The sequence below is a fragment of the Nicotiana tomentosiformis genome, chromosome 1 (genome assembly GCF_000390325.3).
Source record: "Nicotiana tomentosiformis chromosome 1, ASM39032v3, whole genome shotgun sequence".
Lineage (NCBI taxonomy): Eukaryota > Viridiplantae > Streptophyta > Magnoliopsida > Solanales > Solanaceae > Nicotiana > Nicotiana tomentosiformis.
This window is the reverse complement of record NC_090812.1, coordinates 17,521,107-17,593,195: the sequence shown is the minus strand read 5'-3', so window position 1 is coordinate 17,593,195 and position 72,089 is coordinate 17,521,107. Positions and strand designations below refer to the sequence as shown.

The 72,089-nt window shown below is 37.5% G+C and overlaps 4 protein-coding genes, 1 long non-coding RNA gene and 1 other non-coding gene across 9 annotated transcripts; 3 read left to right on the top strand and 3 right to left on the bottom strand.

Annotated features, from left to right (window-relative positions):
• The first annotated feature begins 2,368 nt into the window (after positions 1–2,368).
• LOC104108987 (uncharacterized) lies at positions 2,369–6,981 on the top strand. Of its 2 annotated transcripts, none has more exons than XR_011409062.1 (3): positions 2,369–4,180; positions 4,267–4,347; positions 5,939–6,981. It is a non-coding gene; the product is annotated as an uncharacterized lncRNA (long non-coding RNA). The 2 variants fall into 2 exon arrangements; XR_011409061.1 differs by lacking the exon at positions 5,939–6,981 and adding an exon at positions 5,036–5,915.
• A 23,020-nt stretch (positions 6,982–30,001) lies between these two features.
• LOC104108988 (putative transferase At1g60990, chloroplastic) lies at positions 30,002–35,602 on the bottom strand. 3 transcript variants are annotated; one of them, XR_011409059.1, is made up of 13 exons: positions 35,354–35,602; positions 34,042–34,143; positions 33,764–33,797; positions 33,264–33,337; positions 33,107–33,172; positions 32,949–33,013; positions 32,724–32,811; positions 32,549–32,614; positions 31,469–31,634; positions 31,192–31,275; positions 30,999–31,126; positions 30,764–30,842; positions 30,524–30,688 (listed from the first exon to the last, which is right to left on the bottom strand). XR_011409059.1 is itself a non-coding variant. In XM_009618154.4 (12 exons), exons 1-12 carry the CDS (start codon positions 35,570–35,572, stop codon positions 30,518–30,520), a joined length of 1,263 nt encoding a protein of 420 aa, XP_009616449.1. In that variant the 5' UTR covers positions 35,573–35,602; the 3' UTR covers positions 30,002–30,517. The 3 variants fall into 3 exon arrangements, 2 of the variants coding, with proteins under 2 accessions (XP_009616449.1, XP_009616451.1); XM_009618154.4 differs by lacking the exon at positions 30,764–30,842 and having other exon boundaries at positions 30,002–30,688; XM_009618156.4 differs by lacking the exon at positions 30,764–30,842 and having other exon boundaries at positions 30,002–30,688; positions 34,011–34,143; positions 35,354–35,601.
• Positions 35,603–43,810: 8,208 nt separating this feature from the next.
• LOC104108989 (uncharacterized) lies at positions 43,811–57,110 on the bottom strand. Its single transcript, XM_009618157.4, has 21 exons — positions 56,590–57,110; positions 55,466–55,598; positions 54,084–54,220; positions 53,957–54,002; positions 53,498–53,710; positions 52,848–53,351; positions 52,635–52,769; positions 52,339–52,554; positions 52,168–52,257; positions 51,846–52,093; positions 51,665–51,753; positions 50,554–50,594; positions 46,683–46,713; positions 46,478–46,600; positions 46,173–46,390; positions 45,940–46,035; positions 45,709–45,821; positions 45,428–45,563; positions 45,238–45,342; positions 44,812–45,112; positions 43,811–44,198 (listed from the first exon to the last, which is right to left on the bottom strand). Exons 1-20 carry the CDS (start codon positions 56,862–56,864, stop codon positions 44,912–44,914), a joined length of 3,150 nt encoding a protein of 1,049 aa, XP_009616452.1. The 5' UTR covers positions 56,865–57,110; the 3' UTR covers positions 43,811–44,198; positions 44,812–44,911.
• A 1,296-nt stretch (positions 57,111–58,406) lies between these two features.
• LOC104108990 (uncharacterized) lies at positions 58,407–62,330 on the top strand. Its single transcript, XM_009618158.4, has 7 exons — positions 58,407–58,676; positions 59,908–60,007; positions 60,108–60,228; positions 60,321–60,442; positions 61,592–61,713; positions 61,802–61,961; positions 62,041–62,330. Exons 1-7 carry the CDS (start codon positions 58,550–58,552, stop codon positions 62,147–62,149), a joined length of 861 nt encoding a protein of 286 aa, XP_009616453.1. The 5' UTR covers positions 58,407–58,549; the 3' UTR covers positions 62,150–62,330.
• A 740-nt stretch (positions 62,331–63,070) lies between these two features.
• Positions 63,071–63,155, top strand: TRNAM-CAU (transfer RNA methionine (anticodon CAU)). Its single transcript is given in 2 exon segments — positions 63,071–63,108; positions 63,120–63,155. It is a non-coding gene; the product is annotated as a tRNA-Met (tRNA).
• A 314-nt stretch (positions 63,156–63,469) lies between these two features.
• On the bottom strand, positions 63,470–66,392 carry LOC104108992 (pentatricopeptide repeat-containing protein At3g62890-like). The gene has a single exon (XM_009618159.3). It carries the CDS (start codon positions 66,107–66,109, stop codon positions 64,232–64,234), a length of 1,878 nt encoding a protein of 625 aa, XP_009616454.1. The 5' UTR covers positions 66,110–66,392; the 3' UTR covers positions 63,470–64,231.
• Positions 66,393–72,089: the final 5,697 nt, after the last annotated feature.

Genomic DNA, 72,089 nt, shown 5'->3' with positions numbered 1-72,089 from the left:
AATCGTGCCACGCACGCTCGGCATATGTTGACGTCGATATTAGGCTCCTGACCTAGTTCTCGAGGTGGGGAACCGCACCTGGCATCCAAGCAACGGCTGCATCGAGAAAAAAAACACTGATAAGAAAGGATGAAGAAGTAAAAACAACAAACGGAAATTAAAGACAGGATCATACTTACGTTTCATATTCCATTTCTCAGGAAATGGCATGCTCTCAGCCGGGAATAGGTCCGTGGTCTTCACCCGAACGAACCGGCCCATCCAACCCCGATCTTTGTCTTCATTTATAATTGAGGTGAACGCCTTGGCGCCCAACATTGAAGCTTTATCAGCCCACCTCGGTAGAGTCGAGGGCTATATAATCTTACGAGGTGATCGAGGGTGAAGGGAAGCCCGTCGATTTTGCTCACAGAAAAACGGAGCTGTATCACGATCCTCCAGAAAGAAGGGTGAATTTGGCCGAGGGTCACCTGATATTTTTTGCATAAATCGACGATGACCGGATCGAGGGGACCCAACGTGAAAGGATAAGTGCAAACACTAAGGTACCCTTCCACGTGGGTAGTGATCGCTTCCTCCGGTGCTGGTATCACAACCTCTTTGTTTTCCCAATTGCAATCTTTCTTCACCAGATCAAGAAGACTTTGGGATATCGAGCATATATATCTCGATACTGGCTCGCATAGACCATCAACCAATAAGGGTTTCTCAACCTTAAAGTCGGAATCAATAACACACCCTCGGGAATAAGTTCTTCAAGGCGTGGCTCCACCACTGGTTTCTCGCCGGCCGGCCGAGATGAGGAAGCAGCCTCTTTCTGCGGAACAGTTTTAGATGTTTTGGCCATTTAGTTTTTGTGAACAAAGAAGAATGGAGATTGAAGTATTTGGTGTTTTAGGAAGAATAAGCAAAGAAATTTGAAAACCTGAAAATAGGGCGCTTTGGAGAAGGCAAAGAACTATGAAGATTAGAATGGAAAAGATTTGAGAGTAAAAGTTTGAAATGATGAAAAAGGGGGCTATTTATTGGTTTCACAACGACGGTTCAAAACTGGTAGTGGCCGACCATCGACTGACGCACATTTAATGCCTTGGTAACTGGACCGACGGGACGTTTGTCGCATATGTCACAATCGGGCTCGTCGCTGATGTCATTGCCCATCTAGTTGGGGTTCGAAAGTTCATATAGTTTCTCGCTATTTTCTTTCCGAGAAACGAGGGGACTATCTGTATACGGTCAAAACAGGATTTGCCCTTCGAGATTGGAACATGATGGACCAAGGTTCGTCATTGTAATATCGAGGCATGATGCGGAGTTTGGTTGTCGAGCTCGAGCCTTAGAAACTAATCTAGATTAAGATCGGTCAAGATCGAGCTCAAGGCATCGAGGTCAAACAAATAGAGATCGGCCAAGATCGAGCACGAGACATCGAGGTCAAACAAATAGAGACCGGCCAAGATCGAGCTCAAGCCCCAGAAACCAATCAGGATCGAGATAGGCCAAGATCAAGATCGAGCCAAGAAACAAAAAAGTCGTTATAGCCGTAATTAGGGAGAGAGTCTCGGCAGAAATCACGGCTTGAATCAAGGAAAAGGTAATTATTTAATCTATCATGAGATCCTCACTATATATTTTTAATTATATCCAAATTGAGATCCCCCCACTATATTAAGAGTTGTTATCATTTGTAGAGAGGACACATTCATTATGAGATATACACAACATCAAGAAAATACTATCCTTTTTTTGGCTTTTGATATTTAGTCATATTGCTTCTTCTACCAATTGTTCTTCACTCAATTTGGAGGTGATAAAACTTGAAGGCTTAGGCTAACTAGTTCATTCGATTTGTATTCATTTCTTTTATAACTAATTTCAATATTCATTTACATATCTTTCCCAATTTGTATCAATTTATATCACGTATCCTTAAAACTACGTATAAATTCACATATATCCGTTTTTTGGGTAAACACTTCCTCATCAAGGGATTAACTAATTAGCAGCGTCTGCCAATGAGAAAAAGGGCCAAAATAAATGGTTACCTCAGAGTTTTAGTTTTAATTTACCACTGAAAAAAAAAAAATTACACAATTAGTATAGGTAAACTGTTATGATATAGTATATCAAATGGTAACGTGATAATTTTTTAATTGACCCACTGAAGTAGGCTAAGCTAATACCAATACTACTTTACTTTACTTTACTTTACTATAATATAGAAAAGCCACAGGTTTCGACCTCTGTGCTTAAAAGGAATTAAAATCCAAGCTGAGGGTAGTTCAGTCATTGCATCTATTTACTTTTGTACATGTACAGGTGTTAGAAATTTGGGAGCCACTATCATTACATGGCTTTTATTCTTGCTGCCAACACGTATTTGTACAGATCTCCTCCTCCTTTTTTTACTTCATTTTCTTCTCTTATTATGGACCGGCGTCTCTCTTGCTCTCTCCTCTGTGCTTTCTTAGGTTGCTTAATTTTTAACAAAGGTTCTCTATATTGTTTTCAATTAATCTTTGCTCTTTGTTTTATTTTTGGATTCTGGTGAGTATTTTTCTTTTCTTCCTTTTGTTACTTCATAGTAATAAGTATTTGATGAATGTGTTAATCTTTCTATTTGTTTTTCTGTTCTTTTGAATCATTTTTTGCTGGGGTTGTATCTGATTCTGTCCTTTCCTTCTCTGGTCTCTCTATCTTCCTCTCCAATCCCGAATTATTCTTATTTCAGAATTTGGGGAAATGCCCAAATAAAAAATTACTATTTTCTGTCAATTTATTTGGCATTATCCTTGGCCCTTCTTGTTTTGATTCCTTTATCTTGCTGTCCTTTTTCTTTTAAATTTCTATAATTTTATTGGGGTATTGTTTATTAATATTGAATATATTTATTTTTAGTTATTGAAATTTGACAAGAGTGGGTTGCTCTACTGGTGATCATTCTTCATTCTCAACCAAGAGGTTGTGAGTTTGAGTTAACTCAAGAGCAAGGTGGAGAGTTATTGGAGGGAGGGAGCCGATGGTCTATCGAAAATAGCCTCTCTATCCAAGGGTAGGGGTAAGTTCTGCGTACACACTACCCTCCCCAGACCTTATTAGTAGGATTATACTGGATTGTTGTTGTTGTTGTATATTTATTTTTGGTGTTTGGCAGGCTACTTTTGTTTAGGCATATTTGGCAAAAGCGCACCGGTTCTTGAGCTTGAGCTGTTGCATTTTCTCTCAGGAATGCTTTTGAAATTTGTCAATGTTAGTAGCAAGACACTTTAGGTATTGCTTTGTTTGATCTTCAGGCTTTGAATTGAAATCTGACGATCCCTTACAAAAACTGCCACTATATGATTAATCAAGCTAAGGTACTTATTGTGCATGGAGATTAGGACGAGTTAGTTAGAATTGGTGATTTTGTGAAACATATGTTGTCTAAAAAACTTTATGATTGTTGTGAGCTTCCTTATCGTCCTATTATATCTATCTATACTATATTAAAATCATAAATCCTTAAAAGTTAAATTACTTAAATGTCCCTTTAAATAATATTAAAATCCTAATTTATTTATAAAAAAAATAACGCCTACAAGAGGACGTTTCATGCTTTATTAAGAGATACAACTTACAACCATTTTATGAGGGTAAAAACAAATTGAATAGCTAACTCCAAAAGGTGTTATTGTTGATAATCTGATGGCCGATAGGTACCAATCATTGTCGAAATATGACAATATCCAAAGGCAGATCAAATACGAACATTACCTATTTAACCGAATAAGTTGTATTTGACTCTATCAAGATATCTCTACATGTGCAAAAATATTTTAATATGTATATATACCTTGAAATTGCACTAAAATTGCATTCATTTACCATTGATCCTGAATTTCACATTTACATTACCTCTCTTCAATTTTTTACATTCACACTTTGCTCCACTATATATTATGTTCGTCAACAATCCGTTCGCAATATTGCACGCAAATCAATAGATAACCAAAACTTAATCCGTTTGATACCTTTGAGTTTGCTTTTAGGAATTATAGTTAAAGGTGGTGACTATTTTTCGAATTAGTTTCTTCATCTATGTTGCTATAACCTCATTTTTCTTCTATGTTGGAAAATTTGATTGGCAATGGATGTGGATTACACGTGAATCTACTATATCCAATCCTGCAAATGACCGAAGGTAATTGATCTAATCTAATCAAAACTACCTTCAACTTGATATACTACTTAGTTATCCATTATATTTAATTTTCATTTTGAATTCAGCCACAAAATCAACAAACAATACCTTACTTCTTCAATTAAAATTTTGGTGACAAGTATCAGCTTCTTCTAGAATTCGTAAAGGTACTGCCAATATTCTTTTGTTCCTTTCTAATTTAATTTATTTATTTTAGATTTGGCATATTAAGATGAATGAAGGAGAAGCATTGTTCAATACTGTAGTATTTTGGAATTCTAAAACAGCAATTCGGAACATAATGCTAATCAAGTTGGTGTTGAGTAATCATAGAGAATTAATTTTTTCTTTTGTCAAAATTGATAAGAAAAGTGCAATTCTGTCTTCAACTGAGTTTACTCGACTGATTCATTCACTTGAAATTTGTGTAAAAATTACTAAAACAAAAAATTATATAGGAAGAACTTTAATTGCTCAAAAAAAAAAAAACATGAACTTGACAATGTTGATGCTACCACAGTTGAGGAAGAAGATAAATCAGTTAACCAAAGGAAGAGGATGAAAAGAACCAATGAAGATTAACGTTCACTAAATAAAGATTAGTGGTCTTTCTTTATAGTGGAAGAAATTATGAACTAATTTGAATTTTTAAGTTGTATTTACCGAAAAAATATTATTGTTGTTGTATCAAGCTATATATCAAATTTCGTGTTTTTCTTCGTATAAAAAGCAACTTGTGCTGGCATAATATTCAAAATTAGATTTGTATTCTTGCCTTTTTCATTTTAATCCATAATTATTCTAATATTTCTATTTTATTAATTTTCACATATTATCTATCTCTTATATATGAAGACAATTATTCAATCAAAAAGAAGCATCGCTGTAATCTGTACTATAAGTATAAGTCAATTCGATATTGTTATCTATATAGCTAAATGATTGAGGGTGTGTTGTAAATAAACTTATTTTATTGGTCTGACAATGTTATCTTGTGATATTCTTTAAGATTATCAAAAGTTGTAGTATATGATAGATCGACATAGATCATTTATAAAAATATATACTATATACTTTTACGTATAATTATTTCCTCAAAAATTTATTGTTAATAATATTGATATTATTTTATAAAACTGTATATTACGTGACGAGAAATTAATATTATATTATAAGTGTGAACACTTTAAGTCAAAGTTAAAAGGCTAAAATAGTCATGTAAAGTTGAATGACCATTTTGCCTTTCAACCAAACATTGCTTCAGAAACATTCTTATACAAACATGTAAATCCACATTCTAATAAAAAGAAACATAAAGAAAAAGTTTAATTAATTTTTGAATTCCTCAAGTACATGAAAGTAAAGTCGAACTTACCGTTTACGCAATATTAACAAAAACAATTTGGTTCTCTTCTACTTCCCTAATTAATGTTTATTAATATGCATTAACTTCTTATAATTCAAGACAAAAAACTTTGCCAACTATGTCTTATAATTCAGACAAAAAACTTCGCCAACTATCTTTTTCTCTTCCGATATCAGGGAAGAACTTGATCATCCACCCCCACTTTGCCAATACTATGACTAATCCTTGTGCTTCATTTAGCAAGTTTTATTTTTGGGACTATATGTAAAATATTGTTGAATCTTTGTGGATTATAATTTAAATATTTTGCAATATTATTGATTTAATCAGGTAATTTTGGATATATTAAATTTTTTAAGTGTGAATTTTGACCAAATTTTGCTTCTTTGCAGATACGTCAAATATAGAATACTTCGAAAAAAATATTCTCTGCAGAATAATATGAATCTATCAGTAAATTTTGGGTTGTTGAATTAGAATGTTTACCTTCAATTACTGTAATTCCAAAAATACTGTATCGTCCCATAACTTGACGTTTTTGTAAGCTCTTATTATGATACACGTACATTTATTTACTAGCATATTTTGGGAAAATTTGCCACTGTTAAAATATTTTTAATTAGTTGGTAAAATTTCCTTTAATTGTTTTTCCGCAACATTATGAAGAACTTCCACTTATTTGAATTCATCCATTAATCTTAATCGATACTAATTTTAGGATTATATATAACTCAATATAGTTTTCCTACTGGTTCAAACTTTTACATGAAATACAAAGTCATATAGGCAAATTACAATATGGATCGGAATATCCAAAGGACTTCACATGTAGGGTAGGCTTTCTTCCTCTCTTGACTTAGCTAGGATGAATAATTTATTATTTTAGGAACTTATATTTAATTATTTTATAACTAATATTTAAGTTACTTTTAAAATTTTATATTTTATATTCATTGGTAAGGGTACACGCCAACGCGCGTGGCCTGAGACTAGTATAGTAAAAACAATCCTTATAAAGATGCTGATAATTGCATATAAAAAATTTTCATGTTGAGGTTGCTACATAAACTAGCCTGGGATAAGTTGAGCAGGGAAGAAGCAAAACCTTCTATCCACTTGATATCCCAATCATGCATCTATTTATATTCAATCTTCAAGAGTTGTTTAATTAGTGCATTAGGAAAACCTTGACATTAGTTTATGCAAAAACATTAAAATTGTACAACAGAGAACATTTAAAAGGCGTGGAGCATGCGCATTATATTATGTTCCATAATATAGATTACTTTCATTCATATGGTGTCTTGGCAAAGAATTTGAGAAGTTGTGCAGAACTAAAAGTTTTATCACTGATAGAATTGAAACAAGATAAAACAGCTTGGTAAGTCTCATGTATACTCATTAAAATCCATACTCAGCTCCAGTGTATTCTTTTTCCTCTAAGCTCAATAAATTTTTGTTGTTCTCTTTTATCTTCACAATACTCAACTTGGTAAAATCCCATGCATTCTATTTTTTTCCTCTAAACTTTGATCTGAATTGTTGGACAAGTGATCCTTCAAGAATTGCCTGATGAAAATACAAATTTCTAACTTGAATTTGCTTGTGCAGGGTGTTGTTTTCCTAAAAACATACCAGGTAATACCTAGAGTCTAAGTTCGCTTCGCGCATAAAAGAATGAGTTTGTTTCCTGTTCTTCTCCCACATGTTTTCCCAGTACTGTTGTAAATAAAAATTGAAAAATCTGGTTAGCATCTTAAATGAAATTTCGCATCCTATAATTTGGTGCAGCTGGTGAAATAATGCTAGAATACTAGAGAAGTAGTATGCCGACTGATAAAGTGAAAGCAAATGCATATTAAATAGCCAAAATGTAGTTATATATTTGCTCTACAAAAGACCTTTTGGTTTTTCCAAGAACATAAAAAGGAAGAGATCAACCATGATTAGCCAATTCCTTTAGTTCAATATGCTTGTGTGCTGACTACTCTTGAATTTCTACATGGCTGATACAATTATGGGTGTTTGTCCATAGCTACTCCTTTTTTATATTTTTTCTGACATAGTTTTATTGTATTAGTGAAATAAATCTCATTAGAGTGGAGGGATGTCTCTAATTCAGAGGTATTTATTGCAAGTTATGTAGCTTTGTGGAGTAGTCGTGCGTACTCACATCTCTTTTTACTGGGCAAGCTAAGTTTGAGCCTATAGCTTTTTGCAAGCTACAGCGAAGCACGAACAGGGATCTATGACAAACCATGTTTAGAAAGGTATGTTAAGTACGACCATGTAATTAGTTGTCTTCTTTTATCCCTTTTATCTACTAATTCCATTGTGAAAGAATGAGATTGGCTAGACTAGATTAACAAATAATCCCTACAAATACCAATATTTTTGTCAGAGGCAGGCAAGAAAGGAGCCTAACTACAACATGGTGGCTGGGACCTTCTTCAACCCCAGAATGTAATGAGTCGACATTGACGTTACACCCAACAATGAACATCCTGTTTTATGTATGTAAATAATATCCAGCAAAATCCAACAATAGACATTTTGTGCTTTATGTATGTACATAATATCCATTAGTACAATATCGTCTTTATCCGATTTGATCGTCATACATGTATCAATTTTTTAACATCTATCAATTTTTTTCTGTTCTGCAGGTCATATCAAAACAAATTTGATCAAGAATAGAAGTTACAGCCTATGTTGTTGGGCCCGTGCTCGCACAGGTCATCACCGCCTACTTATAAAAAGAATCTCTACAATATGCGTGTATATAACTAAAGGATAAATACCTTTTACAGTGTAAATCATGGGGAAATGGATAAATGGAAAACTCTACAATGAGATGAAATAGGATCATTTTGTCTTAATCTCATTCATCAGATTCTATCCATTTATACATCTAAAAATCTTCATAGGTTAATTGCGACCGTGAGTTGTTACTTCTGTAACAACATTATTAAGGAATAATAAAAGTCTCATCAAATTCTAACTCAATCATAAAATCTTAATTTAACCTTGGACGACTTTGAGATTTATTATTAAGAAGTTCTCCCCTATGGCCTCAAGTTAGTTTTGTTTGTCACATTTTATTTATCAATACTCTTTTCTAAAAAAAACAAAAGAACCATGGTGGGGGTTAGGCATAGATCCCAGATAATCAAAAAGGATAAGTACACGGAAGAGGACATAGACCTTAGCCTTCAACACATGAAGAAGAATGATACATATCACTCTTATAAACATTTGACCATATAAAACTTGTCTAAGTTGGGAGGACTCCTTCATTACACTTTGTAGGCAATGAGTATTACATGATGAAACTAATACACAATGCTGCAAAAAAATCAGCTTTATCTAGTAATAACATCATTACTAACAAAACGATTCTTCCTTGGTCTAAGTCTGAAATTGGGGATGCCATCTTAATCAAACCTCAATGAAGTTCTGACATATTCAGGTAAATCAGAAACTTCCTCAAAGGTGATTTGATCTCTCATTCTTTCACCAAGATTAGCTAGTTTATCCGCGGCCATGTTGCCCTCTCTAAAAATATGAACAAAACTGAAACTTCCATTGCTTGAGAGCTCCACAATCTGATCTATGATATGCTTGATCTGCCAAGGTGGTTTCATTTTGCTATTAATCAAATTTACTATCTGCTGAGAATCATATTCAACAATGACATTTAAGGTGCCCTTGCTAATACATTGTTGCATGTCACTTAACATGGCTTTGGCCTCAGCCACATTATTACTACAAAGGCCATAATGTTCAACAAAAGCTAAAACAAATGAACCCCTACTGTCCCTGAGAATGCCACCACCTCCAGAACTCTTGGGGTTACCCTTACAACACCCATCTATATTGAGTTTAAAGAAACCTTCTTGAGCTTTATTCCACCTCACAATTTGGCTAGAGATAACTTATTGTACCTTTTCCACAGTATTGCACATCTCAATCCAAGAACTATCAGCTCAAGAAGATCATTATTGGTAGGCACTGAAGAAGAGAAACATGAATTACATTCTTTGATTTATACAACCACCAGCTCATAACAACATGCTTAATGTCCCCTTGTTTCATTGTAATTCCACAACACTTACCAAAATAAGACCAAACTTGTTTTGCAATTTGGCTTCGACAGAATAGATGCAAGATGGTTTCTTATGTATGTACATTACAATAAGAAAATTTTGATGGTATCGTAACACCAAACTTCTTCACTAAGTCATCTATGGGAATCCTGGCATACAATACTCTTAACATGAAAAAAGAGATCCTGAAGGGCATTTTTTTTTGCCATGTCATTTTAGCTGTAAAGGAATTGTTTCTTTGCTTCCTTAATTTTTGCCAAGCTGATTTACAAGTGAAGGTTCCTGAAGATTCAAGTTTCTAAACTGGATAGTCATCAATGTTAACATGTATATCAATATCTAGTAAGGTATGAACCACTGTTGATGGAAGAACATTGAAAAGTTTAGTAGTATTCCAATGTCCCTCCTCCAAAAATTCATGAACTTTAGTGTGCCTAGAAGCTCTCTAAAATTGGATCTCCTTGGCAAGAAGACCTCTACCAGACCAATTTTCCTACAAAAGGACACATCACCCTTTCCAATCTTCCACATAATGAAATTCTCAACATCATCTTTGATATATGTTAGTTTATAGCTATGTATATACTGTAGTCTTGTCCCACATTGGAATATCAGTAGTATGTCCTTGTATAGTATAGCTATAAATAAGGACCTCTTGTATTGTATTGAACATCTAATATCAATAACATATTTTCTCACGTGCCTTCTCACATGGTATCAAAGCAATTGTGAGAGATTTATCGTTGTGCATAAATTCCAGCGATTCCAGAAAGAGAAATCAGTCAGCTGAAGTCTTTTTCCGGGGACTCTTTTTTAAGGCTGTTTTGCGTCTGCTTCGTCTCCGTCAGTGTTGTGCAAAATCTAACACTACCACAAGAGTCGTCACTATCCGGCGACCAAACCCCAGTGAAAATATCCGGCAGCAGCCTCCTCACACGCCTCCACGCGCCACCAGAAGCTTACGCGTCTGCGCGTACGACCACTTCCGGCCATATTTTAAAAAAATTCCTTGAGAAAAGTTGGGTCGCCTGGTAATTTCGATCCTACCCCTACTATTTTTCATTTCATTCCGACCACTTTGAGTTTTTCCGGCAGCTACAGTACTATTCCGACAGCTACAGTAAGATTCCGGCAGCTACATTATTTCATTATTTTGTTTCTGTATTTCCTTACTCTGTTTCAGTGGATTACAATTGAATCTTTCTCTTATTTGGTAATAATTTGCAATAATGTTTTTGGAATTTGATGCTTTTGGGTCTAGAAACATGAGTTATGGAAGCTCTAGTGCTATTATTACCTCGGAACCTTTAATGGGAGGTTTAAACTGCTTAACTTGGGCTTCATCTGTCGAGTTGTGGTGTAGAAGCCAAGGTGTTCAAGATCATCTAATCAAACAGTCTAGCGAAGGCAATAGCACTTTGGGCAAAAATCGATGCTCAATTATGTAGCATCTTGTGGCGATCTATTGATTCCAAGTTGATGCCCTTGTTTCGTCCATTCCAAACATGTTATTTGGTTTGGGCAAAGGCACGCACCCTATACACTAATAACATATCTCGCTTCTATGATGTGATACCGCGGATGACAAACTTAAAGAAACAAGAATTAGATATGTTTACTTACTTGGGTCAAGTACAGGCAGACATGGAGGAATTTGAGAAGCTGATGCCAGTTTCTGCTAGTGTTGAAAAACAACAAGAGCAGCGACAGAAGATGTTTCTCGTTCTTACCCTCGCTGGACTTCCTAATGATCTTGATTCAGTACGCGACCAGATTTTGGCTAGTCCGATTGTCCCGACAGTTGATGAATTATTCTCTCGATTACTCCGCCTTGTTGCAGCACCAAGTTACCCAGTGATCGCATCACAGATACTTGATTCCTCTGTTCTTGCATCCCAGACAGTGAATGTTCGGGCATCTCAAACTATGGAGCATAGACGAGGAGGAGGTCGTTTTGGAAGATCTAGACCAAGTGTTCTTATTGTCATAAACTTGGACACACTCGTGAAATGTGCTATTCCTTACATGGTCGTCCACCCAAAAATGCTTACATTGCTCAGACCGAGACTACATGTAACCAGGGAATTTCTTTATCTAAAGAAGAATATAATGAGCTCCTTCAGTATCGAGCAAGTAAGCAGACATCTCCACAAGTAGCCTCGGTTGCTCAGACTGATACTTCTATTACTGGTAATTCTTTTGCTTGTATTTCCCAGTCTAGCACTCTTGGCCCAGGGGTCATGGACTCAGGCGCTTCTAATCACATCTCCGGTAATATATCACTTTTGTCAAATATTGTATATTCACAGTCTCTTCCACTATTACTTTAGCCAATGGACTCGTGCCCTCCATTGTGGTATATATTTTATTGACGATTCTTTTATTATGCAGGACCGCAGTACGTGACAGAAAATTAGTACATGACATGAATCAAAAGGCCTTTACTACCTTAACGCACTCAGTCCTTCTACAACATGTCTAGTTACAAATCCTCCAGATCTAATCCACACACGTTTAGGACATCCGAGTTTATCCAAACTTCAGAAGATGGTGCCTAATTTATCTAGTTTGTCTACATTAGATTGTGAGTCGTGTCAGCTTGGGAAACATACCCGAGCCTCCTTTTCGCGTAGTGTTGAGAGTCATGCAGAGTTTGTCTTCTCCTTAGTTCATTATGATATATGGGTCCTAGTAGAATCAGTTCAACCTTGGGATTTCGTTATTTTGTTAGTTTCATTGATGATTGTTCAAGATGTACTTGGCTTTTCTTAATGAAAGATGGTTCTAAGTTATTTTCTATATTCCAGACTTTCTGTGCTGAAATAAAAAGCCAATTTGGTGTTTCTATTCGCATTTTTCGCAGTGATAATGCCTTAGAATATTTATCTTCTCAGTTTCAGCAGTTTATGACTTCTCAAGGAATTATTCATCAGACATCTTGTCCTTATACCCCTCAGCAAAATGGGGTTGCTGAGAGAAAGAACAAGCATCTTATTAAGACTTCTCGCACACTTCTAATTGAATATCGGGTTCCATTGCGTTTTTCGGGCGATGCAGTTCTCACAGCTTGTTATTTGATTAATCGGATGCCTTCATCTCCCATCAAGGATCAGATTTCACATTCAGTATTGTTTCCCCAGTCACATACTCTCTTCCACCCCGTATTTTTTGGAGCACGTATTTTTTTCATAACTTAGCCCCTGGGAAAGATAAGTTAGCTCCTCGTGCTCTCAAGTGTGTCTTTCTTGGTTATTCTCGTGTTCAGAAAAGATATCGTTGTTATTCTCCATATCTTCGTAGGTACCTTATGTCAGCTGGCGTCACATTTTTTGAGTCTAAACCTTTCTTTACTTCTGCTGACCACCATGATATATCTGAGGTCTTACCTATACCGACCTTTGAGGAGTTTACTATAGCTCCTCATCCACTTTCGACCACAGAGGTTTCATCCATACCAATCGTTGAGGAGTCTAGTGTTGTTCCTCCTAGTTCCCCAGCCACAGGAACACCACTCTTGACTTATCATCGTCATTCTCACCCTACATCAGGCCCAACTGGTTCTCGTCCTGCACCTGGCCCTGCTCCTAATACACCGATTGCACTTCGAAAAGGTATACGAACTACACTTAAACCTAATCCTCATTATGTCGGTTTGAGTTATCATCGTCTGTCATCTCCCCATTATGCTTTTATATCTTCTTTGTCCTCGGTTTCCATCCCTAAGTCTATAGGTGAAGCGTTGTCTCATCCAGGATGGCGACAGGCTATGAGTGACGAGATGTCTGCTTTACATACAAGTGGTACTTGGGAGCCTGTTCCTCTTTCCTCAGGTAAATCTACTGTTGGTTGTCGTTGGGTTTATGCAGTCAAAGTTGGTCCCGATGGCCAGATTGATCGACTTAAGGCCCATCTTGTTGACAAAGGATATACTCAGATATTTGGGCTCGATTACAGTGATACATTCTCTCCCGTGGCTAAAGTGGCTTCAGTCCGCCTTTTTCTATCCATGGTTGTGGTTCATCATTGGCCCCTCTATCAGTTGGATATTAAGAATGCCTTTCTTCACAGTGATCTTGAGGATGAGGTTTATATGGAGCAACCACCTAGTTTTGTTGCTTAGGGGGAGTCTCGTGGCCTTGTATGTCGCTTGCGTCGGTCACTTTATGGTCTGAAGCAGTCTCCTCGAGCCTGGTTTGGTAAGTTCAGCACGGTTATCCAGGAGTTTGGCATGACTCGTAGTGAAGCTGATCACTCTGTGTTTTATCGGCACTCTGCTTTAAGTCTCTGTATTTATCTGGTAGTCTATGTTGATGATATTGTTATTACTGGCAATGATCAGGATAATATTACCAATCTGAAGCAGCATCTTTTCCAGCACTTCCAAACTAAGGATCTAGGCAGATTGAAGTACTTTCTAGGTATTGAGGTTGCCCAGTATAGCTCATGTATTGTTATTTCTCAAAGAAAATATGCTTTAGACATTCTTGAGGAGACAAGGATGATAGGTTGCAGACCTGTTGACACTCCGATGGATCCGAATTCTAAACTTATGCCAGGACAAGGGGAGCCGCTTAACGATCCTGCAAGCTATAGGCGGCTGGTTGGAAAATTAAATTATCTCACAGTGACTAGACCCGACATTTCTTATCATGTGAGTGTTGTAAGTCAGTTTATGAATTATCTCTGTGATAGTCATTGGGATGCAGTTGTCCGCATTATTCGGTATATAAAATCAGCTCTAGGTAAAGGGTTACTGTTTTAGGATCGAGGTCATGAGCAGATCGTTGGATACTCAGATACTGATTGGGCAGGATCACCTTCTGATAGACGTTCTACGTCTGGATATTGTGTTTTAGTAAGAGACAATTTGGTGTCCTAGAAGAGCAAGAAACAGAATGTAGTTGCTCGGTCTAGTGCAGAAGCAGAATATCGAACAATGGCTATGGCAACATGTGAGCTAGTCTGTACCAAACAATTACTCAAGGAGTTGAAATTTGGTGAAATCAGTCGGATGGAACTTGTGTGAGATAATCAAGCTGCCCTTCATACTGCATCAAATCCGGTGTTCCATGAGAGAACTAAACACATTGAGATTGATTGTCACTTCGTCAGAGAAAAGATACTTTCAGGAGAGATTGCTACAAAGTTTGTGAGGTCGAATGATCAGCTTGCAGATATTTTCACCAAGTCTCTCACTGGTCATCGTATTGGTTATATATGTAACAAGCTCGGTACATATGATTTGTATGCACCGGCTTGAGGGGGAGTGTTAGTTTATAGCTATGTATATAGTGTAGTCTTGTCCCACATTGGAATATGTGTAGTATGTCCTTGTATAGTATAGCTATAAATAAGGACCTCTTGTATTGTATTGAACATCTAATATCAATAACATATTTTCTCCCGTGCCTTCTCACAATATCTATAAGTCTTTTCCAGGTATGGGATTGCCCACATGACCAATTTTTTGGCAATTGGATGTTTCCTCTTGCAATACTTAGCCATTAGAAACTCTTTCAACAAGGTATTTTGAGTCCTAAAGCTCCACCATGCCTTAGCAGAAAAGGACATTTGCGGCCTTGCAAATGTCCTGGAGAGATCTAAATCCAGCCACACCCTCAGAAATAAAGAGAGGAGTGTGATCAGAACCTGTTCTAATCAAGTGGTTCACACTGGTAGAGTCAAAAAAATCAGCCCATTGATGGTTCACAAGGACTCTATCTAATTTTTGCCATACTCTCCTATCAGGTGCCCACCCATTGCACCAGATGAAATTTGAACCTGAGTATCCAACATCCAATAATTCACAATCCATGATACATTGAATAAATGAGAGGCTCTTCGACATTCTATGATGACTGTCCCTTTTTTTCTCACAAGGATCAATGATGCAGTTAAAGTCCCCAGCAACCAACCAAGGGAGATTGTAATTATCAGAAATACTCCTCAATATGTCCCACAACTCCTCCTTAGTACATTTTCACATTTTGCATATACAAAAGTCATAAGCATCGAAGCTCCATTAACTTTTAAACTGCAAGTAACTTGTTGTTCATCCTCCTCAACAATCACACAGTCCAAATTCTCCTCCCAGAAAATCCAAATTTGACTATTACAATTAGATAAAGCATTTTGATATCCAAGAATTCTTTTGTATTTATCCAGCTTGTTAACCTTATAAAATGGCTCACTTAAGGCAATAATTGAAAAATGTTCTGCTGATATTAATGTTTGAAGTCTCTCAAGAGCACCATTAGACTTGATGCTCCTGATATTCCAGTATAAAGACTTAATCATCAATACTATCTTGAGAATTTTTGCTCATGTGAAGCAATCACAGGTCTTTGGCTCAAAATTTTGCCACCTCTTTCTCTTGTTGATATTTTGCCTCCTCTGATGTATCCCCTTCCTTTTCCTCTAGGGGAAAGATGTCCAGTGCTAACTACATTTTCAATTTCTACGATAAGCGTTTCATCCTCCATAGGCTTAGGGATAAAAGCTTCAGCCAACTTGTCTGCACTATCATCACTATTATCTTCTTCGTTATCCACACTAGCATATTCACCACTTCCCTTTGAATTTTCTTCATCCTCATAATCCATATCTTCTGAACTCCCTTCATCCTCCTCAGAAGATTCAGAATGTTCAACATGTAGGCTAGGAGAATTGTTTTGTGTTAAATCAAGACTAGTTCCACTGATCAATTTAAGATAGTTGTTATGTACCTCGCCTGGATCAATCACATGTGTTGTTCTGTCCTGCTTTTGCTCAGATATGTGATCGTATTTTTCTGTCGGGGTGGTTTGTGACACAGGGGCTTCTTGTGTCAATGTCTGAACTTGTTCATGCTTCTTTGGTGTCTCATTTGCATTTTGACTTTCTTTCTGGATTTGATTATCATCCTTATTTTGGTCCTTGCTTGAACCTCCTTCGCTATTTATAGTATTCAAATTAGTTCTCTTGGTATTGGCAATCCCATTGTCCATGTTGTTAGAAACATGAACCAGCTGGAGTGAAACATTCTCTGTATTAACATTAGTAACACTTTTCCCTTTCCCAGGGACCTCCATTACTACTTGAACTTGATTGGTCATTGTAGGTTGCTATTCTGATTGGATCGTCCAACTTGATAGTAATTATTCTGAATAGGTTCGATGTTTTGAATGTGATTTGGTACTATCTTCTTTTCCTTTGTCGCTTTTCTTCTAGTTAGATTTTGAAAATCATCCTCATCTTTATTTCCCTTTTCTACAACAGCTTGTTCCTCCTTCTGAGCTTTAATTCTCTCATCTCTCACCCCGTTTCTGCACTGACTTTCTATATGACCTTGCATTCTACAATATAGGCAGTAACTAGGAACTCTTTCATATTCAATATCAAGCCATTTGCCATCTTCACTTCCATAAAGTCTATTGAAGCCCAATCATATTTGATCAAGTTTTGGTTTCAATAAATCAATTTCCACTTTAACTTTGTCAACATTTCCCCTGGATTTGGAGTAAGTTGCTTGATCAGGAGCAACTGCAAATCCTACTGATTGGACCATCTTTGAAACAATAGACCATTTGAACAAATGCCAAGGTAGCCGATGGATCAAAATCCACACTAGTACAATTGTTGTTTCAATTTCAGGCTTGAAATCAACAGACCATTTAAGGATCTTCATTGGTACATCTTCAATGTCTACAAATTCTTTGAATAAGATGTGGTTATAGTCAACCTCATTAGTAAAGTCTAAATACACATGGTGACGATCAAAATATGCAATTTTGACGGACCCTTTAAGATGAAACTGCTAATAAAGACCCTTCTTATTTCCTCCATTGTGGGCTTTAGCCTATAAAACTTCCTAATGATAGTGAATTTACATTCTTGAGCATGATTAATAAAATAATCTTGAGTTGTAAAATAAACTGCTGGTTTACCCAAATGAGTTCCATGTTTGACCTCCACAACAGTCGAGCAATCATTCAAAACTGATAACTTGGCTTGTACAGCAACTGCAAAAGATGGTTTTGATATTCCCTGTTCAGTTATCCTGTTACCAGCAACACTTTGTGACTTTGAAGCTTGCATGTTATTTGCGATTGGATCTTGTGTTTTTGGGGTTGCACTTTGGGGCTGAAGGTTCTTGGTTGGTTGGGAGCAGTGTTCCGACACGGGCGGTCAAAATTGGAAGAGATTTTAGGATGTGTTGGTATATTATTATGTAAAGAAGTTGTGATTACGAGTGTTGTAGTGTCCTCAATGGTTGGTGTTGTAATGGTTTTGCCGGTATTCGATGGATCATCAACATTAACGGTGGTAATTTGAGAATTTTGGTGTAAAGTTATCGTTGCAGTGGTGTTCTTAGGTGGTTGGTTGATAGGTGTTGGCTCAAAGATTTCTTTGGATCTGGGAGGGTTGGTGTGGGGTCTCCGACAATGTCAATAGACAACATCTAGAGAGAGAACTAAGAGAGAAGGGAGAGCTTTTATCTTTGGGTTATATTAAATTGAATGGGATAAGCAGAATCACGTTCAATCATATTGTCTATGGGTAAAAAACGAGGCTGGTGAGTACCCCGATTTTCCGGTGAGGCAAACGGAGCAAGTACATGATTGCGGGGAATCGAAATCGAAGCCAGGAGCCTTTAGCATCGAGGCCCGAGTAAAACACCTGCCCTCGAAACCATCGAGACCACGCCCCGGGTCCGGTTCGAGTCCCAAGACCTCGGGGAGCATTACCGAACGACCACGCACGATTAACAAAGGGCCGTGATATCCGTGTTTAATCGGATATCACAACGTGAATCTCGGTCCGTATATGCGTTACAATGTCCGTATCAGCGGTAGATCATATATGTCACTGATATACTGCTAATACGGACCGTGTCTAACCGGATATCACGGCGTGAATCTCGGTCCGTATTAGCAGTATATCAGTGATTAGCGGACAGGAAGATTTTTACCTTTTTTAGAATTGTACTTAGGGTTAAACTCTCCTACTATATAAAGGGGAAGCTAATTGTTTATTAGAGATATTGTAACGCATATACCAAGGCAATATATACCTACTATATAAAGGGGAAGCTAATTGTTCATTAGAGACATTGTAACGCATATACCAAGTCAATATGCATCAATTTTTCTGTTTCTAAAGGATTGTTCAATATTCTTGTATTGGCTCACAAGTTCTTCATAAACACTAGTTTAGAACCAAAGACGAGCTTCTCGTTAAGCCTTTAACCGAGCCCGGACTCGCTATCAACATTGGTTTGGATATTTATTCTATCTTTTATTTGCGTATCTAATGTCATTAATCACTTGTATTGAATTAAGCCACATATCCTTAAAACATCGTACAAATTCAATTGTTATCCATTTTTAAGGGTAAACAGTTTGTCGCCCACCGTGAGGCTAAGGATAATAGTGGTAGTGTGATACAAATTTCCTTAACACACTATATTTTACGCTTGTTCTTTAAGATTTTAATTTTATAACTACCTAAGGATGTCGAACTCTTAGTCTACTCACTTCAATGTTGATATTGAATCTGGCCATCATGGCGAAAACAACAATATAGCACCTAGCAATGAGGTGCCTCCTGCTGGTCCCAACGGAGCCCCAGTCACAGACCCAATCGATGCCAACTCGCATGTGGCCATCGACGCCAACCTGCTGACCGACCCTGAGAACAACGTTTGTGGAGGAGCTCGACCGACGACTCGAGGTACGCCCCGAAGCTGAAGGCGACGGGATTAATCTACGGGTGATCTTCGAAATGTTACAAGCTCAACATGCGGCGGTAGCGCAGCTGCAAAACCAAAGTCGTGCCCCCAACAGAGTTGAGTCGGAACAATATTGGGAAAACACCCGAAGGAATGAGCAAGTCACGGAGAGGCCAGGTGAAGCTGAGCCCGGGACCAACCCCGAAATCATTAAGATGCTTGAGGAACTGACAAAGTGGGTGGAATCGGGGGAAAAAGAAAATTGAGGACAACGACAAAAAAGTTGAGACCTATAACTCCAGAGTTGATCAAATCCCACGACCCCCCCCCCCCCCCCCCAATATTGAAGGGCCTGGACTCAAAGAAATTTGTCCATAAGCCTTTCCCCCTGAGCGCAACATCGAAGCCAATCTTGAAGAAGTTTCGTATGCCCGAAATTCCAAAGTATATTGGAACCACATATCCAAACGAACACGTGACCTCCTACACGTGTGCCATCAAGGGAAACGACTTAGAAGATGACGAAATCGAGTCGTTTTTGCTGAAAAAGTTCGGAGAAACTCTGTCAAAAGGAGCAATGATATGGTATCACAACTTACCCCCCAATTCTATTGATTTGTTTGCTATGCTCGCAGATGCCTTTGTAAAAGGTCACGCCGAGGCCATCAAGGTCGGGACCAGAAAATCGGACCTTTTCAAAATAAAACAAAGAGATAACAAAATGCTCAGAGATTTTGTGTCGAGGTTTCAAATGGAACGAATGGATCTGCCTCCGGTCGCGGACGATTGGGTCGTTCAGGTGTTCACCCAAGGACTCAACCCCCGAAACTCCTTGGATTTACAGCAGTTGAAACAGAATTTGATAGAATAGCCCGCGGTAACTTGGGTCGATGTCCATAATAGGCACCAATCAAAAAACATAGTCGAGGACAATCAGCTCGGGGGCCCCTCCTGGTCCATTTATCCCGTTAGAACTAATGACAGGTCTAAGAGGGTCGTCGATCATGAACCAAGACCGAACAGAGACCGGTATCAACCATATAATGGAGATCGAAGGGGTAATGGATCCGGGTGTAACCCTGCGAGAAATGAAAAAAGGAACGATCGAGGCCACAGTAGCCGGGGACTCATGAGCAAAAACGGTTTCGACAGGTTACTCGGGGACAGGGAGGCACCAAGGTTATCGAAATACAACTTCAATGTCGATGCTACCAACATCGTATCTGTTATCGGATGCATCAAAGACATTAAGTGGCCTTGATCATTGCAGTCTCGCCCCTACCGAGAGAGACCCTAACTTAATGTGTAAGTATCACGGCACTCATAGCTATAGAACCGAGGACTGCCGACAATTAGGGGAAGAAGTGGCCTGGTTGTTCAATAACGGGCATCTCCCGGAATTGTTGAGTGATCAAGCCAAAAACCACTTCAGGAATAGGGACTCCAACAAACAGACCGAACAAGAGAAACATCAGCACGTCATCAACATGATCATTGGTGTAGTCAACGTCCCCCAGGGCCCAATGCTAAAGCGCACTAAAGTGTTCATCACAAGGGAAAAACGAACCCGAGATTATATACCAGAGGGGGCCATCTCTTTCAACGATGAGGACGCTGAAGGCATCGTGCAACCGCATAATTATGCACTAGTAATATTTGTACTCATAAATAAATCTCGAGTTAAGTGTGTGCTAATTAATCTAGGTAGATCGGCCAATATCATCAGATCGAGGGTCGTAGAATAGTTGGGTCTACACAACCAAATAGTGCCTGCAGTCCAGGTTTTAAACTGATTCAATATGGCATGCGAAACTACTAAATGGGAGATAACCCTGCCGGTGAACATCGCCGGGACCATTCAGGAAATGAAGTTCTATGTGATCGAAGGGGATATGAGATACAATGCTCTATTTGGAAGGCTATGGATTCATGGCATGAGGGCAATGCCCTCCACACTACACCAGGCACTGAAGTTCCCCACGCCAAAAGGGATCAAGACGGTTTACGGAGAGCAGCCGGCCGCGAAAGAAATGTTTGCGGTCGATGAGGTGATTTCAATGTCCGCACTCTCGGCATCAAAGAACACGAAGCCGGTTAGAAAGAAAGAAACTAAATAACAATTACCAACATCAGCCCCGACCGAACCGGAAAAGCAAGAAGTAGGCAAAAATGATGATTATAGAATCCCTAGGTCATTCATCGCCCTTGACGATTCCGATGCCACAAAATCAACGGTCGAGGAGCTGGAGCAAGTCATATTAATCGAAAACTTGCCCGATCAGAAGGTATACCTGGGCACGGGGTTAACTCTCGGTTTCACGAAAAAATTCATCAAATTCCTTATAGCTAACATAGTTTGTTTCGCTTGGTCCCATCTTGATATGACAGGGATCCCGCCAAAAATAACCACTCATAAGCTGAGCTTGGATTTGAAGTTCCATAGGTTAAACAGAAGAGGAGGCCTCATTCCGAAGTCAAGTACCTAAAAAGGGGAATAAGTTAAGAATGTGTGTATACTACAAATACTTGAACAAGGTGTACGCTAAGGACTCTTTCCCTTTGCCTAACATCGATCGCATGATCGATGTGACAGCCGGGAACGAAATACTCAACTTTCTCGATGCCTATTCCGGATACAACCAAATCCCGACGGACCCGGTCGATCAAGAATAAACTTCCTTTATCACTAAATTCGGCACCTATTATAATAATGTAATGTCGTTCGGACTAAAAAATGCTAGTGCCACTTATCAACGCCCATTAAATCGGATGTTCAAAGAACAAATAGGAAAATCAATGGACGTTTATATTGACGACATGTTAGTTAAGCCCCTGCAAGCAGAGGACCATTTGAAATATTTGCAGGAAACCTTTGACATACTGAAGAAATACAATATGAAGCCGAACCCGGAGAAATGCGCATTCGGGGTCGGATCCGGGAAGTTCCTGGGATTCATGGTGTCCAACCGAGGGATCGAGATCAATCCCGAAAAAACCAAAGCTATAGAAAACATCACTGTGGTGGACAATGCAAGTCCATTCAGAGGCTAACCGGGCACATAGCCGCCCTGGGCTGGTTCATATCGAGGTCTTCCGATAAGTGCCATCGGTTCTTCTCATTATTGAAAAAGAAGAATAACTTTTCTTGGACCTCGAAGTGCCAACAAGCTTTGGAAGAACTCAAGCAGTATCTTTCGAGTCCACCCTTGCTCCATATTCCGAAGGCGGGTGAATAGTTATACTTGTACTTGGCGGTATCCGAGGTATCGGTAAGTGGAGTCCTAGTCCGGGATGAAGAAGGTACGCAATTTCCTATGTATTATGTTAGTACAACTCTAAGCGAGGCCGAGACAAGGTATCCTTACCTGGAAAAATTGGCGCTCGCATTGCTAAGCACCTCCAGAAAGTTAAAACCGTACTTTAAATGCCACCCCATATGCGTCATAACTTCTTACCCACTAAGGAACATAATGCATAAACCCGAGCTCTCGGGCCGGATGGCTAAATGGGCCGTAGAAATTAGCGGGTACGATATCTAATATCGACCCCGAACTGCCATCAAATCACAAATTTTGGCAGACTTCGTGGCCGACTTTACGCTGACCTTAATACCCGAAGTCGAAAAAGAATTGTTATTAACCTCGGGGACTTCCTCGGGAGTATGTACCCTCTTTACGGACGGTGATTCAAACGCAAAGGGGTCCAGACTCGGTATCGTGTTGAAGCCGCCTACGGGTAACTTAGTTAGGAAATCTATTAGAACTGTGAAATTGAATAACAATGAGGTTGAGTATGAGGCCATGATTATATGTCTCGAATTGGCTAAAAGCCTGGGGGACGAGGTGGTCGAAGCTAAGTGCGATTTCCTCCTTGTGGCAAGTCGATGGGACGTCCGAAGTAAAAGAGGAACAGATACGAAGGTATTTAGACAAATCGCAGGTAACGCTGCATCGATTCAAGGAATGAACCCTATAGCACATACCCGAGATAAAAATAGTGAGGCCAATGCTATGGCTAACTTGGGGTCATCGGTTGATGACGATGAATTTATCTCATGAACGGACGTACAACTCATGAAATCGGTAGTGGAAGAAGGCCATGCCGAAATAAACTCAACAAGTTTAACTTGGGATTGGAGAAACAAGTTTATAGACTACTTGAAGATTGGGAAGTTGCCCTCGGATCCTAAAGAATCGAGAGCTCTACGCACGAAGGTGGCAAAGTTCAGCCTGTCCAAAGGTACTCTGTTCAGAAGAACGTTCGATGGCCCGCTCGCCATATACTTGAGAGATACCGAATATGTTTTGAGAAAAGTCCACGAAGGCACCTGCCGAAACCATTCGGGGGCAGAATCATTGGTTCGTAAGATAATCATGGTCGTCTATTACTGGATCGACATGGAGAAAGATGCAAATGACTTTGTACAAAACTGCGATGGTTGTCAGAGGCATGCACCGATGATCCATCAACCCGGAGAGCTACTACATTTGGTCTTGTCACCTTAGTCGTTCATGAATTGGGAAATGGACATCGTCGGTCCCCAGCCGTGGGCACCAGGTAAGGCTCAATTCATACTTTTTATGACCGATTATTTTTCTAAGTGAGTCGAAGCTCAAGCGTTCGAGAAGGTGAGGGAAAAAGAAGTCGTTGACTTCATTTGGGACCATATAATATGTCGGTTTGGGATACCAACCGAGATAGTGTGTGATAACGGGAAGCAGTTCATCGGCAGCAAGGTAAACAAATTTTTTGAGGACCATAAGATCAAAAAGATCTTGTCAACACCCAATCACCCTAGCGGGAATGGGCAGGTGAAATTGACAAACAAGACCATACTTCAAAACCTAAAGCCTTGTGGTCATATCGTACAACCTCGAAATCTAGTACCGGAGCCACTCCGTTTTCATTGGTCTACGGTGTCGAAGCACTACTACCGGTCGAAGTGGGAGAACCGAGCCTCAGGTTCAGATATGTGACCAAAGAATCAAACGGTGAGGCCATGAGCATGAGTCTGGAACTATTGGATGAAAATCACAAGGCCTCCCTGGTCCGGTTGGCCGCCCAGAAACAACGGATAGAAAGATATTACAATCGAAGAGCCAACCTCTGACACTTCAATATAAGGGACTTGATGTTAAAGAAAAGTAACACTGCACACCTGGAACCCGAACGAGGGGAAGTTGGGGCCGAATTGGGAAGGACTATATCGAGTCATCGGGATTACCGGTAAAGGCTCATACAAACTCGAAGCAGGAAACGGTGCACAGCTACCGAACAACTAGAAATTGATGACGCACTAAAAGCGATACTACTGCTAAGGTATGATCTCGTTCACCCTTTTATAATATTATGAATCGGACTAACACTTGCATGCAATAACCAAAGGAGAATGTGACTACTAGGTCTAAAAGCACGCGTTGCACTCTTTTTCCCTTGAACTGGTTTTGTCCCAAATGGGTTTTCCGGCAAGGTTTTTAACGAGGCAACAGTAAATTGTGTTAACTTGGAATAGATGCCCAGTTTTAAATCGGAGTTAATAGTCTCATCAACATTATCTGAGCCCTCTCAAGACCGACCTCGAATACTGAGGGTCATCACCCTCGGTTAAAGCTTCTTAGCAAGGAAACTTTGTGCTTAACAGCTTAGACTCGGTGGTTAGGATTTATTGTAAGGGCCAAACGCTCAAGTGAATTGTGTCCGCGTAGGCCACCTTAGCCATAATACAAGCTTTTACACGCTCAATCTTGTACTTTACACACATAAATGAAAGAAAGTTTCTACCTTGCTATTATAAATTTTTGCCTCTTAAAGCATCGAGCTTAAGGGCTATCTCTACTCGGGGACTATCAAGCCCAAGGGCTACCCCCACTCGGGGACTGTCGTCCGAAATAAGTTCGGGCAACTCGAGTTATCAAAACCCGGAGGCACAAAACCTATTCGGTAGTGCCTAAACCTAAAAGGCTATAGCCGACCTAAAAACGGCTCGGAGACGTCCGAAACCCGTAATCAAAATGTAAGGCCTTCAATAAATATTCAAAACCTGTCAAAAGGTTACCCTCGACAAAAACATCATCTAAGAACACTTAAGTATTTTTGGAAAATTTCCAGTCACTCTGAGTTTTCAAAGCTTCAAGAAAATAAAAGTTTACATCGAGGTCAGGTTTTGTTTGGACCTCTGAAAAATAGATGACCCATTACTACATTTGATTATATGCTAATACATCAAAAATATTTGCAAGAATGGAAATTGTGAAAATATGTTAAAAGTTGAAATTGCCAGAAAGGGAAATTTTATATATTCTGGAATATCTTTACGAAAGCCCAACAAAAACAGCCTCAAAATGAACAAAACATATGTACACAACATAAAAACTAAAAAAATCCTAAGGCATTCACGCCTGATCTTCACCGGAGCCCGATTCGTCACCAGAACCATCGGGGCCTTCAGATTCTTTGTAGCCCTCCTCACCTTCCGGAATATCTTCACAAAGGCCCAACAAAAACGGCCTCAAAATGAACAAAAAAAATGTACACAACACAAAAACTAAAAAATCCTAAGGCATTCACGCCTGATCTTCACCGGAGCCCGATTCATTACCAAAACCATTGGGGCCTTCGGATTCTTCGGAGCCCTCATAGCCCTCCCCACCTTCGGGTTCAGCTAGTTTCTTCACCTCGGCCTCAAGTCTTTTTGCCTCCTCGATCTCGACAGACAGGTCGAAGCCTCGGGCATGGATCTCTTCGAGGGTCTCCCTTCGAGACAGCTGCCTCACGTACTTAGCAATGGTCTTCAGGCGGGCCTCGGCTGCTTCGACATCGGCCTTGTATTGAGCCACCATCTTCTCAGCATCGGGGGAGGTTATCTCCAACTTGGACCTCGTTGCTTCGAGCTCTTTACCAAGGGCATCCTGTCCAGCGATAACCGAGCCCAGCTATGTTCGGAGATCCTCATTTAGTTGAGCATGTTTATCAGCTTTCTCCTTCGCTACCCGAAGTTGAACCTCTACCAAAGACAGTTTCGCCTGGGTAGTTTCCTTCTCCGAGGCCAACAAATACATCTTGCTTTTCCACCTATCGGCCATGCCTTGTATTTTGTCCATCTCCTTTCGGAGTTGGTCGATCTTCTACTAGACCTGCGAGGTATTGTCGTTAGCCACTACGACCAGTTCTTTGTTTCTAACTTCAAATACCTTTACCTTTTCAACCAAGTTGGTGTGCCCCCGCCTTAGGACCGATGCTTCTTTCTGAGCCCCATCCAGCTCGGCCTGAAGGTTCTTAATGACCCCTTCTTGTTGCTCGTTGAGAAGCTTGTACATATCCTTTTTTTCTAGGCTAGCTCCTTGACCTCGAGCTCGAGTTAATTGACCTCGACCCGGTACCGAAAGAAGCTTTCGTGATGATGTACTGAGGCCTACAAAAAGATGAAAAACATAAGAAATATCAAAACCTAAGTAAAGTTCAAAGGAATGTAATGATACCTTACCCGGTTCAGTGCTTGTTGCGCCTCATTGAAAAGGCACGGCGCGTTCATCTCTTTCATTTTTGCCCGGTCCTCCTCGGTCACATGGCATCGGAGGTAGCTAGCTATCCCCGTGGGAGAAGATAGGACCGGGGCATCCTCCGGGGCAGTCAGAATAACTGATCTCTTGCGACCGAAGTCCACACTCGGCCCTCCAGCTTCCAATGATGTGTCCTTCTTCGGAACTTCCAGGTCGCCCAACCCGGAGAAATCTTCCAAAGCGGACGAGTCCACACCATCAAAAAAGGAATGAAGGGGATCGTCTGCGCCATGGACCCCTTCATTGGACTTCTTCTTTCCTGCTTGGGCCTCCCCGAGCATGGACTCGGTGTAGGAGGTCATCCCCGAAATCTCAATTATACCGGGCGCTTCCTTCGGAGAGGAGCCGGCATCCTGGGGTGTCCCGCCCCGGGTATCCATATCAACCTCCAGAGTCTGAGGGAAGTCGGCCTCACGAGTCTTTCTTTCGGATGCCTCCTGCTCCCCGGGAAGGGTCATTCCGCGGGCAACGAAAATGAGGTCTTTTTCCAGCTCATCCCTAAGCCGGAGAAGAGAGTCGGAGTATGGCACCCTGGAGCTAGAGCTCTTCCTGGGCTTGCGAGCCACACTCTTCTTTGGTTTCTCTTCAGGGCGCGGGGAGCGCGAAGGTTTTCTCTTCCTTTTCATCTTTTCCTCCACGGCAGCCCCAGGTTGTACCGCAACGGAGGGATCAACAGACAAGGACACGTCCTCATCCCCTTCCGAAGGCCTAAGTTCAGTGATATTGGGCAAACCTACAATAACAAAGGGGAAGGAAAGTCAGTATGATGAAAGTTAGAAGCATGGTATTAACTATTCAAAGAGAGACCATACCCTGAGAACGGGCCTCTTATCGGCCCCTCGAAAACTTGCGCCATGCGCGCTCGGAGTACGTCATCTGCGTACAGATGCCCTCGATCCATTCCTTTAGCCGGGGGACCACATTCGGAACCCGGGTGACAGCTGCACAACCACAAGTATGAATGAGAAGAAAGAAATTGAAGAAAAATTGACGCTTAAGGAGAGACTGCACTTACGAGATGCGTTCCAATTCTTAGGGAATGGCATGAACTCAGAGGGAATCAAGACTTCGGTCTTCACCCAAACGAAGCGTCCCTGCCAGCCCCGGTCTCGGTCTTCATCAATGCTCGAAAAGGGAGCCTTGCTGGCCGGGCGAGTAAGCTTGATCAGTCCCTCTCAGAAAATCCGGGGACTATATAAACGGAGTAGATGATTGATGGTGAACTGATGAGACTCGGTCTTGTTCACGAAGTAACGAAGGAGGATCACGATCCTTCATAGAGATGGATGGATTTGCCCGAGGCACATCTCGTACCTCTTGTAAAAATCCAGGTCAATCGGGTCCAACGGGTCCAGTGTGAAGGGGTAAGTGTAAACACTTAAGTATCCTTCCACATGGGTAGTAATGGCATCTTCGGGCCCAGGGACTACTACATTCTTGCCTTCCCAATTGCAGTCCTTTCGGACCACGGGAAGGACGTCTTCGGTCACGGAGCATATGTACCTTGATGCTCCTTCACCCCGGTCCTGTTTGCGTGAGGGTTTCTCGACCTTAAAGTCGTCTGCAATTGAGCAGCCCCCAGGAATAAACATTTTCAAGGGAGGTTCGGGGGCCGGTTCGTCGGCAACCACCTCGGGAGAAGCCGTTTCGAGGGCAACTACTTCAGGGGTAACTGCCTCAGTACCAGCGGCCGGTTGGGAAGATGAAGAGGCAACTTGTTGAGTAACAGATTTGGATGTTTTAGCCATTGCTATCTGGAGAAGTTTGAAAATTTAAAGAAAGAATACGAAGATTTGAAAGAACTAGTTTGAAGGATGAAGAACAGAGTATGAAGATTTGAAGGGAATCTGGGAAAGAACCAGGAAATCACTATGAAAGTCGAAGAACAAGGATGAAGATATGAAGGTTGAAAGAAGTTTGATGATAGCTGAGAAACTCGAAGGTAAAAGCTTGGTCGAAAAGTAGAAAAGGAACAAATGATGGAAGCTTTTATAGGGAAGCAGGCGACGCTTCGCATTTGGGGGCAACCAGCCGATGATTGACACGTGTCCGAAGTAAGAACGACGCGACTGAGGGGACGTTTCGGCTCCTTCATCGTAACGTACGAAAGAAGAAACCAGAGAACATCTATCGTTTCCCATCATTCCGGCAAACCTACGCTCTGAGAAACGAGGGGACTATTTGTATACGGGTAAAAATCGAGGCTGGTGAGTACCCTGATTTCCCGGTGAGGCAAACGGAGCAAGGACATGACTGTGGGGAATCGGAATCGAAGCCAGGAGCCTTTCGCATCGAGGCCCGAGCAAAACACCTGCCCTCGGAACCATCGAGACCAAGCCCCCCGGGTCCGGTTCGAGTCCCAAGACCTCGGGGAGCATTACCGAACGACCACGCACGATTAACAAAGGGTTGTGATATCCGTGTCTAACCGGATATCACGGCGTGAATCTCGGTCCGTATTAGCAGTATATCAGTGATTAGCGGACAGGAAGATTTTTACCTTTTTTAGAATTGTACTTAGGGTTAAACTCTCCTACTATATAAAGGGGAAGCTAATTGTTTATTAGAGACATTGTAACGCATATACCAAGGCAATATACACCTACTATATAAAGGGGAAGCTAATTGTTCATTAGAGACATTGTAACGCATATACCAAGGCAATATACACCTATTTTTCTGTTTCTAAAGGATTATTCAAAGTTCTTGTTTTGGTTCACAAGTTTTTCATAAACACTGGTTCAAAACCAAAGGCGAGCTTCTTGTTAAGCCTTTAACAGAGCCCAGACTCGCTATCATCATTGGTTTGGATATTTATTCTATCTTTTATTTGCTTATCTAACGTCATTAATCACTTGTATTGAATTAAGCCACATATCCTTAAAACAACGTACAAATTCAATTGTTATCCATTTTTAAGGGTAAACACATGTGATGCTACATCAGTTAAATTCTGAACCAAATGAAAGACAATGCCCAATTAAACGGTAAAGATAATCAACTTCCAACATGCAGAAACTTATTTTTAGTTATACGAGAAATGATTGGACTCACTTCATAACAAAATTTGACAAGAAAAGATACCTCTAGAACTCAAGGTTGATTAGCCCCCAATAACTCTCCTACAATATCAGTTATGTTCAAGCGAGGCAAATCCTAGTAAATAACAAGTATTGACTTATGATTAAAAAAATCACAAGGTAAAATGGCTCATAACTAAAAGGGTTAAGAGAATTCGCGACAATAATAAGAGAGAAAGTATATTTCTATTACATCTGAATTTGTTGTTAAGGTGGGCCCACTGACATGAGATATCCTTTCTTCTGGAGGCGGACCGAGGGGCCTGCAGTGCACAGTTTTGATGCAGCAAAATGTTACTGGCTCACGAGATCTGGTAAACCACTATACGAGGTCTTCCGGGGATAGTTTTTGATAGAGCCACCAATGGGACAAGCACTCAAATTAGATAGCAGATGTCATACTGTCGATGTGCTAACATATAATAAGCCTTCTCTGGAGGCCAGGGTAAGTTATGACAGAGCCATGACATATGCTACATTTGCTGATACAGAGAACAGAGGTCGTCTATATTTAGCTCTAGGATGGAGGGATTTGACGAGCGAGAAAAGGCACTTCCACCACTGTACCCACAACATCATCACCAATAATTACAGTGTCTCCCTCAGAAGCAGCTTTCCTCTTAATATAGCCAAGTCCTAGGGGCTGAGATGCTCGTATACCAGTGGTGAAACTAGTCACCTTGCCAACCTGCCAAGTTCATAGCACCATCATTCTGCCAATTCCTTCCAAATGGTCATACTAGGATCGATAAATAAAAGGGACCTGGTTTCAGTAATGCACTTGACAAGATGGGGATGCCATGTATTGTTGTTCATCAGAATTACAGTAGTCTTAGACAATTCTTCTTCGAGGCATTAATTTTGTTAGATGCAATTATATGCAAGACAGAAGACAGAACAATACAACGGGTTAATGTGCTAAAATACAATTTGTTACAATGTAGTGCTATCACCATAGGGACTGAAACAATCAATTGGGAAATCAGAAAAGCTCAAACCTTTTTCCCGTCCACTGAAATGGTGCTGCCAGGTTCCACTGGCGATGATACACGTATTCCCCACAGCCTCTGTTTGATGCCATCGTAAGTTACAAGCCTAGAAATGGTTTCTTGGCCCTTATAGCACCCTGAAATTAATTTCTCAACTTTGAGAAACCGTAATCAGAAGGAAGCATAAATATAGCTTATGAACCTTTATTCAGAGAAACAGCATTCCACAGATTAGCCTCCAGAACATTAAACTCATCAGTGAGCTCTTTCCCAGGAGCTGGTCTTCCTGCATGAATAAAGAACAAAGCTTTCCACATCAATATTGGGAATCACATCAGGCAGGCTGTTGACTGCTCAAAACTTTAGGACATGAACCTAAAGCAAACAGGAGTCAGAACATAATGGAATCATGACGTCAACAAAAGATATTATCTGGGATATTAACAATAGAAAGATGGAATAAAATTGTCCTTAATTACCTTGAAGTATCCTTAAAGTTTCCCATGCATTAGTACCCATTGGGATGGTCCCATGACCTAGAAGAGCTTTCCAGACCGACTCAGCAGCAGCTGGAGACATCATTAGTGAGTAACCTTCTTCAGAGATGATATTTCCCACTCCCACAGTTATTGGCATTCCATTTACCTTCACATGTTGATGAATTTCATAAGAAAAAGTAAAGGGTTAAACCTCTTATATCTTGGAAAACTCGGGCATGACAGTTTTCGGGCATGACAATATGTTCAAGAAATTGCAATTAATCTACAACATATAGGACATGAGAACAACTACACCAGCAAAAGCTAAAGGGTAGAGAAGTTAACAAGCAAGTACTTCAGCGGCAAGGAAAGTAATAAATTGCGGATATTGCAGACAAATGGCAGAGAAACTGTAAAATATTCTATATTGAGAAGGTTGATTCTGACAATACAAGAACAGCCATGAATGCAGCACAAGGTTGACTTAAGAGGTTGCAATTGGAAATGACAAATAAATGGGTAGATACTCATGTTTTGTAGTCATGCAAGTGGGAATTTGGTGAATTGATGCATGAACAAAAAATGAGGGCTAATGAAGTCTGAACATTTCTTATTCAATGTGTTCAAAACCAATGTCTCTCCTTTGAAAAAGAGAAAAGAACATTGGAAATCATGGTTCAAGTTTGGATTATTTGGCACAATCTAATCACCATTTTACATTGAATCTTTTTCTTATGAAACTACTTGTTTGGTTACTTTACAAGTTAATCAATTGTCTGAGTTATTACCAATCATAAATAATTCTCTTAATTGAATACTCACTTTGATCCGACTTGTATTTTCATGGAATCTAAGAGAACAATGTTTGAATGATGAATACTTTGCATTTTGAGGAAAGAAGGTGTATCTTGCACAGACTAAGACAGTAAATAGATCAAACAATATGGATTGGAACTTAGAAGGAGTATCAAATAATCACACAGTTCAAATAATTTAAACCAAACAGATCTACGATTCTTTCTTTTTTTTCTTTTGACATACATAAACCAGAATGAATCAGAGAGGGAATTATCAGATTACACTGTAATGCTTATGTGAGCCATATGGTTGTCCAACTACGTCAGCAAGATTCAGAGCTTCCATTATCTGTTTGTAAACCATTTGCATGCAAACGATAGTTTTAGCTTTTAAGAGAAGAAAAAAAGATAACAAATATTATCAATTTGTTTGACGATTAATTAGACACAGTTCTTACTTGGTTACTTCTAGGCCCTATTAGTACGAACAAGGATGTTTGTCCTGTAATATCTTGAATTTCAACTTTGTCTGCAAAGAATATGTACCTATCAATAGAAGTATTGCATATTGTTATTTAAATCAGCAGGTAAATAATGTGAACATAACTGGTTAGGTCCCAAAAATCTATTCAAGCATAGATAAGCAAGAGTGAGAGCAATCCAGAGCAAAAGCATGAACATACTTCTTAAGCATTCCAGTTATTCTTTCCTTGGTCACTGGAGAGATCACCAATGTGATTGCAGTTTTCTGTGAAATGTGAGATGGACTTCAATAATAGTCTAACATATGAAAGCTTAGGCACAAGGAACCAATTCTCAGCAAGGAACTATAAAAGATTACCATAATCCAGGCGTGGGCAATATCGATGGTTCTGGCAGTTGGTGTCACAAAAACAGTGTCACATCCCTACAATTCCCAGACATGAAATATAAAAAGCTGGACACCAGTGGAGTTTGCAACTTTCATCAGCCTAAAATTGCCTAAACCAAGTAAATACCTGCCCTTCATGAAGAATTTCAAAGTTAGCAGTACTTTGGTTGTGAAGAAACTGAACCCTGTCTTCTCCACTAACTGTGTGAAATGAAAAGATAAACAGACATCTCTGAAACAACAACTATGAATGAGTAGACTCCAAAATATTTCCAACTAAGTAGAAAAATTCTTTTCCAGTCCGTCCACAATACATACTAGCATGAGAACAAGTGTTAATAAAATTTTCACATCCAATCTCCACATGATTTGTACGAAATAAGCATAAAACCACATTCTGCAGAATCACTGAACTAAAAGGTGGGAAGAACTTACCTTTTTTATTAGAAGAGGAATGTGGATAACGGACTTTTTTTTTTATTGGTAAAAATGGACTTTTTTTTAAATATATTAAACAACTCACCTAACCTCTATTCCTCCACGTCAATAGATTATTCACAGATTAAACTGAGGTTTGGTCAAGAAAACTGAATCTTTTTCAGTATGAAAATGTGTGGATGGATATACCTCTTATCCTGCCGTAGTGTGAAAGATCCACAACCTAGAACAAAATGAATGATACCATCAGGTCACATTTTGCAAGACTAACCTCAGGAGTGTACAAGTGCCCCTACAAAGCCAGGTTCAATTCCAGATATTGCAGTAAAATTTACAACATATGATGATTAAAATTGGACCATAACAATCTTTTAATCAACAGGTGAAAATCATATGACAAGAATATTCTTAATTAGGAGAAAATAACTAAAATTACCAAGAAAACCTGAATCAAACTAGATACACACCGCGACTGCATTCTCAACAGCATCTAGTGCCTCCTCGTCATTATCGAATGTTCCTATTGCCCCATCTTCTGATACCTTGGCCCCAGCAACAGTCATAGTATCCTGTAGGAAGCAAAAGAAGAAAAAGTTAAGCAAGTAAGCCAGTAAACAAAAAGCACGAGCAAAAACCAAACTGTAAGGAGAGCAAGAAAGAAAGCATATAGAAGCATCAGGTCAGTGACTTCTCATCCTTCACTTATTAATCAGGAAACATTTAGCAGATGTAACAGCATTTCCTTCTTGTACCCTCATTGTTCAGGAGAAGTTCTCTAACGCCTAACTACCCACTGAAGTGAGACATTCCAACTTCCAAGCAGGGTTGGACGGAGCATTGGCAGGAGAGGCACCCACTTACCACAAGACATGTTTCTCCCCCATCCCTCTTTATTACATGGAGTATTTGTTTTTTCTTTTCTATTTCTTTTTTGTCTCCTTTGGTGAGGTTCCTCAGGTGTAAGTTTATACTCTTTTTTGTTTTTCAAATAAGAGTGGTGAATGAAGGTGGTAAGTGGGGACGAGGTAGATCTAAAATCACTTGGAAGGACCTACAATTTCTTGGTATCCATGATGACTTAGTGAAAGATAGGGCACAATATCTATCAACCGAGAATATGTTTCGGTCATGTTAGCAACTATACTTTACATCCTATGCTTTTCTAGGAGTTGTTTAACCTTTCAGAAATTTATAAGTCAGTAGAACATAAAAAGAACTTCTAGTACTTTTATTTTAATTTTTATTTTGTATAATATTGGCCTGAGATGAGTTAAATGGAGTAACATGGTCCAACTCGTTTGGTTTTGGTACTGAGGTTTAGTCGTTGTTGTTGTTGTTGTTGTTGTTTGGTGTCCGGGCCAGGTTGTGCACCACAACCAATCCCCTGGTACTTGCTACCTCCAACCACCATAGGTATTGTATAATTCTGTCCACCAAGATTTTGACAAATGGGAGAATTCATCCAGTATCCCCTCGGCTCGAATTCAGACCTCGGTTCCCATGGGGTCTTCGACCTCTAGAACAACTTTTGTTGTTAGGTTCACTAATTTACTCAGTGTTTCAAGTTTTAGCATCAATAATCCAAAAATTTCAAGTAATTTTACCCAGCAAAAGCGTCTATTAAACAAACCAATTATATAAAGCACACAAAAAAGAACAGAAAAAAAATGATTATGCTTCGATTAAAGCCCACAATCAACAAATATTTGACTTAGAAAACATCAACAAATAATTTTGATTCATTCAACAATGTGTAAATTTTGGTATTATTATACTTACGAGGAGGTCGTGGTCAATGGGAGGTGGAGAAAGGTCGAAAGGCAGCGCAGCTGCAGAAGAAAAAGAAAACCGCCGCTTAAACTTCGTCGGCGGCGCATCGTGACTGAACGGCCGGTAAGCTAATGGAGTGGGAAAGAGATGAAGAATGGGAGAGGAAGAAAAGGACTGACAAGGAAAGAGCACGCTGGCACCGTAGCAATACGCCATCGCTCGAATCATTTGGAATTTGACAATTGAGACGACCCAATTTTTATACGAGCACATGACCATCCATTTTAATTTTTAACCGGATAGGTATAATGGTTCGCATACGGTCCGTATTTCTCTTATTTTTATACAGTCATACCAAATCAATTTTTCAGTTTATCCATTAAGTATAACTAAAATTATGTTTATAAAATTATTTCAAATGATTATAACGCATAGTGATGGAATATATTGATACGTGTCATGACCACTTCACATACAATATGATAGACAATTTTGTATATTAACAATATTGCTTTCATATTGTTCAAGAAGTAGTTTCTTGACACGTGTATGTCTGAGTCATGTAAATTATTTTCTTAAATTTATAAAGATGAACGATCAAACTTAGTATTTATACTAAGTCTAATTCCACTATTTACATGGTAAATAAAACTGAATATCTATATACAATTACCACAAAAAAAGCTTCACACTTGATTTGTAAGTTTGAAATCATTGCAGCACAAATCCGTTGTAAAATATCATAAATTGTTTGAAATGCCAAAAAATTTTCCCAGCGTCAATAAATGAAATGCAAATTTCATCAAGTAATGAAACTTGGAGAACATATTTGATGTTAGTGAGTATTTGAAAAATTTCGTGCTAGGAATATCATTGTCGGATTTTCTTATAACGATGTTAATAATAAATGCCATTGCAACTTCTTTGCGCACTTGTGATTAGCATGATTCAATCTGACACTGATAATATTGTAGTTGTTAATTATTTGGGTCAAAAAAGTCATTTCACTTTCTACATGATTATTGAAAAGTGTTACTTAGATTTTTGTCCCTTATTAAATATTTAACCAGCAATGATATCATTAATAAAGACAAAATAAATAAGCAAATTTTAAAAATGATATTATTTCTTCGTCAACTAACGTTATAGGCCTAAAATACCTTCGTGTCTTTAATTTTTTGTATGGTCTTACTAAACCTCTTTGAATACTAATACTTTTATCATCAGTCAAAAAATATTCTTGTAGCTTGTGAATAGGTACATATATTTTGTCAATTCCACATCGGTTCCCATTTTGACTGAACTTGAGATGATTAGGCGGATAAAGAAAAATAATGTAATAGTATTAATTATAAGATAGATTTTGTATTTTCTAGTATGATTAGCATTCTTGTTTGATATAAACATTACTTTGAAACAATTCTAAAAAATGTGACATCTTGCACTGACAATAGCTATTAGTATTAATTTAGGTAATATATTAAAATAATTCTAATTAATTAAAAAATAGAAGTATTACTATTTGTGTGTTCGAGTAAATACAAGTAACCTGTAATTAAGAAGTGTAGAAAAAAAATCTACAGTTGATGCAAATGCTAATTACATAATTATATTAACAACGATTGTTGATAGTTACAAAAATATAGTGTCAAACTGTCAATTTTGTGAAACCTAAATTGAAAGGACGTGCATAATCTTTCTATTATCCAATTAACCTCATTGCTTCTCCTTCCCCTTGTTTTTATTACCTCTGTCATTAACATGCGTAATTACTTAAACACAAAATAATGATTAACTGATACTTGACACATAAAGTTTAATTTATATTCATATGTTATATTACAATAGTAGGCAATGTCTTCAAAATGATTATACTAATTTTTTTAATCAATAATAATTTATTTTGCTAAAATAATCTTTTCTTTCGCTTATACTTCATAAAGTAGATTTAATGTTTGGCATAATGAACCATAAATACAATAACAATAAACAAATTGTAAGGAACAAAATTAAAAAGAACTTAAAAATTTCTCAAAATGATTAAATAATGAAATTCAAACCATCAGAAGTCATACAAACCAAGGAAACCAACATTTTATATATACAAGGAGAGAGAACGCACGCACACAAGTATGGGCGGAGCCATCTTCGGCGAAGGGTGGTCCGGTGCACACCTTTAGCCGAAAAGTTATGTGATGTACAAAGGTTAAATGTTAGCTATTATGTATATATATTTAATTTTGTACCCCCTTAATACAACTGAGAAACAAATCCACCACCATGGTTGTATCTATCCCACCTTGACAATCAGTAGCCACATTTGCTGCAAAAGAAACATTTTAATTTGGTAATTTCCTAGCACCAATGTTGCCAATAAAATTCCTAGTGAGAGCACAAAAAGAAGTGTTAGAATTAAGTTTAGCTTCGAGCATTTTCGCGAACAATTAGATTAATATCGAAGGGGATTATACAAGTTATGTGAGAAGTGAAGGACTATAGATCGAAATTTATATATAGAAAGTTTGTGCCAGAAAAATTCAAACTAACTGTTTACAGTATTTTCATTCATTATAAATAAGTGCATGACTTTTATGTGGACATAATATGAAAACTATGCACCGTGTTATCATTACAACTTAAGAACTCATCAATTGGATTATATGAAAAAGAGAATAGCTACTCAGAAAATTAAGGAACGTTTAATTTGGACATGAGAAATTTTTTGCTTGATCATCAGCAAATGGCTCAGCTAAAAGGTAGAACCATTTAAATAGATGATAAGGCTTTTACAAGGCAGTTGAATTTATTTAAAAGGGAGCGATTGAAATAATGTTGTTCATTACTAATTTGAAGCATTTTAAGATACACAACCGTTCGAACAGTTTCCTCTTTATTTATGTTTAAATATTACAATTAATATATTATTATTATTATAAATTTGTTATAAAATAAAGACTGTAAAGTAAAGACAAGTATAAAGAGAATCTAATATATTATTTAACTTCAAACTCATATACATAATGAGTTGAAATCTCTTCTATTTATAAAAGAAAGGAAGCTGCTGTGTAAGCTGTTGTAAAAGCTGCTTGTAAGCTCCTACTACAAGCTGTTGTGTAAGCTTCTTGTAAGCTGTTATTGTACTAGTTATAGATAATTTTCTACAGAAGTAATATTTATCCACAACGGAGTGCCGAAATGATAAGCTTCTTCACGAGGCTTATTTCCAATAGAGTACTAAATATATAAATATATTTATGGTGGAGTCCAATATGGATAAGCTTCTTCAGGAAGCTTATTTACAACAGAGTACTAAATGGACATCCATAATATAATATATTTATAACACTCCCCCTTGGATGTTTATTAAAAGATAATGTGCCCCATTAAAATCTTACTAGAAAAAATTTCGTGAAAAAAAATTCTAGTGAAGGAAAAAGAGTACACATATCTAGTAATACGTATTGCTAGCGGCCTCATTAAAAACCTTATAAGGAAAAACCTTAGTAAGGGAAAAAGAGTACAACGCATATTTTACTCCCCCTGATGAAAACTTTATTTCAAATATTGAGTCTCTGCATTTCAATCTTGTATACTATCTTCTCAAAAGTTGAAGTTGGTAAAGATTTAGTGAATAAATCTACTGGATTGTTACCATTATTCTCGAGATCATGTGTGAAGAATAATTTTGGTAAAATATATTTCATTCTATATCCTTTTATGAATCTTCCCTTTAATTGGGCTATGCATGTAGTTTTCTTCGTATAATATTGTGGGATTTTTATCACATTCCAACCCACATTTTTCTCGAATAAAATGAATCATTGATCTCAACCATACGTATTCCCTATTTTCTTCATGAATAGCTATTATCTCAGTATGATTTGAAAAAGTAGCAGCAATAGATTATTTTGCGAAGCGCCATGATATGACAGTACCTCCACATGTAAATACATACCCGATTTAAAATCGAGCTTTATGGGGATCAGATAAATAACCTGCATCTGCATAACCAATACGATCTGCACTACATTTGTTAGCATTAACAAGATACATAAGTGCACCAATTGCATTGAGATAGAGTATTTCAGGACAAAGGAGTTCCTCATCCTCTTTTGGAGGTCGAACGGATCCTTATTCACTTCAAGTGATCGAACACCCATTGGTATACTTAATGGGTGCGCTTTGTCCATGTAAAAGCGTTTAAAGACCCTTTCTATATAGGCAGATTGATGGATAAAGATCTTGTCTGCTAAATATTCAATTTGCAGACCAAGACAAAATTTTATTTTTTCAAGATTTTGCATCTCAAATTCTTTCTTAAGATATTCAATTGCCTTTTGGAGCTCTTCTGGAGTTCCAACAAGATTTATGTCATCAACATAAACAGCAAGTATAACAAATTCTTATGCCATTTTCTTTATAAAAATACATGGACAAATAACATCATTTATGTAACCTTCTTTCAGCAAATATGTACTGAGGCGATTATATCACATGCGCCCAGATTGATTTAAACAGTACAAAGATCTTTGTAATCTGATTGAGTATTTTTCATGATACTTTGAACTATATGCTTCAGGCATTTTAAATCCTTCAGGGATCTTCATATAGACTAAATCAAATAAGTCATATAGGTTATGACTTGCATTTAGATGGCATGACATCTTCCGGTGTCTGGACTATAGGTCTGATCCTCACAATATTTTAAAATATTGTGAACTATATTGTATCAAATATATCGTCGACGATTATTTTGTATCGGTTCCTAAGCGACATAACTTGTTGAGATTTAATCACTTTCTTTATTTTCAGGTACCTGAACATCTTCTGGAGTTTCATGAAATGTTATGTTGTGGGCTCTTCTAGAGCTCATTGCCTTCTCGTTATGATCATTTTGATCATTTGCTCCTATCATTTTTCAATGATTATTACCTTTGGAACCGATCGGTTTACTACGCTTCATGCGTGCAGTAAACTTTATCCTTCAGGGATTTTAATTTTAATAGGAGCATTTGCAGCTGAAATATAATATTTAATTTTGGATCAGCAAATGCTTCTGGCATTTGACTTGAATTATCTTCTAATTGAGGATCATATTAATGATAATTCGATTCATATAACATATTTTCCAGATGTTTATTCCATCCCCCAAATGTTAGAAAAACTAACACATATCCTCAATCTTCTTTGGGAAACCTATCTTTGTGCATTGTGGTAGAGAAATTAATCATATACCACATATCAAAAGTTATTAAATAGTAAAAATATTTGGTTTCTGATCCTAAACCAATTGTGATGGGAGGACTTATCATATATTGTTGGTCTGATGCATACAAGTGCTCATGTATGCAATTTAAAAAATCTTAGACCAAACACATGAAGCTTTGTTCTCATAAGCAATAGTTTAGCCATTAATAGGAGGTATTCAATGCTAAACTTGCTTGGATATAAACCAGTATCATCAAGATGAACTATCTTGATTTCATAATCTGAAAATTATGCTCTTAATAGAGAAAAGCAATTTCAAATGCCAAACTGCAGGTTGACAATACACACACATGTAACCATCTCATATATGCATCTATAAGTGGTTCACATGATAGGTGAATGAGCCCATATTCACCTTTTATATATTCCAGAATTCAGGAATCTTAGTCCCAACTTTAGCTGGTATAATCAATTTATTATGAGAACAAGCAACACAAGAGAATTCTTGAAGAATCTTCTAGTTCTTCAGTATATGCTTATCTGAATTCTCAAATAGCTCATTTAAAAATGGCAAATGAAAACTTCAAGTTTATCATGACATGTGCTATCTCTTAGTAAACTGCTGGTTTACTATGGCATAAACTTTTGCAGTAAACTTCTGATTTACTGTGGCTACTTTTGTATCGGCGATTTCTGATTTACTATAGCTACTTTTGCCTCAGTAAAACTTCTAATTTACTGTAACTGCTTTTGCACTAGTAAACTTCTGGTTTATTGTGATACATGATATAGTACAAATTGAAGAATAAGGCGGGTAACTTCTCACATACGTATTATTTTACCCCCCTATGATTGTGAAAACATGAAGATTTTCAATCTTCCAATCATTTGTAGTCTCAATATGATAGCCATTTGTATTAGTAAACTTCAGGTTTACTATAACATATGTTTTGACCATAATCATATAATATGAATGACATATTTGTATATAAGATCTTCAAAATTCTTCATTTATTATCCACAATCTAATATTTATCAGACACTACTGGTGTCATGTGTCTTCTAGAGAATCAGTTAGCTCTTCAGGAGTTGTTGATACATTTTGTACTATCAAATATAGCTCAGGCACTTCTGGTATCATGAGAGAAAATCATAATCAAATAAACAATATAAAATAATTATATAAGCACAAGAAAACACCTCTTCATAATATTTTCCTACTTTAGGAGAAAATTTCAATTGTGTTACTTCTTCAGGAGCAAATTTAAAATACGAAATATTGAGTATACATTCTCTCAATCATATTACCTCCTCTGAAGATAAATTGTAATATATTTACATCAAGAGCGTGCTTATATTTATGAGCTTTATTAATATTGTCACATTCATTTCGGAGAATGGATTAATATTTATCAAAAGTTCTCATCTTTCAGGGAACGAAACATAATTATCTGAACGCGCATTAATCACATCAAATTATGATGCTTCAACCTCTTTTAAAATATTTACTACTTTAGGAACAAATCGAGGTGTGCATGTAATATAGAGAATATTTCTCTAGCTTATCTTTAATTGTAACCATAGAAAACCTAAATTATCACTTCTGGTGGTTATGAGCATATACCACTTCTGGTGGTTAACAAAATTTAGTTACAATGAGATATACAAAACATAACTACTTCTGGTGGTTGTATATTTCTTGCAAACTCTACTGGAGTTTAAGTGGATCTAACAATGTTATCCACTTTGTAATCCTTTATTAAAATAATAAGGATGAAAATAAATTCCAAAATAGGTACTGTATACGTAACGTATAACCAAGCAAGCGATGATAAAGATATTAAAATATAAGCAAAAGGCTCAAATTAAATTACCCAAATTTGGCCACTCCAGATGTAAGTGATATCTACATCACTACTGCCAAGAAGAAAAACTCACCACCTCAAGGATATAATCTGCCTTATGATGCTCCGAATGAACAAGATCTGACCACGGATGTAAGAGCGTCGCCTTACATCGGAAATGAACACTAATTACTTGGAATCTTATGTATTTAGATGACATTTGCAGGGCCTCATCCCTTCACGGCATCTCAAAAATATTGATGGGCATTTCCGCTATGAGAAGCCACTATTTTCTTCAATGCTTTTGAGAGTAACAACTTCGCCTCCAACAACCATGTTGATCACAATTCCATCTGCTGCCAAACAAGTAGCCATGCGCCTCATATATGTTTCCTTCTTTGTTGTGACTTTGAATTACTTCTTATACTGAAATAGAAAAACTAATTCAAAGTAAGTGCTCGATACGGTAGAGTCTCGTGCTGATAACGTGTTATAAAATAAAGACCGTAAAGTAAAGACAAGTATAGAGAAAAACTGATATATTATTTAACTTCAAACTCATGTACATAATGAACTGAAATCTCTTCTATTTATAAAAGAAAAGAAGCTTCTCTGTAAGCTGCTGTATAAGCTGCTTTTAAGCTCCTACTGCAAGCTATTGTGTAAGCTTCTTGTAAGTTGTTATTGTACAAGTTATAGATAATCTTCTACAGAAATAATATTTATCCACAACGCAGTGCCGAAATGATAAACTTCTTCATGAGGCTTATTTCCAATAGAGTACTAAATATATAAACATATTTATGGTGAAGTCCAAAATGAATAAGCTTTCTTCAGGAAGCTTGGTTACAACAGAGTACTAAATTGACCTCCATAATATAATATATTTATAACAAAATTATCTTAAATAAGCAGGATAATCAAATTTTTAGAAGGGTAAATAAGTAATTGATTTTTCAATTTAGGGGTTCATGTTTTTAATATATATATATATATATATATTAATTACATTTAAATTCCTAAGAATTTCATTTGCAGGATTCATTGGATCACGGAACCATAAAAGAAATAAAGCCATATTCGCTTTGTTCATTGGATCACGGATTTTTCCCTACCATGATGAACTACGTAAACTTTTAGCAGTACAAACAAAGACAAATAAAATAATGATAAGAAATACTATGATAATCAGTTAAAACGTGAAATCTTTGGTTGATATTTAGTATTTCGAGCTTGATATTGTAAGAACTGGGGGGGGGGGGGGGTAGGGGGGAAATCATCTTAACAAAAAGATTTCGTGATGATTTACTATTGCAACTTCAGACAGGAAAATAAAAGAAGGAAAATTTAATCATCCCAATAAGCTTAACTGGCAGATCCAGTCCTGAAATATCTTCAAAATCTACCTCTAATGTGAACACACAATATGACGAAGTTTCATTCCAAAAATAGAAGTCATAAATTACACAGTAAACCCCGCCTTCAAACAACAAAAGAATTGTGGATATACACTGAACTTTTTTGAGGAAAATAAACAAAAAATACTATGTAACGAAAACCTCACACAACATAACTTCCAGCACCTTTTCTTTTCCTAATTTTTTCTTTGACACCTTATAACCTATAAATAACACCATCTATATATGACAGAACTACCCCAAACCCCTCCCCCACTTCTCCTCCATCCCATCACCCCGAAAGTAGAAAGACAAGACACTCTTCAATAGAATATGTCAAAATGGAAGACATTGCATCTCCATGGAAAATTTTGACACCCGACCACAAATAAAACAAGCACAAACCTGCAAAAAACACAAAATTATGAAAATTCTGAGCAAAATACCTTTAAAAAGACAAAGAAAATAGAAATAATTGTCCATTTATGACTTGTTCGAAGTATGGAACACTACACGTAAATGCCTACTAAAGTTCAGTGTAAGGAATTATGAGGTATTGAGGTTAAAGATGCATAATCAAGCTTGTTTTAAATCGCTATTACCTCTCAACTTGGCTATCAAGAGCCAACTTCAATTGGGTATTCAGAGGCAGAGACTAAATTAAGTGTGTAATTGTTTTGGGCGAAGTTTTAGGATAAAGGAGACAAATATGAGTAAGTTGTTTATACACGCATACAAAAAATGAAACATTTTTTTTATTGAAGTGAAGAAATCACACAAAAATAAAACATAAATATTATTTCTAAAAATGAAAGAAATCACCAGTAAGGTAGATGATAAAGGTAAAGATGAATAAGGAACTACGGATATATCAGGTTTCTTAAAGCATAAAGACAATTGAATTAAAATAATGACATGAATTGCCCGTTGAGATGGCATTGCGTGACATGTAATGTAGCATCTTTAGTTGCGAGGAAGAATGATAGCAATAGTCTGGATAAGACTATATAGTATATACCTGGAAGTGATCAGCCTAATTAGCTGCTCTTCCACCATGGATGAGTATCCAAAGAATAAGCTGATAAAGAAAACTGCTCTCCCATAAGGCTCTTTACATGTCAGCTCTGAGGTGCAATAGTTGCAAGGGCATTAGCATGTGCAGGTGAAAGATTACTCAAAAGAGGCTGCATTTGTTGACCATAAACTGAAATTAGGTGAGAAAATGCTCTTCCAACATTAGCCTTGACTTCTGGGGTTTCCACAGATGACATGGCAACCTGGGCAAAAACATTTACCAACTCTGGAACCAAAGATAGGATCTGCATATTCACAAGAGAACAAAGCAGAAGGAAAGAAGTGTCTAATGTTAAATTCCACAGAGGATGGAGACATAAGAAAACAAGAATGATAATTAATGTGACAGATAAGATGAGACACAAAATACCTGAGAGTTAGATGACAAAACAAGATGGTATATGCAACTGTAGACTGCCATGGATTCCTCGTGATCTTCTTTTAGAGGAAGAGCTTTCAAGAAAACAGGTAGCACCTAAAGAAAGTACAACATCAAATAACGCCCATACAAATAGAGGGAAACTTTCAAAACCAAAAACGATAAAGGTCAATCTGCATACCTGATTCAGTGGGATTGTCTCTGGATGGACCATTATCATCCTCGCCACCGCACCAGCAGCATTGTCTCTCACCGCATTATCTGGCTCAGATTCGCCAAATAATGGGTAAAGGCCCCGTAAGGCATCCCCATAATATCTAGAATAAAATGAATAAATTAGATATACGATGTACCAACGAAGAAGGCAGATGGTAAATAAATCAGTGGATGCAACCCCACAAACTCGGAACACATTAGGAACAGAAGGAGATAGATAAACAAGGTGTGCATATGAAAGTATACTTCAAAGCAGCATCACCACCATTTTTGCACAACTCGCCAACACAAAATGCTGCATTCCTTCGGTTTGTAGCATCTGCTGATGCTAATTCTTTAAGAACCAGGGACATCACAGCCTGAAATATGATTAGTGTTCTCCAATTCAGTTGCAGAACTATTGAAAGTGTGTGCGTGTCTGTATTGGAGAGTTAGAACCAAAAGAACCAATTAACTAGTTTTTTTCCAAAATTTTACATCAATATAGCCGCCAATTGGAGCACCCATGTGTTGAGCAACTTCTGCAAGGGTTGCAACGACCATGGTCCGATCTTGTGGTGGGCGTGATGCTTTCTGCAATTGCATGGGTTATGACATTAAACACTGCGACTCAAGCTAATCTCTAAGGCAAAGGATAGAAAAAACATGAGATGAGAGTTTGAAGGCCTATGACCAAAAAAATATTGTATAGGGGAGCATCCAAAACTTACTGCAAATTTCATCAAAGGATTGAACAGTGTTGAAAAGATGGGAGCAAAATGGGAACCCATGGCCTTTGCAAATGCAGGGAGGAGATCAGAAACAGCATCCATTAGCACTTCGTCATGTTCAGTGTCGTCGTCATCAGCCTCACTATCTGATTCTACGAGCTGACAAGCAGACTGTTCACGTAATAGAACTGAAGTGGCCTCAACAAGCTGAGTGATATCTATAAAGACGGGGAAAGCAAGTTCATTAATCCTGAATTTCATTTTAATGCCTGGAGAATTAAAGGAACCAAAATGTGCACGCTTACAGGGCTCAACAGCCATGTAACCAAAATCCTTCATGATGTCAGCAACAGCCATACAAGCTTGTGCAACAACTTCTTTATCGTCATCTTCAGTCATTGTCTTTATGTAAATTTTCATCACAGTATCTGCAAAACAAAACATTTGTAAATACCAAGATGATAGATTTATTCCACAGATTATGACTAACACGCAGAAGATAAATCTTACCAAGAACTTCCTTTATCTTTGTCATTCCCTCCTGCCAAAGAGGGGGGGAAAGATGAAGCAGTCATCAACATCAGAAATATTATAATATGTTCTAATTTCACTGAAAGTCTAAATGGACATGATAATTAAATCTTAAAATGTGTGACCTCATGTTAGGACAGCACAATCTTAACCCTACTACTTCAATGGTTTGACCTATATATTAGTTTTCGGTTGTTTACTTTTAAACAGAACTTGATACGCGTTATAACACTAACTTTAACAATATCAACAATTCAATATGTTACCAATTTCATTGAAAGCTTAAATAGATATCATAATTAAATCCAAAGATGTGTTACTTCAGCCTAGGGTAGCACAACTACTTCAATGGCTCAACCTATATATGAGTTTTCAAATGTTTATTTTTAATCAGGACTTGATGCATATTCTACTAAAAACTTTTAACAGCATCACTCCAGATTTAATAGCATTGCCACAAAAAGTAGCCACGTAATGCCTCAACTTACACATTTTCTTATAACAGTTATTGAAGTTTCACCTACTGAAAGAGACTTTGTATGTCTTATGTGAAAATAAATGTTTACGCAATGGTCCCCATCAAAAGGAATGTCACTTTGTTATTTTTTCTTCACATTCAGGTCAAGAAGTGGCAACGTCTCCTACATATTATCTTACATAAATGTAGCTTAAAAGCATTGGACGAGACTACAGTCAAGGGATATGGTTACACTACTGTAAGTCAATGTAAATATTCAGCTATCTGTCTACATATGAGGATATTGAATCATACCTAAATGTTTTATTTTTGGTGTAAAGGCCTTAAAGAGAGAGCTATAAAATAATTGGAGCATTCCACCAATACACACTAACCACATATAGATCCCTAAGAACTTTGTTGAGCCTCATGGGTTTTCTTGTTAAAACTTTATGGTCTGGATAACCCCTCAGTTCCAATCCAGGACTAGCAAGGAGAAAAGCCTGCTCAAGCTCAAAACTCAAAGAAGTTCACATCGAAGAAACTCAGAAAAGTATGTGTAACGACCCGTCGTTCCGAGAGTTATAGCCCTGTTTCCCCATTTCTGCTTCTTTATGTGTTGTTCAGCTGTGTTGAGTTGCATCGAGTTGGTAGGTTTGGGTCCGGAGTAGTTTTGGAGTGAAATGAACACTTAGTCCCTTAGTTAGAAAGCTAAGTTAGAAAAGTCAACCGGAAGTTGACTTATGAATAAACGAACTCATTGGGTGATTTTAGACTTAGAAGTGTGTCCGGAATGTAATTTGGAGGTCCGTGGTAGAATTAGGCTTGAATTGGCGAAAGTTGGAAGTTAAAAAGTTCTTAGGCTTGAATCCGAGGTTGATTTGGTGTTTTGGTGTTGTTTTGGGTGTTCCGGAGGTTCGACTAAGTTCAGGTAGTGATATATGACTTGTTGGAATTATTGGTTGAGGTCCCGAGGGCCGAGGGTGAGTTTCGGATAGGTTTGGGTTGTGTTGCGCTCGTTTTTCTTATGTTTCGACGCCATTTCTTCAAGCATAAATAATATCATATTGAACAAATGAGCTCCGATTTCTTTTTTGATTGAAGCATTAGATCCGTATCGTAATTACGTACCTGTAGTAAAAAGAATCGTCGAATTTGGACATCGTATGAGATTTTAGGGTCATTTTACTAAGAATTAGGTTGCCAGATTTTTTTCAGAATAATTACAAAATTGCCACTGAATTCGTAATTAAAAATATGCACCATTTGCAAATATTGAAAGTTTGAAACCAACATATCTCATTCATTATAAGGTCAAATTGAGTGATTCAAAAGCCTAACTTAGACTAGAATTTCACAAGGAATCCATTGGAGGCATAAAAAGCGAGTTTCGGGATCGTTTGGCACGAGAAACGAGGCAGAATAATCGACAAAAAAATATATAAAACGAGGGTTTGTTCATTCGGTCATATTTTGAGTTGGGGAACTCGGATTTGGGCGATTTTGGGGGCGATTTTCACCATAAGGATTGGGGTAAGTGTTCTCTACTCGATTTTGGTTATATTTCATGAATCCATCTTCGTTTTGGGGATTTGATTGATGATTTCAAAGTGAAATTGAGGGAGTTAGGGCTTGAGTTTTGGAGAGTTATAGGTTGGGATTTGAGGGACCAAACAGAATCCGATTTTGATAAATTTTATATGGTTAGACTCGGGAGAGGACGAGGGTTTTGATTCTGCCATTGTTGAATGGTTCCGAGACGTGGGCCCGGGGCCGGGTTTTGGCCGGTTTCGGATTTTTGGCATATTTTGTTGTTTTTATTGTGGAATTCGATTCGTTAGCCTATGTTGATAGTATTAATCTGATTATGGTTAGATTTGGAGCTTTTGGAGACCGAATCCAGAGACGAGGGCATCCCAGAGTAGGATTTTACGTTGTTAAGGTAAGTAACAGTTTTAACTCTGGCTTTGAGGGTATAAACCTGGAGAATTTGATATCGTGTGACTGTTTGGAGGTGATACCCACGCTAGGTGACGGGCGTGTGGGTGTGTACCTCGAGGGATTGAGACTTGGTCCGTCCCGTGAGGCCTCATGGCCATCATCTGTGTTTTCGTAGTTACTTGTTGTTGAACTTGTCTGCCTTCAAGTTAGAGAGCATGCTTAGGATTTATTCATGCTCACATTATTTGTACTCAGTCATAGAAATTATTGTACATATTTACCTCGGTCTCTATTATTTGCTAATATGCTGTGATACTTGACGTGGGCTGTGTTCCCTTATTTGTTGATGATGGTGAGGCTAGTAAGGTACATGATTGAGTGAGGCCGAGGGCCTGGTTGTGAGGATATTAATACCATAGCGCGTGAGTTGTCCGTGTAGCACGTGAGTTGACCGTGCGGGTCCGGGTATTGATACCATAGCGCGTGAGTTGTCCGCGTAGCACGTGAGTTGACCGTGCGGATCCAGGTATTGATATGATAGCACGTGAGTTGTCCGTGCTTAGCGCTTGGGCTTTGGGAGCCCCTCCGGAGTCTGTACACACCCCCAATGAGCGCAGAGTGTTGAGTGTTGAGTGCGAGTGATGAGTGATGGAGTGACACTACTGTGAGGTTGTAATTATTTGTGTTGTTGCTGCATTTATCTGTTAAACTTCTTTGTGGCATTTACTGAGTTATGGAATTTACCTGTTTATTTCTGTTTATTTTTAAATTGTGAAAATAAATAATTGGACTATTTTACTTAGCTCGTCACTACTGCTCAGTTCCTTAGTTATTTCTGTTACTTGCTGAGGTGGTTGTACTCATACTACACCCTGCACTTTATGTGCAGATTCAGGTGAGTTAGAGCACGGCGATCGTTGAGTTCAGGCCGGCTATCTGTGGAGATTGCAAGGTAGTTGCTAGCGTCCGCAGGACCTTGTTACTCCTTTTGTCATTTCTTCTTTTGGACAGTTAGACAATTTATATATCTTAGTTTATACTTTTAGACGCTCATGACTTAGTGACACCCCGATGTTTGGGGCTCGTTTCCGTATTTTTCTATATTATATTTAGAGTTGATTTAGTTAATGAAAAATTTAAATGTTGAAATGTTTTATTAAATTCTTATAATCGGTTTAGTAGTAATATTTTGGGAAGTAGGCTTGCGTTGTAACACGATAGGCGCCATCACAACCATGGCTAGATTTTGGGTCGTGACAGTATGACATGTCTCAAGCTTACGGCACAAAAACCTCTGGCACTATGTAAGAATAACTGATAAGTCACCCAAATCTTCAGCTAACTTTGACCACAGACAAACAAGAAATCCATAAATTAAAAGAAATGCCAATAGAAGAAAAGATAAATGATAAACTAAGTACAGTGATAAAGGAAAGATAGATCATTACTCACATTATGACCTTGGAGGGCTGCTTGTGTAGCTATCAGAATATCTGCAAGCAAACAGATCCAGAAAAGAGCACTTACGGGCTAGCTTGTAGTAGTACTTTTGAAAAAAACTAGAAATTACCACATCATATATAAAACCAGTATCAGACATCAAGATTCACGAGGATTTATTTATTCCACTTGACCTTCACTTGTATTGTATTCATAAACCTCAAGAATACTTTCTCAGATAAACCTCAAGAAGTGAAACTACAAATTTTCAAAGAATGACAACAGAGCAAGATGCTCTGACCCGCCTCATAATATATGAATATGAGAAAATCAGTTCAGCAAGGAGGAAACTATGGGGTTCGAACCCTTTTTTGTCATTGTATTTAAGCTGAGGCACCAGCCATGAACAAGACTAAATAGAGTACTTTCAGATATTTTGTTGAACAAATGTGTCTTAATGGCGTAAACACTAAAAAGAGTTCATATCGTTAGCCTAGGTTGCCAAGTGCCGAGGTAATCTCCACTTCACCTTAGCTTCAAGCAAAATAACGCATAATCTCATTTCACTAAATTCATACGGACAAAGATGTAATACATTAGTTGGCAAAATTCTATGTTGTCTTTGAGGTGTGACGTGTAACACACTGACTGGAGCAATACGTACACTGTTTGACTAATATTTCACTTCGTAAACTGACACTCTAAACTGGTCAAAGAAGTAGAGAGATGTAGAGCCTATTTAAATAGGGATAGAGCTCATAAGGGCATAGCTAAAACAGGAAAGTGAAAAAAGAAGTAACAGAGGGGGACACGGGAAAGAAACTCAATGGTAGGGTGTCAGACAATCCTCAAAAACAATTAGGCCTTTTTCATGTCCCTATTTTACTTTGAAATTGTAGCACAAGAGGATATTCCGCTGTGTTTTATATATCTCTAGATCCTGCTAACTTAATTGCATATAGATATCAAGACTCAAGAGACTCTTAAAATCAAGATTCTAACAACACATGAAATAGCTACAGATAGATTGACATGTTATCCAATACAAACATATATGCCCCAGGTCAAGCAATGCAACAGAATGCCAACATTAAGCTGGCTCAAGCAGCCCATTACTACTCACATTTGAGAGAAATAATGGCTTGCATTCGTACGTCCTCATGGAAGTAGCTAGAATGCCTCACTAAAATCTTGAATGACTCTTCCAAGTAGCTTGAGTTACATTAAGGAATCCAAATAACCATTAGCATCGATGTCAAACGAGATGAGATTTTGTAAATTTATACATATTGAGAAAAGGATACGGTGCATAGGAACCCTTTGTATGTAAAGCAAATAAGCCAAGGGCTTGAGTTGCAGCTGCCTTTTCATCGAGTACACCAGTCCTTATACTAATATTACGAACTCTAGGTTCATCATGCGCTTCATCATCGGATGACACACCGCCAAATCCATGAATATTTTCATCTTCATCGGAATCATCAATATCAACAGCAGAACCATCATCTAGGTTGCAGGAGGTGAATGCCAAAGGAACAACATGTGGAAGGTACTGTTTCAAAAGAGGAAGTTATAGAAGAAAACACGGCATGTTTAAAAGTATAAAGATCCAAGACATTGTGATACCTGAGCAAATCCATCATCTAAAATTTCTGCTACATTGCTAAAGAAACCATGAGTGTATTCACGAAGCTCACTAAACTCCAAACCGAAGCCCTGATAGCATCAAAACCTATCAAGAATTGTTTGTAATTTGACTAGAAACCCAAATTGTGAAGAGCTTATAAAGTTTCTTACTGAAATTGCAGCTTCAATGAAAGGCGGCAAAACTGGTTCCATCTTTATCCTGCCAACAGACATTGCAACTATCCCAACCAATTCAGTAGCCCTAGCTCGTGAACGGAGGTCTTCATCATTGGTAAGCACCATGAAAACTTTCATCAACTCTAGAACTCTTTCAGCATAGGGAACAAATGCTTGTTCAGCAGCTGATGCAACTGACCCAATAGCAGACTGCAATAAAAGAAGAAAAGAGGTCAGAAGGTGATGCAACTTCAAAATGCTGTTCTTGAAGTATCTAAAAGGACACTTACCATGCAAGTCTCCTGCAAATTACGAGGGCTACTCTGGAGGGCACCAAGTAATTTTCCCATCAATGGATCCAGGAAAGGAAGAATTTCTTCACCCATGTTCTCACAAAATGCAGCCAATGCATAGTAAGACTTTTCCTGCACAGGAACAGAAACCATTTTGAAGAAATAGAAACAGCACCAACAGGACTTATCTATGTCTTAGCACGTCCGCACCTTAACTTCATCAGATACATCCTCCAAGGCATTTAAAATGCAAGGGAGGACACTTTCATAGTGAGAAACTATCTCAGGCTGCAGATGCTCAGCAAATTGGCCCAAGGCAAACGAAGCAGCTCCTCTCACCATTTGTTCAGGATCTCCCAGAGCTCCCAACACAATGTGGAGAACTGGTTCCAGTTTATTCTTCATGAGCTCCAAACAACCCTCAGATACAACACCTAGAGCAGTAACAGAAGCTTCCCGAAACTTCCCATTGGGACTTTGACTGCTTAAAGAAGCAAACTCAAGAACAGGTGGGAACACATGTTTAGACAAATTCAGAGCCATGGTATCAATTACTTCTGCAGCAGCTCGATCTGGAGCAAGGTCATCGTCTTCATCCCTGTCTGTAGATTCAGCAAGCAATGGACACATAACTTGCAAAATTGGTGTGACTAGTTTGTACTTTTTAAGAGAATTTGACTTGTACTTCGCTAGCCACGAGATTATTTGAATAGCCTGAAAAAATGAACAATTCAAAGAAAAACACTTGAGAACATCACACGTCCAAGTAATAGACGACGAACAGGCAAAAACATCATGGCAACATCACAACATTCAAGTACCAACAGACTAACTAAACTGTAACCACATCATGCTCCTACCTGATGGCGAGTGTTCGAGTCCAAATTAGGACTTGAGCAAACTTCGAGAGAAAACTGCACTATTGCTTTAACTGAATCCCCAAGTAGAGGTGCCGGAGATTCTATTAGCTCATCAAATATTTCAAAAGCAAGCACAGCAACATCTTCGTCGCCTGAAGCAAGACACTGCCTTGACACATTCAAAATGCTGGGAATAAACTCTCGAAACTTGACCTGCATGAAGGAAAGAGGAGCAGCCACATTTTCAGGCAGATGGCAGTTAAGATATTTAAAACTTAACAGGCATTGTCAATTCTTCTCAAGACTTTGAAATTTTTTCATGTGATCCCAACAATTTCACCCACTGTCCGTCTCTACACCAAGTTGACTCTAACAATATTTGAAGAAAAACTTTACAATGACTGGAAACATGAAAGCTGCACGAGTCATAAGATAGCATAATGAACAAAACACACTCACCACTTCTGCCTCATCATGAGTAAACTCTAGAAAAGATCCAACTGCCCTGTTTACATGATTTAATTAAGAATTATAAAACATAATTTCGTGATCGAGGAAGTTCTAAAGATTTTCAAACAAAATTTACTTGAGAGCTGCAACTCTGACACGGTTACTTGTTTCGTCTTGAAGGCACTTGAGCAGCAATGATTGCAAATCGGCAAAATATGGTTGAAAAGAATTCCCAATAGTTTCAGTCAAGGAACTGAAAAGAATCAAAGCCACCTTGCATAATCAAAACAAGGAAACCACCCATTAGTCCACTAAACTGGGTAATCCTACATGTGATTGCAGAACATGGAACAGAGGGAGACAATATGATTGTCTGAGGATGCACTCATGCACCTGTTATTCCAATCCAGGGGAGGTGAAGATTGATGAAAGCAACATTTTCTTTACATCGATTAACAATTAACTGATGCTCAGGTTTTATAGTTGAGGTCATCAGTCACTCCAAAAGAGGTCATGTCAACAGTTAAAATGGCTAAAGGAAGAGGATTTTTAACTAAAAACCTTGATCATGGAAGATCGAATTCAAAAGGTACAAACTTGAGAATTGAGATGACTCAATTCTTTTGGTCTGTCAAGTACTGACAGTTTCATTCTGTTTGCTTATTCTCACTTCCCAATTGAAGCGCCCCATCCCCACTTCATCGAGCCTCTTTTTTCATTAATTCCACCAACTGCTCCTCATTTGGAAAGATAAAAGGAACTGACAAAGGTTTACAGGCATTCTACCTTAGTATTACATGAATACAGAAAAAAAGTTTAACGGTATGCTGAAACTCCCAAACACTTTGAATTTTCAGAATGAAGTTGCATCAGAATTCAGTTTGAGGGGAAAATTAAGTACTTTTTCCAGAGGGTAGGGGTGTTTACACTTACAATTGAAATCTACAAATGGTTAATGCAAATTGTGACCAAAGGATATCATCATACTTCTATAACTGATTGGAAAGATAAAACTCAGTAATTGCAAGGAATTTTATTGGTATAAAGCAATTAAGATTTTGGGATCTTTACACAAAAGCCGGCAGGATTCACTGTTTACTTTTCTCAGCCGGTATACATAGATTGTACACTGATTTTACACGGTTATACACATATTTTATATACATTATACATCTGCTGGTTATTTTTAGTTTAAACGGTCGGATAGGCGGCTATTTAGGTTAATTCTTCTAAGATTTTTGGGTATAAGTTGCTTCACTTTGTAGTTTTTCCATCCGAAGATCGAAAAGAAAGTGCAGTAAGTGTCTTGCACTAGCATAAGTGGTTGCAGTTAATCGCAACGCTGTCTTACCGCTGGCCGCAAATCACCACTGGATGAATATAAGCTACCAACAAACAAATTTTCATAGTCTCAAATCTCAAGTAGCATGTATGAAGCTTTTCATTTACGAAAACCCTGAAGCTGCATTTGTAATTGAAAAAGAAAGTGCATAAATCAAGTGTTCATCTAAAGCATACCTCTCTATGATCTTCTTGTGCACTTTGACTGCACTGGAACAAAAATGGCAACAAATCTGACCACTCTCCAGCTGGAACCGCATACTTTGCAACGATACTGATCACATTTGCACTAGCTCGCCTCACCGGAGGACTGCAAAATGAGCATCACAACAGATCAGTAGCAGGCAAAGTATCATCTTTCCTAGCTTCCACGAATATTATCCACATAGAGGTGGAATAACAGCGGCTAGGTAAAGGAATTCAATGCATCTCCATAGAAAAACTAGAATGAACACAAAAACAAAGGCCGTGCTCTAAATTCTTTTCACACACACATATATCATCGAGTAAATTATTACAAGAACAAACTGACTACAGAAAGTACAATTCTAACTCAATCAGCTTACTTGACAAATCAGTGACTCTACCATCCATTACTACGAGAATAATCAGATAACAAAAATCGACTTCATCAGTAAGAAAATGAACAAAAAGCTCAACAAAGAATCTCTTGATTCTGCAAACCTTGTATACAGTTAATGTTAGGTTTCGTGAATGGGTGTGAATGGGAAATGGAAAAGGCACCTTTTGAATTGCACCTCTTCATCTCACCCTTTCATTGTCTATAAATTTAGAGACTTAGCCTCACTTTTCAGACATGGAAAATCTGAAAACTTCCTCCCTTTTTTCTACATTGTTTCATTATTTTTCCAAATAAATAAAGTGTCAAAGTGTGATTTGCTCCGTTTGTTACGATTGCCAGTATTACAGAATAGTTTTTCTGTTCCATCCTGGGAGTAAGTAATCCAGTGAGGGGATTAAATTCCTTAAGCAACTTGTGGGCTGGGAAATTATTTTATGTTTTGTTTATTGAACTAACATTTCTTTACTTCTCTGATTTTCTGGTTTCGAACACAGATTACCAACAGTTAACAGTACATGTGTTATAATCTATAATGGAGAATTGTACTAAAATTCTAATCCAGCAGACCTCATAAAGTAATAACACATTGATTTTTTTAAAACAAAATGTGGATACAAACATGCATGTAAACCTATATAGCAGCGGCCTACCAAATTAGTAGCGGCAAATAAAGTTGCAATTTTGATACTTAAAAAGTGAGAGAAATGAATCAAAGGACCTGTGTTCCATGGTGATGCTCTCAATTAGGGACTGTTTCACAAGCTGGCGAAGTTGAGGGGATAACTTAGCCCAGTGGCCAGTGATTTTCTTACGGAGGAGAACCGCCGCAAGCTGACGAACGTTAGGCGTTTTGGCGGTGCGGAGATGGTGAATCAGTGATGGAACCACTTGAGGATCCTTGGCTAAACGTTTTATTTGGTCCTCGGCTTGTCTTCTGGCGTCATTGTCAGGCATCAAAAATTGAATCAGTAGTAGCTCAAGTGACTGAGCCATAATTGAACTCACTCTCTCTTCGATCCCTTGGCGTGTGTGTGTGTGTGTGTGAGAGACAGAGAGAGGGAGAGAGAGAGAGAGTTTGTTGGAACTTTGGGAGCTGAAAGGGGAAGGTGGCTGTGGAGGAGAGAAACCCTGCGGCGGCAGTTGAGGGTTTTGGTTTATATATTGGAGAGAGAAGGAGATGGGAATATTGTTACTCTTTTGTGTGGGGCTGAGTGCTGATGCGGCTTTGCTTGTCTACACTCTACACTGCCGGGAACGCCGTCGGCATGCGTCAGTTTGCAAATGTGTGTTTGTTAGGAATAAAAATGTTTTATTCGGAATAAATTCTTTTAAGTGTTTTGTTTTTTTGAATGAAAATATTTTTCTTTAAATATTTATTTAAGAGATTAATAATAGAGTTTCCAATTTGATAGTATTTTGCGTTAAAATTTATCTAGAGAGGTATTACTAATAGTTTATAAGTATGCCACAAAATTTAGTGCGAACTTTTAAGTTTACACACTATGACTTTCGCTTTAAGCAAGATTAGTCTTCTTCCTCTTATAGCTAGTAGCTATTGAGCATGTTATAGCTTGTTTGGTCAAGCCGGAGAAATCAGCTTATTTTGATAAGTATTTTTTTTTAAAGTGCTTTTGAAAAAAGTAATTTTTGAGATAAGCAGTTTGTGTTTGGCTAATTACTCTGAAAAGCACTCTTGAGCAATAATTTGTGTTTGCCAAATTTTTCAGAAAGTGCTTTTAAGTATCAAATTACAAATAAGGACATGAATATATTTATTTAATAGTTAATATTATAAGTAAATAAATAATCTCAAAAATTTGTTATTACAAGCAATAATTAAATCTTTTTATTTTATTTAAGTAGAATATGAAAATAATATTTAAAAGTACTTAATTCTTTTAATATAAGTTAATTTAAATATATTAAAAATTAATCAACAAATATAAAAGCATTCACCCCTAAAATCACTATACATTAGAAAGTAATCCTAAAAATAATAAGAAATACTTATACATTAATATCCTAAGTATTAGGTTTAACGATTATTTTGGTATATACTATATTTTGTTAAGGGTATTTTTGATAAAAAGAAAAGTCAAAACTGTTTCTGCTTCTGCTTTTGGGAATAAGCTACTCTGCTTCTCTTAAACTGCTTCTGCTTCTTCCCAAAAGCATTTTTTTCCCAAAAATAAAAACTTGGCCAAACAACTCAAGTTAGGGAAAAAAAGTACTTTCGGGGAAAAAAATAATATTTTTGGCATCTTGAGAAACTTAGCCAAACAGGCTATAGTTTATTTGACAATTATTTTGATTTTTTATCTATGCGGTACGATTTCATCTACTAGTATTATTTAAGTATCATTATTTGTGGAGTAAGAAATCTATTATACTTTAAAACAAAATATTATTTGATTTACCAACATTATTATAAGATATTTTTTTGAAAATAGTTTCGTACTCACCAACTACTAGAAAAAACATTTTATTCTTATAAGAAAATATTTTTCCTTCCTAACTCAGGATTGGGTTAAAACCGAAGTAAACCCGTTTCCGAACGTCAAACGACTTAGCGGGGTACGTTTCCTTCCGTTGAAAAAGGATCTCCTGAAAATCAAAGTCTTCTCTGAGCTGAGCAGAACTTGAGCTTCATCACAATTAGGGCACGCAACGCAAAAAAAATGAGGAAGAGAAGTGTGTGGGCATGGGGAGTTGCAATCTTCTGCTTCGTAGTGCTAATGATTGTCACTCCAGCAATTCCTCAGTCTCAAGAATATCATAATTTTGCTGATCAACGCCTGTTTTTGGGTATACGCATATTCAATGTTAATCTATGTTTTTTCTTTCTTTAAAATTTGGGTCTTTAGCTTTCAATTTGCGATATTGTTACAGTTCTAGGTCATGATTCATGAACCGGTTTTTGTTGCTTTTAGTGTCGGTTCACTGTTGCTCCAGAGTATTGAACTTATATTCAGTGTGCTAATATGGTTAAATTAATTTGTTTTATAGCAAAATATTAGCTCATGTTGCTGTATTTGTCCTTTTGTTACGGGGATCACTATGGTGGTGTATTCGGAGGCGGAGCCAAGATTTGAACTTTATAGGTTCTAAATTCTAGGATAGCGGACATCACGTGCTAATAACTGGTTTCTGAATTTAATTTTTGTACATATTTAGTGAATTTCTTAATAAAAATAGAAGGTTTGGACTAAAGCTGTTGGGTTCGGCCGAACCCATACCTTGCCTTCGAGGTCCGCCACTGGGTGTACTTTGGTACCTGTATGCAAGTTGTTTTAACTTTAGTTACTTCTGTATGCTGACATGTTGTATGCCTATGACATTTGTATATTTCCAATTTGTCCTACATCTGTTTTAACCTTTACTCTTTACTACCTATAGCCATTTTGATCCATCCTCACGTCGAAGTGATGATGGTTATGATGATTTTCTCTGAGGGAGTTGAGAGTTCTGAGATTAGCTTGTGACAATATGATTAAACTAAGTTCAGAGAAAATAAGAACAAGAAATTGTAGATGGTTTTCAGCAGATACTCATGAGGACAGAGCAAGCAGCGGATTGCTTGTTTTCTCTCTGTTATATGCTGAATTGCCCTTCTCTGATTTTCACTTAAGCAAAGTGTTAGCTCCTGCTATCTGGAAATTGGTTTTTGCACATTCATGTTGCTGTGGAAGAGCATAGTGAATTTGAAAAGTTTAGTACTCACTTACAAAAATTAAGTATTTTGCTCTCGCCTTAAATGTTTAAGAGTCAGTCAAAAAGGTAACAGCATAAATAACTTAAACTCGACTAATCAAAGATATAATTCGGATAATAGCAGTAAACTTGCTTTACATTTCACCCCTTCATTACCTTTAGTTTAGATTGCATAATACGTTAAATCAGATTTATCTTTTATTTTGAAGTCAGTGTTGCCAGTTCTGTTTTCATGTCAGCTGTTCATTTTGATTGGCTACTGGGTGGTATATACTGTCTTTGGAATTGCTGCTGTAATTTTTCATGCCTTCTTTTTCTTTTGCAGGGATTCCCAACGCGCTGAATGTGGTTTCGAATTTCCCTTTCCTTGTTATCGGTCTAATAGGTCTTGTACTTTGTCACCACGGTAACTATTTCAAGCTGAGGTAAACTGTTTACAAATATCTGCTCTACGTATGGTTAAGGCTTTGAAGTTTATATGTCCAGTACTTCAAACTAATTCCACTTGATATGTGCTTAAAAAAGCTTGCAAGGAGAGCTTTGGGGTTGGACATGCTTCTATATTGGTGTGGCAGCGGTTGCTTTTGGGTCCTCATACTATCATCTCAACCCAAATGACGCTAGTCTTGTGTGGGATAGATTGCCAGTAAGTAATTTAAGTGTTTGCTGTTAAGTGCAAGCTGTTATTAACTAAATTTTCTTTTGTGTGCTTGCTTTTGATACTCTCTAACTTTGCAGATGACTGTGGCATTTACTTCTATCGTTGCTATCTTTATTATTGAAAGAATAGATGAAAGAAAGGGAACTTTGTCTCTCATTCCATTGCTTCTGGCTGGTGTAATTAGTATCATGTATTGGAGGTAAGCTTCTATTTTCTATAGTTGCTAATAAACTCCTACCCCTCCCCACTCCTACCATTAATTTCTTCTAAAAGAAAAAAGAAGCAGGAATAGTGGAAGAAACGCAAAGTGTTCCCTGGATATATGCTCTTCGGGTCCTCTCCTTTTTTTCCTCTTCTTTCTTTTCTTTTCTTTCTTTCTAGATAAGTTAGACAATTATTTTTCTCACAAAGGAACACCAAGTAGGTATTGGCAATTACATAGTTACACATTACTAGCCTACCGAGCATGTAAGGAGTTACAAAATTCAGCAGTGTCAAAATCATCTATAGTGTTCTAAATTTTACACTTTATTTAGCTTAAGATCTTCCTTCAAAGCACTTGCATTTCCTTTCTAGATAATCCATAGAATGCATAAGGGTATCGTTATCCATGTTTCTTTCAATGATTTCCTTATGATGTGTAGTGCCTTTAACATCCTTAGGCATCGCCCATTGTGACACTGAAAAGGTTCATAAACAAACACCATAACTGCCACTTGAAAGAACAATGCAAAATCAGATGCCTGAAGTTCTCATCAAGCTTTTGCACGTGTAAATATCTACTGCACATACTGAAGCTCCTTTTCAATAGTTTATCATGGGTAAGACAGTTCCTCATATGTGATTGTTCAAGTAGAGCAAGCCACTTTCAGGAGTTTACTTTTCAATATATATTTCCTAGTTCCCTTGTAATTGAAATGTCAGGACATTAGAGCATTTCCTTACTGAAAATTTACCTGTTTTTCTCGCTTCCTGTAAGAGAGAATCTACTCCTCCCTTCAACTCCTTAGCCTCTGCCAGCTTTCCAAAAAATTGAACGACCCTTTTAAACCCCGTCATGTAAACGCCTTCTGAACTCTATGTCACTACCATTTCCTGGAGCTAGGATTACGAAGATTACTGAGCTTCTTTGATAAGACTGTTTAATATTGATTGACGGTTTTGATTTATAAGAAAGTATAACATTATGGATGTGTTTTTGCTTTTTGTTGCATTTTCATTTTCTAAGCGTGCTAGAGGGGATTGGATGGTCTAGATCCATAATAAATTACTGCATTTATTTCTGTTGATCATCATTTGGCTTTTTTCAGCTAAAACAGCTGTGTGATTGTACATTTTCTTTCTGAAGGTTCTTTGAGGATCTCCGTCCTTATGCGGTAGTTCAGTTTGTGCCGTGCCTAGCCATCCCAGTCATGGCTATCTTGTTACCTCCAATGTACACTCATTCCACTTATTGGTTGTGGGCTGCAGGTATGAATTTCCTCTTCTCTGGGTTCTGTGACCTTGTTCCTGCAGCACTTTGTGCCTATATAAAATGAGATTTTTCTGCATAATGCAGGATTTTATCTTTTAGCTAAGATTGAAGAAGCAGCGGATAAGCCAATCTACAACTGGACTCATCACATCGTCAGTGGCCACACGCTCAAACATTTATGTGCTGCAATGGTGCCTGTCTTCTTGACATTAATGCTTGCCAAAAGGGACACTGAAACAAATAGGTACAGTTGTCTCTCTCTCTCTCTCCCCTTACTTTCATCTTGCACTGTCATTACATGATTCGATTTCACTCTCCTACAGGATCAGTTTATATCAAAGCTGGAGAATATCTTGGAGTAAAGCAAAAGAAAATGGAGCAGAAGTGGAGAGTTACACTTATTCAAGTGTCCCAGTTGAGGAATCACGTTGAGGCTCCTTGTCATTTCATAGACAGAAACTCTTTTATTTTACTGTAAACAGAAAGGAAAACTAAAACAAGTCTCTAGAACATTTAATCTGGTTCTTTCTTGTTCATCGGAAAGAAAGATTCAGTACTTTTTATTCGTGTATACAAGTCACATGTCAATGTATAGAAAATGTTTTGTGCCATAGATTATGTCTCGGCCGTGAGCCTTGCTAGCAGCATAAATCAGTCTTTAGTTGGTTACTTGAATAAAACGTGCAATGGTCAGATTGGTGATCCCGATTTTGTTGCAAAACCATCAAATCACGAGGCAAAATAACACATGAAAACCACTACTGAAAAAGAAGAAGAAAAAAGAAAATGAGATCTGACTCGTATGAAGTAAGGTGAATGAACCATTTAACCTTTAAACTGGTTTATGCTACGTAATTTGAATTTTCTGACATATTATTCTTTCTTGGTAAACTTTTTTAACTTCCACCAAATTATTGCTTTGGATAGGTAGAACAGAGGAATCTGGGAGAGTTTCCACCGTTCTAGTCTGATTACCAATTAGCTAAGAACTTCAAGTCTAATACATATCATATTGTAGATCACCTTATTGCTATGTAATTATTAGCCAAAGAGCAAAAACACGAGGTTGAATATGACTCTACCAAATTGCAATTTTTATCGGAGTAAGAAAAAGTAACTTGTTTCTTTTGTCAAAAAATATAGCAATTTTTTTTAAAAAAATCATACATTTAGACCTTTATTTGACTAGACTTGTGCTACCTTTAGTACTTCAATGAGAAATTCCACGGAAGTGCTCAGCTTTCTGACTTTGCACGCGTTTTATTTTTTCTTTGTGAATTGGTCTCCCTAAACTATAGAAAGTAAATAGATATTGATAAATCCTATATTTCATTTTGTACTCTTAGCAACAACGGGGTGGTGGCGCAGTTGGCTAGCGCGTAGGTCTCATAGCTTCTGAGTAATCCTGAGGTCGAGAGTTCGAGCCTCTCTCACCCCACTATCATTTTTCTCTTTCACAATGGCCAAATGGCCCTACTAAGCCTATGTATAAAACTATAAATAGAGCAACTTTCCACTTAACCATTTATGAATTTTGTGTTAAACACATGCTTTCTACGGTTCAACCAGGTATGGTGTTCTATGTTTGAAAGGGAGATAAACAACAGTTTCAAGTCCAAAACCTTTTGGTATTTCGCTTGTATTATACTGCATCACTTGTGTAGGAATAAGACACTAGCTACAATGCACATTCTAGTTTTTGGGACAGGTGAAGAGGATAGTAAGACAAAAGCATCCAAGGAAGAGTACAATTCATGTATGATAGCTGAATATGTTAGGGAGTAATACTCAATGATAGTTAAAACCTTCAAAAGCTTAAACATAATTCAATTCCCGTGGACTTGACGAATTGTTGAATTTAATACTTATAGTAAGTACAATATGTGGGTTAACAAATTGATTTGATGACATTCAACTTCTCTCATTTTTGAGGTAACCAAGAGCATTACTGTACCGCAAGGCCAGACCAGGTCTAATGGTTTATTGCAGAATGGAGCTTCCTGCAACAGTGAATAACATCCTCGAAATCAAGTTCACAATATTGGTGTCTCAGCAAGAATGGAGATTTCAAACTTGATATACGATATACTACGATAAAGTCTATCTTCTCCCACCACAGTCATGTTGTGAGATTTTAAATTGGTTCTCCAAAAGTTGATTATTATCAAGTCTTCATTGAGAAAACCAAGGGAACAACATCCCTCCAGGAAGGATACTTCACCCTCTAACATCACAAATCTCCATAAAACAAACCACCATCTTGAGGCTTGTTATTCACCAGCGGGTGATAGTTCAATGAGGAGACAGCTTGTGTACAAACAGATATTCAATGCCACTGGGGTTTAATCATTTCCTCCCAAGCCTGGACAGTGAACAAGGTAGATCTTACAGTTGGTAGTCTTGGACATGGTCATGCATAGCAACTTCAGGAATTCCCGAACTGAGTTTGTTAATTGATCTTGACGCTCGAACAGATAAATTAGAGGTATCAATAAACTGCATCATCTTTTTCGGTCACCAGTAGTCTCTGCAGGAACAGGACCCATCTTTGAAATGATGAAACCGATTCACATCCCTTACAATGATCTCTCTTTGATATATTTTTGAGATAAGTTTTACAACAGTATGACAGTCTCCACAGATTCTAAGATTCTTTGTCACTCGGAGAACTGTATCTGGGCTTGTATTAAGAATGCCAAAGGCAATGGCCAGCCTCTCACTGTGACTACTCAGGTTCTGCACTTTCTCTTCTTCACTCACATCATGCAAAGCAAAAGTAGTATCTGGCATGTAACCAGCCGCTCTTATCTTGGCAGGCAGTGCCTCTAAAAACATGTATATTTGTTCTGCCTGTGGATGAGATGTATCTCCTCCAAGGAATAAATGGGCCTTTCCTTCAAACTCAATCCAACTACATCCAGGATTCTTCATAATACGCTGTGATTTCAGTTGGATCCTCAAGTCGTTCACTTCCTCCCACATCCCAGCTTCTGCATACATATTTGAGAGCACAACATAATTCCCGCTGTTGTCTGGTTCCAAGATAAATAACTTTTTAGCTGCTAATTCTGCAATTTCTAAGTTGCGATGGCTTCTACCAGCAGCTAATAAGGAACCCCATATGCTTGGTCCTGCTTCCATTGGCATTTGAGAAATGAGGTTATATGCATCCACCAATCGTCCAGCACGACCAAGTAGATCAACCACACAAGCATAATGATCATGTCTCGGCTCCACAAAGTAAACTGAACTCATACGATCAAAATATCTCAGTCCAACATCCACAAGACCCGAGTGGCTGCAACCTGATAACAAGCCTGTAAATGTAATTCCATCAGGCTGTACACCAGCTCGTATCATATCCTCAAACGTTGAAACAGCTTCCTGCCCACAACCATGGGATGCGTAAGCAGTAATCATTGTATTCCAAGCAACCAAGTTCTTCTCCTTCGGGTTTATCTGATAGAAACACAAACGAGCATCAACCAGGCTGCCACATTTCGCATACATGGCTATAAGAGCTGTCTGCACTGACGGATTCTTCTCCAATCCGGTCTCTCTAACAAAACTATGTATCTTCCTCCCACGTTCTAGTTCAGCTGAGTGCGCACATGCAGGTAAGACACTCATAATCGTCACCCAATTAGGCCTCACCTCCGAGTCACGATCCAACATCTTATCAAACAATCGCAACGACTTATCAGCTAAACCATTCTGAGCATATCCAGAAATCATAGCTGTCCACGACACTATATTCCGAGTTGGCATTTTCTCAAACAACTCCTCAGCATATTTGAATAACCCATCTTTCATATACCCAGCAATTAATGCATTCCAAGACGATACATCTCTCACGGACATTTCATCAAACTGTTTACGAGCGTCAATCAAATCACCACACTTAACATACATATCAATCAAAGAAGTGCCAACATAGATATCAAACACCAACCCACATCTCAATATTGAGCCATGAACACATTTCCCCAACCAAATATCACACAAGTCAGCACATGACTTGAACACAAAAGGATAAGTAAAATTGTCACCACGCAAACCCAAAGAATGCATTTGGAAGTAAATCTGTATTGTTCTTTCGGTAATCCCATAAAGGGTAAGTGCTCGAATCATGGCATTGTACAGAAGCGAAGAGGGTTCAGTGGCATTATCGAAAATACGTGAGGCGGAGTCGATTTCACCTGAGCTGGCATACATAGCGACAATTTTCGCCGCGACAAATCCATTGGGATAAATCCCTCGAACGGCCAAGTGAGCGTGAACTTGTTGGCCAAGTTTGAGGCAATTCTTGCCAATCAAGTACTGGAAAATAGGTGCGTAAGAAGAAGGCGGAAATGAGTTTTGGTACAATGGTTGCAAGAGGATTTTCAACATCGTATTTCTGGAAGCTGCTCTCCGTCATGAGACAAAGAAAAAATTCGAACTTTGGAGCTGATTCAATTCAATATGGAAGTTTACATGTCTACTTCCCATTATTTGGTTATTCTCCTTTGCATTTTCTGTCAAAGTATTGTTCAAGTTTTTTACTTATAAATAATGTATCTGTAGTTTTAACAAGAGAAACGAAAGTATACAAACGACTTCTCTATCGACCAAAACAGACAGCCAACGTATCTAATCAGAAGAAGAAGAAGTAAGGATATATTCAAATCATGAGTACAAGGTAAAGGAGTATAAGTTGGCTAAGATTAACAATGACGATTTATATATGTTCTTAGAAAGAAGTTTATTTGCTACCCACCATTAACACATGTACTCTAAGTTTGTAATTCCTTAACTTTTTTTTTTTTTGGAAAATTTGCACGGAAATCCGCAGTTATCAGCTAGCTGTGTACTTTTGGTGCAATAGCTCGCAAACCAAACCAGATTAATTTGACTAATCAAAACTCCCCTTTGTTATTTTTTCTATCCGTAGTATTTGAATTGGTGCACAACAAAATCCAATTATTTCATGATGTTATAAAATAAATATAATTTAATAAAACATGAACAAGAAATGGAGATAGAGAGGAGGAAGAGATTTTGTTCTTCAATTGTGTTTCTTTACCTATCTATTATAAGGTCTTTATATAGTCATGAAAAGTGAAGAACCGCTATTGTAAAATAATGAGTGGATGACCACTATTTAGTGGAATGGCCATTATTGAGAGAAATGACCGCTATTGAGTGGAATGGCCACTACACAATAAATATAATGAGGTTCAACATTGACATTCACTCTCTCAAACTATTCACAACATTCCCTCTTGGATGTCCATATAATTTACTAGAAAAAAGTACAAAGTTATATGTAATACACATTACCTGCTGCCTCGTTAAAAACCTTACCAGAAAAACCCAGTGGGACAAAATATTGGTTAAGGAAAAAAGAGTGCAACGCGTAGTTACTCCCCCTGAAGAAAACACCATTTAATATCTCGAACGACGCATTCTAATTTTGTATATCAGCTTTTCAAATGTTGAGGTTGGTAATGCCTTAGTGAACATATCAGCCAAATTATCACTTGAACGAACTTGTTGAACATTTATTTCACCATTCTTTTGAAGATCGTGAGTGAAAAAGAATTTCGGTAAAATATGTTTTGTTTTATCTCCTTTGATGTATCCTCCTTTCAGTTGAACTATGCATGCAGTATTGTCTTCATACAATATTGTTGGAATATTTCCTTTCGAAGAAAGACCACATGTTTCCTGAATGTGTTGAGTTATTGATCTCAACCAAATGCATTCTCGACTTGCTTCAGGAATAGCTATTATATATGCATGATTTGAAGAAATAGCAACCATCGTTTGTTTCGTTGAACGTCGTGATATGGTTGTACCTCCACTTGTAAATAAATAGTTTGTCTGAGATCGACCTTTGTATGGATCAGACAAACATCCTGCATCTGCGTAACCAATCAATGATTACTTGGACTCGTTTGAATAAAATAAACCCATATCAATGGTCCCTCGAAGGTATATGAATATATGTTTAATACCATTCCAGTATTTTTGTGTTGGGGAATAACTAAATCTTGCCGACAAGCTTACCGAGAAAGCTATATCTGGTCAGGAATTATAGGCAAGACACATTAATGTCCCAAATTGCACTAAAATATGGTACTTCGGCACCAAGAAACTCTTCATCATTTTCATGAGATCGGAATAGATCTTTCTTTATATCAAGTGATCCCACAACCATCGGGGTACTCAATGAATGTACTTTATCCATATAGAATCGCTTTAAGATCTTTTCGGTGTATGTTGATTGATGGACAAATATTCCATCTTTCATATACTCAATTTGTAAACTAAGACAAAATCTTGTCTTTTCAAGAACTTTCATTTCAAATTCTTTCTTCAAACAGTCTACTGCTTTCGGAAGTTCCCCAGGAGTTCCAATGATATTTAAATCATCAACATACATAGCGATTATAACAAATTCAGATCCAAACCTTTTTACAAATACGCAAGGACAAATTGGATCATTCTTGTACCCTTCTTTCAATAAGTATTCACTCAGACAATTGTACAAAATACGACCTGGTTGTTTCAATCCGTATAAGGATTTCTGAAGCTTTATTTAATAAATTTTTTCGGAACCTTAATATGCTTCAGAACAGTTTAAATCCTTCAATGATTTTCATACGTATATCAAATTTTTCATGTATTGCCAGATTAAAACCTAAAAATAATTTCATCCACCACAGGAGAACATGTCTCCATATAACTAATGATATGATATTTACGAAATATTTTGTGCCACAAATCGTGTTTACGTCTATCAACTTGATTTTTCGTTTCACTTTTTGCACAAGAACATCCTGCACTGCTTTATACTTTTAGGTGTTCGGACTATTCGTCCAACTTCACATTTTCCTGGTAAAATCAATATTGATTGTGTATATTTTATTTTGGCCAATCATTTATCTATCCACATTCCATGACAGATTTGAGCTCAATATCATCATCAATATTGATAAGATTGAGCGCTACATTGTATTAACAACATCGTCGACAATTATTTTATGTCGGTTCCATTATTACCCAATAAAGACATAACTTATTGAGATCTCTTTATCTCATTATTTTCAAGTACCTAAGCCTCTCCCATGAGGTCTTATGAAGTGTTATGTCGTGGTGCTCTTCTAGAGCACTTGCCTCCTTATTATGACCATCTTGAACATTTGCTCATCTCCTTCTTCAAGGAATTTTATCTTTGAAACCGATTAGTCTATTATGCTTCATGCATGCCATAGACTCTGTTCATTATGAACTTTATTCTATTTGGAGTATTAGCAGCTGAAATATGACATTTAGCTTTGGGTCAGCAAATGCGCCTGGCAATATTTTACAAATGAATTATCACTTGAACTTCAAGTTCATATTTTCTTGTACGAGGATCTAGATGTACTGATAATAATTCATTCCATGTATTACTTGTTCAGCTGTCTATTTTCTCCCCCTATTGTTGGGGTCACCAACACATATCCCTAACCTTATTTGGGGACCCATCTTTATGCATTATAGTAGAATAATTAAATCATATACCACATCCATATTTTTAGATGGAAACTATTTAGTTCCTGACCCTGAACCAATTGTGATTGGGAGAACTTATCATAACTTGGCTAGATGCGTACAAGTATTGTTGTATATTAAATAATACATCACATACCAAATTTCGTTTTGGCAGTTTTGTTCTCATAACCAATGGTTTAGCTATAATCGTAGGCATACAATTTCTGCTAAACCAACTTGTATTTAAACCAACATTATCAAGATAAATCATCATAATTTATATTCTGAAAATGAGCTCTAATAATTTGAGCAAGTAACCTTGCAAAAGTCAAACTGCAAGTTGATAACAAATGCACATGTGACCATAAAATAGATGCATCTATTAAAATCATATAATAGTACATGGCACACATGGCAGGTGACTAGGCCCATATATTTATCACCTTTTATTCGTTTCAGATATCAAGGGATTCAATCCCAAACTTAACTAGTATATCACGAGAATAAGCAGCACAAGAGAATTCTTGAAGAATCCATTTCGTCAATATATGCCAATGTGAATTCTCAATTAATTTTTCGCATTATAGTTGAACCGGGATGGTCAACCGGTCATGCCAACTGATATTTATTTCAGTAAACCTCTAGTTTACTTATGGCATGTGATTCAATCATCATGCTTATACTTGTGTAGTATAAATAAAAGGAAAGTCGGATAGCCTTTCATATTTTTCCGATATGATTATAGTAATTTGAAGATATTCAATCTTCCTTTCATTTATAGTCTCAATATGCCAACCACTTTGGTTAATATATTTGAAACTCAAAAAGTTTCTTTTTAAGGCTTACTACAATATCAATATCATGAACATTTTAGTTATCCGAGTAGTAATAAATTAGTTCTTCCGGAGCTCTTAACTACTTTTGTACTACAAGATCTTTTGTCACACCATCCATATAATGAATGTCTCCTTCACAGAGAAAATCATATCAAAATAATTATCATGGTCAAAATCATCATAAGCAAAATAATTTCTTGATTTAATTTTGCCTTTAATAACTTTTTATAAGGCATGGCAAAATATATTTTTTTTGGCGTACCACATGTACGCGACCAATGACATATCCATGTAACTACACAATAATATTCATTATCTTTCCTTCTCAAACCTCTCGTATAGGTGAGTTGTAGTATTGATTCAATCATGCATAAATACATTCTTGTGCATAATTTGTATCACATATATATTTTCACATTCACTTTCAGGAATGGGTCTGCATTTACAATGCTTATCACAAGTCACATTTTCAAAGAATGGACCATAATCATCTTAATATGCCTCGTATTTACAGACCATATTGATACACATTTACTTCACTTTTGAAGGATTATCTTGAGAACCCTTATTATTCTCCTTATTACAATTACTATAACAATGACTATTATTATTTTGGTCTTTGGCAAGCCCACATTCATTCGTCAATCACTTGTCTTCATTTAGACTTATTATGCACCGCTACCACATTCACTTTAAGAATGGAGCAAATCAAGTGGGACACGCTTCACGCCTTTTCATGAAAAATATATCATTTTTTTAGTCATTATTATATCATCAATATGGTACATTGAGACTCAAACTCAATGTCTTACCAATATAAAGGCATGTTAGGCCATAATAAATTGGGAGTCAAATTACCCAACTCTTATCATCATAGAGCATCAAGACACGAACCCGATGTCTTACTCTCATGGTGCGCTGGGACTTAAACCCACCGTCTTACCCTCAATTAATGACATAATATGCCAAAGTTTACTGGAATTCACCCTCGAGCATTTAAAAATGTATCATGTCATAATTATATGCAAAAGTAAATTAAGTTTCAATAAGACATAAAATATTACTATTCTTGCTTTTGGTGATCATATCGTTGATGTATAACTGAAGCTTTAAAGGCATTATAAAAATATTAGTGGCAAAAATCATTTATCTCTCATAACTTACATGTCGTATAACAATCTAAATTATCTCATTCTGCAAGGTCCTTTAATTGAATAAAAAAATCGTTGACAATATTTTTAACATTAATGAAAAAGTTAATACTGGAATGACTCTACCATCTTGTTGCCTCCCATATTGGTTATAAAATAGGAGCAGTTATGTATTTTAAATCACAAGAAGCTAAACTTTTTTATGCAATGGAGTGTACTAAGAATACCATATACAAATAATGAAAAATTGGGTTGCAGAGATACAAACTCACTCCATTTTTCAATATACGGGAATTTAAAGTTTTGATCGGCCAATGCTAATTCAAAATATTTTTTCATTTGGATGGTATATTTATTTATCAATAACGTATGCTAGTTGTGCTATTAAGATTACCCGAGAGAAACTTACCTCACATTACCTTTTCAAAAGTCAGAGTGGCGCATGACGGTCAAGCACATATTTTATAGGAAAACGTTCAGTTAAGGAAAACTTTACATAAGGTTTCTGCTTTCTGATTAACTAAGGAACCAAACTTTGCAAAAGTTGTAGTAGCTCCCCAATTTCATGTACTTCTTTTGGTCTTTGGTTTAGTATGTAACTCTTGGCTACATCATTATATACTTTTGATTCTTATAATAAGATCTAACCATGATATGAGATGAAAGAGATCATACCAAACTTACAGCAAATATTAGAAACTCGCTCATTGAAATAGATTTTGATAATGCAACAAAATAAAATAAATAAAATATAGAGTAATAATTAGTTTACGTTTAAGGATTTTTAACTTTATAAAGTAAAACACTTAAGAATATGAATGGATTTGTAAGAAGAAAATACTTAGCATTAGAAACTTTTATAGC

Bases quoted from the DNA above. Each gene is read 5' to 3' on its own strand.
- LOC104108988 (XM_009618154.4), bottom strand. From the start codon at position 35,572: ATGATTCGAGCGATGGCGTATTGCTACGGTGCCAGCGTGCTCTTTCCT. The intron at 31,635-32,548 runs GTAATCTGATAA...CAACATGTGAAG, and splicing joins GCTCACATAAGCATTACAGT to GTAAATGGAATGCCAATAAC. The intron at 30,689-30,998 runs GTTTGAGCTTTT...TGAACTTGGCAG, and splicing joins TTTCAGTGGACGGGAAAAAG to GTTGGCAAGGTGACTAGTTT.
- LOC104108989 (XM_009618157.4), bottom strand. From the start codon at position 56,864: ATGGCTCAGTCACTTGAGCTACTACTGATTCAATTTTTGATGCCTGAC. The intron at 54,003-54,083 runs GTAAATTTTGTT...TCATGTAAACAG, and splicing joins GTCAGAGTTGCAGCTCTCAA to GGCAGTTGGATCTTTTCTAG. The intron at 50,595-51,664 runs GTGAGTAGTAAT...GTTTGCTTGCAG, and splicing joins AGCCATTATTTCTCTCAAAT to ATATTCTGATAGCTACACAA.
- LOC104108990 (XM_009618158.4), top strand. From the start codon at position 58,550: ATGAGGAAGAGAAGTGTGTGGGCATGGGGAGTTGCAATCTTCTGCTTC. The intron at 60,443-61,591 runs GTAAGCTTCTAT...TTCTTTCTGAAG, and splicing joins ATTAGTATCATGTATTGGAG to GTTCTTTGAGGATCTCCGTC. The intron at 61,962-62,040 runs GTACAGTTGTCT...ACTCTCCTACAG, and splicing joins AGGGACACTGAAACAAATAG to GATCAGTTTATATCAAAGCT.
- LOC104108992 (XM_009618159.3), bottom strand. From the start codon at position 66,109: ATGTTGAAAATCCTCTTGCAACCATTGTACCAAAACTCATTTCCGCCT.